At 35.7% G+C, this 72,089-nt stretch overlaps 1 non-coding gene across 1 annotated transcript; it reads left to right on the top strand.

Moving 5' to 3' along the window:
• The first annotated feature begins 54,498 nt into the window (after positions 1–54,498).
• On the top strand, positions 54,499–54,602 carry LOC124889113. Its single transcript, XR_007047729.1, has one exon. It is a non-coding gene; the product is annotated as a small nucleolar RNA R71 (small nucleolar RNA).
• The last annotated feature ends 17,487 nt before the right edge of the window (positions 54,603–72,089 follow it).

Raw genomic sequence — 72,089 nt, 5'->3', positions numbered from 1 at the left:
TAACACATGTGAGTCATCATATAATTTGTCAATCACTTTCAGTTCATCAAGAATATCAATTCTCATAATGTAAATATCATTTAAATCTTTCGAAAGAATAACTTTCACAATTCCACTTTCAAATCACTTCACCGTTCATCATAGACAGAAGAAAACACACATACACTGGGAGAACCTATAACCGACACAAACCATGTGAGCTACATAGAGTCCAACGTACAACCCACATTGGGGAGAGCGTCCTATCCTTGCCATTGGAGTAGGACTATCGATATCAAATCCACATAAACTAGTGATCACTATATAAAAATCAGCCTCAGGCTCACTCCTACGGGGGCACGTAGTTCTAGGAAAGTAAGGTCGCTTTATACCTCCCACTCGGTGCTAAAGATTTCTGCCGGACTTAGCTCAGATCATTTCAAAGACAATCCATAACAAAACAATTTCAGTAATATACAAATATACATCGGGAGCCATCATGCTTCCCATCTATCAAAATCAACCACGTTGTGGATTTCTTTCACATTCGAGTTCAAAACAACTCTATTAAGACCAAAAGGTCAAATCATTCAAAATATCTCAAATATTCTACATCAACGTGCTTCTAACACACACTTTCTAAAAAACACAATTTTTAATGGGGGTTCACGACCCAAATATCAAAATCATGATAAATATCATTCAAGATTCATGCTTTATATCTCCACACATGTAAATTCATCTTTCAAAATCATGAACATCAAGATTTCATAATAATCATCATAAGATATGGGTTCATGCTTCAAATTCGTAAAAATCAAATAAAACTCATGCTTTTGTAAAGAAAATTACTTTTGAGCACAAGAACGAAAGAGAGTTCTTATTGAAAAACCTCACATACCTTGAATGATGAACTTTAGATCAATATTCATTTTTGAGATGTTAATCGTGCCTTTGAATGATGGTTCTTGGGGTTCTTGAACTAGGAACTTGGAATCTTGAATTAATTTACAGAATTAATGGTGAATTTTGGAGGTTCTTGAAGTTGGATGTAGGAGCTTAGGGTTTTATTTTTGAGGGAATTTGATGAAATATAATATATTATGCTTCTAATAGCCTTTAATATAGGGTTTGGACAGATTTTGGGTGAGGATAAATGACCAAAACATCCCTAAAAATTAAATAATTCTCGAATTTGTCCTTTGGTGGACTGTTTTGATAGTCTGAAGTAGATCAACCATAACGTTTTACTTCGATATCCAAATTGGATGAAACCAATTTTACTAGAAAGAAGACTCTCATATATTTCCGTTGATATATAGTATCTCACCCAGATCATTGTGTATGAGGAGTTATGATCGTTTGAAGTTGACCCAAAAATTTGCTTTTGGTAGGCTGAAGTAGATCGACTATAACTTTTTGCTCCGATAGACAAATTGGATGAAACCAATTTAATCTGAAAGAGGACTCGCAGAGATTTCTGTTGATATATAGTAGATCACCCAGATCATTATGTACAAAGAGTTATTATTGTTTAAATTTGGTGCAAAAATACGCCAGGCCTCAGTACTTTTTCCTGCACGTTTTACTGTTCACTACTATTCACGGTTCGATCGGAATGTTCATAACTCGTCGCTCGGGTGTCCGTTTTGGATGATCCATATATCGTTGGAAAGATTATTCGATACTCTACGCAATGGTGGGTCATAATCTAAGACATTCCACACGAAAAATTTATTATTCATTCTAGAAGATAGAACCCAACATGTTTACGCACAAAATTTCAACGAAAAATTTCCTGGGGTATTACATCATCCCCCCCTGGATAAATTCATCCTCGAATGAAACTAGACATGCCAAGATTAGAACTGCTGCAACTTTTATCAAAAGTGCATGATTTAGGAAAGAACAGTAACTTCAGCTTGATCGGAGTTTGCGGAAAATAGGTGCGGGTACTTGGATCGCATATCCACCTCAGCTTCCCAAGTTTCACCCTCAACAGATTGGTTTCGCCACAACACCTTGACCAAGGGAACTTCTTTGTTCAAGGTCTTCGGACACTGAAATCAAGAATCTCAATAGGAATCTCATCAAAATAAAGATTTTCTTGAATGTCAGCACTCACAGAGGAATCCATTACCACAACATCGCTAATATGCTTTTTAAGCATGGAGACATGGAATATTGGATGAACAGAGGACAACTCGGAAGGAAACTCGACCTTATAAGCTACCTTACCAACACGGCTAGGAATTTTGTTAGGACCAACATAACGGGGACTAATCTTTCCCTTTTTTCCAAATCTCTTCACCCCCCTCATGGGTGAAATTTTCGTATACACTAAGTCACTAACTTCAAACTCAAGGTCTCTCCTTCTAACACCCGCATATGACTTCTGAGGACTCTGCGCAGTTTTCAACCTTTCCCTAATCAACTTAACTTTTTCCATAGCCTCAAATACTGAATCAGGACCACTCACAGCTGCTTCAGCCACCTCGAACCAACCTATGGGTGATCTACTCTTCCTTTAGTATAAGGCTTCAAACGGAACCATGCCAATACTAGAGTGAAAACTGTTATTGTAAGCAAACTCTATCAACGGTAAGTGATTATCCCAACTTTCCTTAAAGTCAAGTGCACAAGCTCTCAACATATTCTCTAAGGTCTAGATGGTCTAATCAGTCTGACCATCGGTCTGCGGATGAAAAGCAGCACTCAAAAGCACTTGGGTACCAAGACCCTTCTGAAAAGCTTTCCAAAATTATGAAGTGAACTGAGTACCCCTATCCGAAATGATAGACAAGGGAACTCCATGCAGTCTGAATAGATCTCGGATATACAATCTAGCATAATCCTCAGCAGTATATGAAGTATGAACAGGTAAGAAATGAGCAGACTTAGTCAATCTATCAACCACAACCCAAATGGCATCATGATGGCATCGGGAAAGAGGTAAACCAATCACGAAGTCTATATTTATATCTTCCCACTTCTAGGTAGGAATACTAAACACTTGTATCTTATCACCAGGTCTTTGGTGTTAACCTTAACCGGTTGGCATGTTGCACACTTAGCTACAAATGCTGCTATATCTTTCTTCATGCCACTCCACCAATAGATTTCCCATAAGTCTCGGTACATCTTGGTGGCACCAGGATGAATAGAATATCGCGCCCCGTGCGCTTCAGCCATAATCCTCTGTCTCAGATCATCAATATTCGGGACACACAATCTACCCTGCAATCTCAACACACCATCTCCCCCTTGGGAGAAAACCTCTACTTTTTGGTCCTTGACTGACTCCTTCAGTCTGACCAAACTAGCATCTAAGTATTGCTTTTCCTTCACTTCCAAAACCAAGAAAGATTCGAAACTACTCTGAACCCCTATACTACCTTCAGTAGAGTCAAACAGCTTAACCCCCAATCTAGCCAAATGATGTACATCACGAGCCAACTCTTTCTTACCTTCTACCACATGCGAAACACTACCTATGGACACTCTACTTAGGGCATTCGCCACAACATTGGCCTGGCTAGGATGGTACAGCACACTCATATCATAGTCCTTTAACTATTCTAATCATCGTCTCTGCCTAAGATTCAATTCTCTCTGGGTAAACACATATTGCAGACTCTTATGATCAGTGAAAACATCAACATGGACACCATACAAATAGTGTCTCTAGATTTTCAGAGCAAACACAACAGCAGCCAACTCATGGTCATGGGTGGGGTAATTTTTCTCATGAGGTTTCAACTGTCTAGAAGCATAAGCTATCACCTTACCCTTCTGCATCAATATGCAACCCAACCCAACTCTCAAAGCATCACAGTACACCACAAAACCATCAACACCATCAGGCAAAGTCAAAATAGGGGCTGAAGTGAGTCGAGTCTTCAACTCCTGAAAACTCTTCTCACAAGATTCGGACCATAAGAACTTCACTTTATTTTGGGTTAACCGAGTCATAGGAGACGCTGTAGAGGAGAAACCCTCAACGAAATGGTGGTAATAGCCAGCTAAACCTGAGAAACTTCGAATATCAATCGGAGAAATAGGTCTAGGCAAATTTCTAACAGCTTCGGTCTTTTAGGGATCAATTCTAATACCCTCGGAAGAAATGATATAACCCAGAAAAGCAACTGACCTTAGCCAAAACTCACACTTACTGAACTTGGCAAATAACTTGTGATCTCTAAGGGTTTGCAAAACAGTTCGGAGATGATTAGAATATTCATCCTCACTACGGGCGTACACCAGTGTATCATTGATGATTACTATGACAAAAATATCCTGATATGGTCTGAACACTCGATTCATGAGGTCCATAAAAGCTGCCGGGCCATTAGTTAACCCAAAAGACATAACAATAAACTCAAAATGGCCACAAAGAGTTTGGAAAGCAGTTTTTGGGATGTCACATTCCCTAACTTTTAGTTGATGATAGCCGGAACGAAGGTCTATCTTTGAGAAATAACTTGCACCTTGCAATTGGTCAAACAAATCATCTATTCTCGGAAGGGGGTACTTATTTTTGATGATGACTTTATTTAGTTGGCGGTAATCAATGAACATACATAAAAAGCCATCTTTCTTTCTTATAAACAACACAAGAGCACCCCATGAGAAATATTGGGCCTTATGAAAACCTTATCCAATAGATCTTTCAGTTGCTCTTTCAACTCCTTAAGTTTTGTAGGGGCCATACGGTAAGGAGGAATAGAGATGGGCTGAGTATCGGGAAGAAGATCAATCCCGAACTCTATCTCTCTATCAGGAGGTATTCTTGGGAGATCATCTGGAAAGACATTAGAAAACTCATTGACAACGTTAATAGACTGGAGAGTTGGAGTCTCAGACATTGTATCTTTGACTCTAACCAAATGGTAAATACACCCATTGGAAATAAGCTTTCTAGCTTTGAGGTAAGAGATAAAATGACTCTTGGGTGACACAAAATTTCCAGACCACTCAAACACTGTTGCACCCAAAAACTGAAACTTGACCACTCGAGTTTGACAATCAATAGAGGCATATTTTTGAAAGAGGAGAGCACGAATTAATAGCAGAGAGAGATACTTTAAGCACAATAGACTTCTGAAAGAAAGAATCACACTTTTTCCTGAAACATCTTGTAGCCTCTTGCTCATAGATGTGGTGCGCTACACATCAATGATCAAGACTCTACTTAACGCATCTTGTCAGACTCCCTAGGACACCTTAAAACCTTAGGCTCTGATATCAAGTTTGTAACGCCCTAGAAAATAGGTCCCGGAGCATCACACGGTGCTTGAGGCTACGAGTAGCCCCAAGCTAACCCTTTGAGCCATTTTTATTCAGTTCAACACAAATCAATGGGGTTTCCATAAATAACCCTCAAATATCAACAGAGTAATCATCATCCAAGAATAAAAGAATTTCAGAAAGATAACAATATAAGAATTATTAGCCAACTCCCAACATCAATACTAGTCTGATAAGCCTCTAAGAAAATTAATAAAACCAGCGAGCCATTGAGACATGGCCCAACTGACTCATACTCAGTTATCAAATGTAAACAATTCCGTGAAACCAACATCAGACATCACGTCCTCAGAACATGAGGATTCACCACAATAGAGGATGTAGAGCAGCGTACCTAAAGAATCACTGTCAAACCTGGAGCTGAGCACCTGAACCTACATTCTGAGAAAATGCAGCCCACATCCAAAGATATGGGTCAGTACCATGGAAAGAAACCGAGTATATGGGGGTGTATGCAGTTGTATAAACATCATCATCATAAATATTTATAAGAAATATGCAGGATGTATGAAAGACTCACATAGCCTAAAGAAAATCATCATAATCATGAGAGGATGAAATAAGTATAATAACACATGTGAGTCATCATATAATTTGTCAAATCACTTTCAGTTCATCAAGAATATCAATTCTCATAATGTAAATATCATTTAAATCTTTTAAAAGAACAACTTTCACAATTCTACTTTCAAATCACTTCACCGTTCACCATAGATACAAGGAAACACACACACACTGGGAGATCCTATAACCGACATAAACCATGTGAGCTACATGGAGTCCAACGTACAACCCACGTTGGGGAGAGCCATCCTATCCTTGCCATCGGAGTAGGACTATCGATATCAAATCCACACAAACTAGTGATCACTATATAAATCAGCCTCAGGCTCACTCCTACGGAGGCACGTAGTTCTAGGGAAGTAAGGTCGCTTTATACCTCTTACTCGGTGCTAAAGATTTCTCCCGAACTTAGCGCAGATCATTTCAAAGACAATCCGTAACAAAATAATTTCAGTAATATATAAATACACATCGGGAACCATCATGCTTCCCATCTATCAAAATCAACCACGTTGTGGATTTCTTTCACATTCGAGTTCAAAACAACTCCATTAAGACCAAAAGGTCAAATCATTTAAAATATCTCAAATATTCAACATCAACGTGCTTATAACCCACACTTTCTCAAAAAAACACAATTTCCAATGGGGATTCACGACCCAAATATCAAAATCATGATAAATATCGTTCAAGATTCATTCTTTATATCTCCACACATGTAAATTCATCTTTCAAAATTATAAACATGAAGATTTCATAACAATCATCATAAGATATAGGTTCATGCTTCAAATTCATAAAAATCTAATAAAACTCATGCCTTTGTAAAGAAAATTACTTTTGGGCACAAGAACGAAAGAGATTTCTTGTTGAAAAATCCCACATACCTTGAATGATGAACTTTAGATCGATACTCATTTTTGAGATGTTAATCGTGCCTTTGAATGATGGTTCTTGGAGTTCTTGAACTAGGAACTTAGAATCTTGAATAAATTTACAAAATTAATGGTGAACTTTGGAGGTTCTTGAAGTTGGATGTAGGAGCTTAGGGTTTTCTTTTTGAGGGAATTTGATGAAATATAACATATAATGCTTCTAATAAGCTTTAATATAGGGTTTGGATAGATTTTGGGTGAGGGAGAATGACCAAAATGCCCCTAAAAATCAAATAATTCTCGAATCTATCCTTTGGTGGACTGTTTTGATAGTCTGAAGTAGATCAACCATAACGTTTTACTCCGATATCCAAATTAGATGAAACTAATTTCATTAGAAACAGGACTCTCATATATTTCCATTTATATATGGTATCTCACCCAAATCATTGTGTACGAGGAGTTTGATCATTTGAAGTTGATCCTAAAATTCACTTTTGATAGGCTGAAGTAGATCGACCATAACTTTTTGCTCTGATAGACAAATTGGATAAAACTAATTTCATTGGAAAGAGGACTCGCAGAGATTTCTGTTGATATATAGTAGATCACCCAGATCATTATGTACAGGGAGTTATGAGCGTTTAAAGTTGGAGCAAAAATACACCAGGCCTTAATACTTTTTCCTGCATATTTTACTGTTCACTACTATTCATGGTTCGATCGGAATGTTCATAAATAGACGCTCGAATGTCCATTTTGAATGATCCACATATCGTTGGAAATCTTATTTGATACTCTACGCAATGGTGGTTCATAATCTAAGACATTCCGCACGAAAAATTTATAATTCATTCTAGAAGATAGAACCCAACACGTTTATGTACAAAATTTCAACGAGAAATTTCCCAGGGTATTACATATATGAATGATATAAAAGCTGTAAATCAAGTGTAAACAATACAAAAAGGATTGGAATAGATCAACGAAATCATATGACAATATTTGACGTAAAACGGACACTTTGGATTTCCATGGTGCCTAGATGACCCAATCCATGGATATAGGGTGATTTCCACACATAAAAGCCTACTAAGAGAACAAAAATAGTGTTTCTCCTTGATTAGGGTGTGTATCACACCCTAGTTCCTGATATGATCTCCGCGACGCAGACCCTGGGTCAATTTCTGTAGTTTTGTCCTCCTATAAATAGGACACTTGAACTTAATGTTAGACACCTTGGACGGTTTTGAAACTTGAAGAGGGGCTGTAAAATAATTCAATTAGTGTTTTTATTTCTTTTCTTTAGTTTATTTATGAATTTTATCTTGTATCCATCTATGGTGATCACGGTTCTGTCCATGAATGGCTAAAAGCCCCCTTTCCGTGGTTAAGGCGAAGAACATGATTACTATTGCTTAAATTGATTTGGTTTTGATTGATTATCATATTTGATTGTTTATTTATCCTTTTTGTAACAATTTAAGGATTAGCTACCCTTAGAATACATCTATTGTCATCTTTGTGAGCTCAGGAGGGAGAATAAGAGGATAGAACGTGGGGGTAAATAGAGTAAGGTTCTTATTCTTTTATAAAATAAGGGATTTGAATTAATGTCTAGGATAGGGTTATACCTAGAAGCCTTGTTTGGTTCACTTTCCAAATAACATCTTAATGCATCTAAATGGATTATTGCATCCCTACTCAACGATGTAGTTGTAATGTCCAGTTGGGTAGAAGATTAGAGGATAGGGATACCATGATCATAATATAAACCTTGTGAATCAACAACCAAGATAAGTAATCTAACAAATGAAGTTCAATTGCTTAGTATGATTGTTTGTAAAGCCTTAACCCTAAACTAGAGTCTTAGACTCGCACAAGATGATAGACACATACCTTGGATATCATTTTTCTTACTCTAAGGCATGAAATCAATGACCCTTAAGTATTGTAGTACTACCCCTCCATTTAAGGACTGGTTTATTTAGAAATTGAAAATGAACAATTCTATTTCTACAATCAACTGAGGCATAGCATGAATGAAGCCGATACATATCAAGAATGACGTCGAAATCTATTAGCTCTAACTCTACTAAGTCTGTCAAAATGAATTTCTAAGATATCATAATTGGACAGTTTCTGTATACCCATCGGGCTATGATAGACTGACCCAATGGGGTGGAGACGAAGAAAGGTTCTATTAAAACTTCTGGTTTAACCTTAAAGTTGACTGCTATGTAAGGAGTTATAAAAGACAAAGAGGCTCCTGGATCTAATGAGGCATAAACATGTAAATGGAAAATCTGTAACGCACCACTGATCACGTCAAGAGAAATTTCCTGATCTTGTCAAGATTGAAGTGCATAGAGCCTATTTGGGCGTTGCCCACTGGTGGCACTGGAAGTGGCACCCTACTGATTCGGGTGATCGGACTCAGCTGGGCGATGATTGTGCTGATCCTGTGAACCTAACTGAGGGCAATCTCTAATTCTATGGCCTGGCTTGCCATACCCAAAACATACATCACTGCCAGCTTTGCAGACACCCTGATGGTTTCTGCCATATTTCTAGCAAAGAGGATTTGTTTGAGTACCACAGACACTACCCTAAGATTTATAGTCTGGTTCCCTATCTTTGTTACTATTTCTGAACTTAGGTTTTTGAGCACTAGCTGAGGACGGAGCTAGAACTGAAGATTTTGGATGAAACTAGGTACGGTTACCACCTTCTGACTTAGGCTGAGTAAAATTGAAGCTATCTATTCTAGCTCTCTTATTCTCCCTTTCTCTCTTCTTATTCTTAGCTTCTTCTATCTGCTAAGAATAGACCATGAGCCTTGATATGTCCATTTCTTTAATTAGCATGCAGTCCTACACTCCTTAACCACACTCTCTAATACCCCATATAAGAACTTGCTCATTCTGGACCTATTGTCTGCTACTACATGAGAAACTTACCTGGATGACTAAGTAAACTTGAGGGAATACTCTTTCACACTCATACTGCCTTTCCTAAGATTGATGAACTCTAACACCTTGGCTTCCCTTAACTCTAAAGAAAAGAATCTATCTAGAAAAGCAGTAGCAAACTTTTCCCATTCTATAGGCCCTACATTCGTGCCCCTGTCTACCTTCCACTTCTTAAACTATGTATGAGCTACATCTTATAGCTGATAGGTAGCAAACTCAGCATTCTCACTGGAAGTCACTCCCATAATATCTATGATTTTCTAAACCTGGTCAAAGAACTTCTATGGATCCTCTTCAGACTTAGATCCTGAGAATAGGGGAGGGTTCATCCGGGTGAAGTCCCAAATCCTGGCTGCAATAGTATTGGCCACTAGGTTAGCCTGAATAGCAGCTGGCCATTCTTTCTGAGCTGCTATAGAATTGGCTAGAGTGGTGAACACAACTTTGAATTCTGCATAGGAGAAATGCTCGTCCGGGGGATCTGCCTGAATAGGTTGAGGTGTTGGCTGGTTTCCTGTACATTTTCCGTTGTTCTTTTTGGGAGGCATGTTTTGTAAACAGAAGGAAGAAAAGAATTAGACTGAGAGTTTAACTTTATCTCATGCTCACTTGCAAACCATGAATACTGGAAAAAAGGGAAACTTTCCTAAAAATGCCTCATAGCCTCTTGTCCATGAGTGTGGCACGCTATACACCAATGCACAAGACTCTACTAGACGTGGCTTTTAGACTCCCTAGGACTCTGTTGAACCTTAGGCTCTGATACAAAGTTTGTGACACCCTGAGTTTACACCCCGGATGCTACACGGTACTTACGACCTCTAAGGACCACAAGCTAACCCATGACTAGTACCTTCTATGAGCACTGAATAATAATACTAAAATAATGCTAAAAATAGACTGAAATGCCATAAGATTGATAATCTGAATACTGATAAATATAATACTAAAATATTATCTAAAAACTGAATGTTGTCTGAACTGGTCTAGTCCGAAAAGCCTCTAAATGAACTGTCTTAATATAGAGTTGATGGGACAAACCCCAACTAACTCTGACTAAAGAAAAATACTGAGATAAAAGAATATCCTCAATAGATGAGGACTCTCTATTGAATCTGCTATTGCTGACTGAATCTGGCTAAGCAAGATCAGGAACTTGAGCGTCCGAACCTATGATATGAGACATCATAACTTAAGGAAAAGAGTATACGATCAGTACGTGGAATGTATTGGAATTCTAGATGAGGTAAGGATGAATGCAAGGGTTCATATACAGAAACAGTAACTGACTGAATGATAAGAAGTAACTGAATAAGAGTACCTAGATAACTGAATCTATTATAAAGTCCTAAATATGCAATACTATATATATACATATATACTGTATCTGAGCTTTACTGAAGCTGAGTTATGATTTTTGATACTGAGTAACTGATATCTATGATTATCGATAACTAAATTACTGATAATGACTGACTATTTCTGATAGCCCTGATCTTATAGAACTGAACTGATTTCTATATTGAGGCTGAAATTAAAACTTTAAGAGGTAATCATCTAACGGACATGCCCCTCTTTGAATGGATTGGGGTCCAACCTGTAACCCCAGTTGGAAGGGTGTCAGTACCATGCCACGGGTAAAGACAAGATAAAGAGTCACCCTCATCTGGCAGGTGCCTTGAATAAGAATGGTGGTACCCTCAACTAGCAGGTAAAATACCTTATCAACCCTCAACTGCCAGGTTGATATCTCAAACTACGCTGGCTACATAGTTCTGGAACATAAGGACTGCTTCTAAGGGTCACACCCTCTACTGGTAGGTGATCCCCCATCCTTGGGTTCACTCGGTGCTGAATCCTACTCCCAACTTAATAGACACTGATTACTAAATTGAACTAGACTGAGCTGAGTTTAACTGAGTTTTATAATTGATTGAGTACTACTGATCGTGACACTATTGAGACTATTCTATAACTACTGCAGCTGTAGGTAAACAACTAGATTTTTCGGGTATTGAATACTCCCAGGAATCGATAGCATTGAAAATAAAGTATGGTATAATCTTGAAAGCATGATAAGACTTGCTTGTTAATAATTCATTCATTTAGACATTTTGTCAAACACTTAATATACATGAGCTTGTACATGAATGGGACTTCATAATAACATGTTCACGACTCAACTCACACAAGCATTTTATCAAAATCTGAAGGAGCAGGATTGTTTCCTAAAATAATAGTCAACACATGAACATCATAGATACTATAATCAATTGTAAATTCAAGGGTTTATCCTGATAATCACATATTCATCATATATGCTATTTAATTTTAGGAAACTTGTAATTTAATCATGGATTGAAACCCAATTAATAATATAAACATGAATACAATCAATTTCAAGCATGAAAATCATAAATCTATGAACTTGTATGTTTAAATAGGGTTCTTGGACTCCATGGGTGAAATGAATCCATTAATGAACACCTAACATACCTTGATTGTTAATTTCGTGGAGATTGTGGTAAGTTCTTGAGACTTGATTCTTGAGCTTGATGAAACTAGGGCTTGTTCTTGAGAGGATTTTCTGAAAAGGATGAGAAATTATGCTATTTGAGGCTTTAATCCTGTGTTATGGACCTATTAGGTGAAGGGAAAATGACCCATTTACGCGTAAAAGTGCGGAACAAAACTGTAAAAATTACCCGGACCAGACTGGATAGGGAACCACGGGCTCTAGAGCGTTGCTCTGGCTAGGGCACTATGGTCTGCTTCACGGGCTCCCCCTCAGCACCGAATTGGGTAGGGCATTACGGGTTAATCGCCCTGAGCCACTGTTTTGGAGTTTCAAACTTGCACTTACGCTTGTTTAAAAATTCTGAAACTCACTCGAGATATACTATTGACTTCCTCGAACATAGTCAACTTAAAAACTAACTTTCTGAGGTCGGGAAGGTCATAAATAAATTCCTCAAAGTTTGAGGGATTTAGAAATGACTAAGTTCTAACACTTAGCTGAAATTTTCTAAGTCTGGGACCTCTTTTGGCATGCTTTAAAGGACTCAAATGACTAGGATTGTACGGGGTCTTACATTGACTAACCCCCTATGGGTCCTACCTTGGGAGAATGGATTGGTAGGTGTATACGAATGTTGTGCGACAACCTTGTGTATCACATCATCATCATCATCCCCATAATAATTTTTTCATTACATTTCATGCATTGTTCACATTCTATATTGTATTTTCGTTCTTTATTTGATATCATCTATTTGTGCATCTTTCTCGTACTTGTATTTGGTATATGTGTATATTGTAAAACTATTAGTGGAGATCATGTGGGCTATCATTTGGAACATTTTCTGATTGCAGGTGATGTGGCTATAGTTTGTGTTTATTTACTTTATTTTATACTTTGATTAGTCGGCCTAGAAAACCAACTGAGTACAAGTGGATCGTACTCATCGCTACTATGCCCACAAACTGAGTGGTGCCTCAGCTGGAGACTTGGAGAATTACAAGTCTCTGTAGACCCTTGAGATTCATCCAAAATGCATTGGGAATTGTACCAATCTTCCCCACACCCCAAAAATACCATAAAGCAACCATAAGTAGGGATAAAATGGTCAAATCACATAGAAATGAATAATTCACAAAAATTATTAAAACTCAAGTCATTACATCATCCACCGCTAAAAATATAGTTTTTCCCTAAACTAAAGGAAAAGCTGGGGATTACTACCACACATATCCGACTCGACCTCCCAGTAGCCTAATCTACAAGTCGATATCTCCACTGTATCTTAACCACCCAAATATCTCTAGAACGTAACCGCCTGACATCCATGGCTAGAATAAGGATGGCCCCTCAACAAAAGACAAAATCTCATCTAACTCCACTGAATCCTAATGAATGGCGTGAGACTAGTCCAAAATGTAATGCCAAAGCATAGAAACATGAAAAAGTAGATGAACAGCTAATAAATCTTAGGGCAATGCTAACCGCAAGCCACATCTTTAATAGTCCAAAGAATCTCAAATGGTAAAATATACTTGGGATATGTACCCCTCTTCCCAAAGCTCATTACGCTCTTTATGGGCGACACCCGAATGAAGACTCAATCACCAACACTAAATCTCAAGGCACGATGTCTATGATCCACATAACACTTATTCCTTCCCTGAGCTGCTCGAAGTCTATTTAAAATGACCCAAACTATATCCAAAGACTTAGGAAAAAAGTTTTTACCTCGAGGTATAATCTTTGAAACCTCAAACTAACCAACTGGAGAGAGACAACACCACCATACAAAATCTCAAAGGGAGCCATCTCAATACTGTAATGGTAGCTATTATTATATACAAAATCTGCCAAAGCTAGTTGCTACTCCCACTGAACTCCAAAGTCCATAACACAAGCGTGGAACATATTCTTCAAAACATGAATAATTTGCTCCGGCTGACTATCAGTCTAGAGATGAAAATCTATGCTCAGATCAGCCCTAGAATCCAACTCCTCCTGAAAAGTCTTTCAAAAGTGAGAGTTGAATTATTTTGCACAAAATACACCTCTAATTAAAGGATAAAATGGTCGCTATCAAAATATAGTAACCTAACTAGGTTGGGGATGATCCCATAGGGAATACGTTAGAAATCCTTTTCAAACTTGCTGAAATCACTGGCAATGCAGAAAATTAAAATGGAGGGATTTGTAGTAACTAAAAAGAAGTAACAATAATTGGATGCTTAAGGCTAAAATAAATCTAAGACAAATACTAGGCTTGTGTTCTCCCTGGCGTCTAAATCCGTAGGTTTATCATGCACTATCAAACTATTCTAGTTACCTTACATTCAGAATTTTATAAGTGATGTACCATCACTGTCTTGTGGACTCATTGACGGATTTCACCCTTTAACTTTTGAATCTCAGGATGTCGCTTTTCTAAACCTTATCCTAGATCCTAGTTAACAATCACCTTTTTAATCTCAAGTTATTAAATGAAAGATAATCATCTTACGTAGATGATGCTGATTTGCCTAGATCAACAATTAATCTCCACGTTACTATTATGACCTTATTTTCCTACTCTCTACCTCTCTTATGAAGAAAATAGTAAATATAGGCAGGATCTTAATGCTGGCCACCGCTAAAAAATCAATAAGAATAAAGAAAACCAAATACATCCATGAATCTTTATCTAGAATGACTTTGCACTTCCGCTACTTTATTAATCCCCCAAGGTTCCCACAGCCCTAGCTAAGGGAATTAACTGTTTGTAGCTATGAGATCAATCAAGGAGTTCATAGATAAAATTCTAAAATTAATCTTACAATAATGAATCAAGAAAATCCAAAGTTTTGAGTTGAATGACAAACAAAAAACAAACCAAGAACAATAAGATCCCAAGATCATAAATCAATCTTAAAATTAAAAGATTTTTGTGAATGATATCTCCAATGGGGCTATCTCTGATATCCCAATACAAAAATGCAAAAAAGGTATTTATAGATTACATAGAAACCCTAGAAATCAAATCTTAAACAAATAAGGAAAACTGAGGTCGGTGGACACCTACGGGGCCACTTACAGGCTATGGGTGGGACCTACAGATTGTAAGTGGTCTTTCGTAGGTGCCAGAGTCATTTCTGGGGCTTCAAACTCTCTAGAAATCTGTGTTTTGTCACCTACTTTGCTAGCTACGGCCCGTAGGTAGTACCTATGGCCCGTAGGTTCCTAACTAGGTGGTCGCCTTTTAGCTTTTTGTTCTGTTTTCTTCTGATTAGCTTTCAACACCTAGTTTCTTTCAAAATCACTCCAAAAACACATCAAACGCAACAAAATAACCTTAAGTACATGCATATTCTCCAAGTTTAAGTATCTTAAGTGCTATGACATCATGCACATCAAGACCCTCAACTTAGAATGTTGCATGTCCTTAGGCAATAAAACATAACAAAACAATACGATGATGCTTAACTAAGAGAAACCTAAGATACCTATGGTAGTCAATCATCAAATTTAACTCAAAACATATTACCCTCTCCAAGTTCAACACTTTAAGACCATCTGTGCGAATCTATGAAGCACAATAATGTGAAACAAAGGAATCAAGCTATGGCATTACATTAGCAACAAACAACCATGCCTATAAATAAGTTACACTACCTAACCAAGCAAGAAACTAGCAATACAACCCATGTTCCCTCATAACAAAAAAGTCCTACTCACTCATATGAAATCATGCATGTCAATGCAGGGATAGCCAAGAGACACTCACACACAAGAGAATTTCCAATCGATGTGTATCAAATGCTATAGACTTTTCTTTTTTTCTTTACCTTAGTTTTCAGACAATCAAGTTAGTATCACTATAGGGCTTTATTCGGCTTGTAATGTAGACTTGGGAGCTGGTATAGTACATATAGGCATTTTTAGTGACTAAGCCTCCTGGCATTACACTTATTTTGGGTTTCACTCATTAACCAATTTTTTTTTATTCCACTCTCATTTCTCTCATTTTATTCTTTTATTGCACATTCAGATTGTATGTGGTTTCTTTAATCCTTTCTTTTTCTCCTTTTCACATTTTTTCTTTTCTTTTTTCTATTTCTTTTTCTACCACACCCAACCTTACTTTCTTTTCTTTTATCTTACCCTTCTTTACACCCACTTCACATTACGCACCCTTATGTAGCCGCCCTCAACTTAGGTGATTTGCCTGAGTTGAGGTGTACAATGTCCAAGGAGGAGTAGGGCCAAAACAGGTTCATTGTAACACAAAGGGAAAGGTGAAAGGTGTAACAAACAAGATAGGCTATAAGGCTAAAAAATCGGGATTAAGGGATACTTATTCACATATGGAAGGTCATTTAGGCTAAAAGTGGACTAATATAAAAAATGACCTTTGATATTTTCCTAACGACTATCATACTACCTAGGCAAGACTAACCGAGCAAGTTCTGGATTTAATACACAAAGTGAACTGAGTAGTATCTCTCACATACATAGCATAGAGTCACATCACAAGATACTACCTACCTGATTCATGTAATTGTTAGCTATGATTATCATGTCCCTAATCCTAATGCCATGACAAGATCCACAATGGTCACACATATATACATTCACAAAGTTCTATAAATAAAATTTTAGAGAGGTATCATTTATCTTAAAAGTCAACAACAATAAGTCAATTGCCTTAGATACTCATTTTTCTCCTAGTTAAACACAAAAAGTCTCAAAATAAAACACAACACACCTAAATATGTTTGCTTTACTAGAATCAGGACTCTGGGGAAAAGAGACACGACAACAAAAACCCCAAGAGGACATCAAGACCCACACACAATCCTCCCCCAACTTAATACATGAATTATCCCCAATGCATTATGCCGCTACAAAATGTGAGAGTTAGAAACATACTTATGGCACCATTGGTGCGTAGATCTGACGTCAATCATGATAACATGTAGAAAAAATAAAATACCTTGGGTGGCCTCCCAAGCAGTACTTGTTTTAATGTCGCGGTATGATAGGGCTATGTTGGTTACTCAAACTTCGCCAACAAGCCCATGGGTACCTTGATTACTTATACTTCATCAAGGTAGCCCAAAAGTTGTCCTCCAATTTTTCTCTTTCCACTTAGAACTTATGAATTGCACCCCTAATTATATTTTTGATTTCCCATTATGCTCAAGGGGCGATGGTATAAAGATAAAAGACCCAAACAATAGATGAGGCATGTCGTACTTCTTGGCCCTTACACGAGGAATGTAATTCTTTGTTTTTGGCTCAACAAATTTAGGAATATAGACATATGTTTCCTCTTTCGTACACTTTTCTTTTAGTTCGGATGGCTCAATCAAGATTTGACTATCCAAACACAATAGGAAAAAATGTTTTGAATGAGGTCCAATATGCCCCAACTCAAGAATTATAGTCTTAGTTACATCTCCACATAACTCTGGTATGCTCTACTTCAAAGTGACACTATCCATTAGAGTATAAACAATTGTTGACTTCTCAAATTTCAGCTCCTCAAGTGGGCTTTTAAGAATTTTTTTAGTCTCACACCACCATAACTAAGTTGTTGGGCATTACATACAACAACTTTTGAATTCAACTCTACTTGTAAGTGGTGAATATCCAAGCCAAACCTATTAACCTTTTGAATAAGCTTATGATTTTTGTTTGCAAATTGTGTCAATGTTTATATCAAGCTATCCTTGTGTTCACACACTATATTTTCCATACTCCTGCAATACTGCACCATATCAAAGAGACAAGGATCAATAATAAAAAAGTCTTTATAACTCCATACTTCCTCTGGCCAAGTTGACATATCAAAAAGAGTAGGCATGCACTAGAATATGCTCGAAGAAGAATAGAAAAGAAAAACCTAACAATTTCAACAAATCTAATCTGTCAATCTGTAACCATATTCCCCAGCAATAGTGCCAAAATTTTGACATTTCTTAAACTACACCTACAAGTGAAGGATAAAGGGGTCACTGTCAAAATATAGTAACCCAACTAGGTTGGGGTCGATCCCACAAGGAATATGTCAGAAATCCTTCTTGAACTTTTTGAAATCACTAGGTAGTGGGGAAAAGTAAAAGGGGGAATTTGTAGTAAGTAGCAAAAAGTAGCAATAATTGAATTCTTGACGTTGAAATCAAACTAAGACGAACACTAGGTTTGTGTTTCCCTTGGCTTCTCACTCTGTAGATTTATCATGAATTGTTGAACTACTCCAGTACCTTGCATGTAAAATCAGGTAAGTTATGTACCATTAACTGTCTTGTGGACTTATTGACAGATTTTACCCTTTACTTTTTAAGTCTCAGGACGTCGCATTGCTAACCTTTATCCTAGATCGCAGTTAACTATCAGCTTTTGAGTATAAAGTTATTAGATGAAAGATAATCATCTTATGTAGATGATGCTGATTAGACTAGATCGACAATTATCCTCCAAATTACTATTGTGATCTTCTTTTCCTACTCTCTACCTCTCTTGTGAAGTAAATAGTGAATAAAGGTGGGATATCAATGTTGTCTACCGTTAAGAAATAAATAAGAACAAATAAACCCCAATACATGCAAGAATCTTTATCTAGAATGACTTGGAACTTCCTCTACTTTGTTAATCCACCAAGTTTCCATAACCCTAGCTACGAAATTAGTCGCTCATAATTATGAGATCATTTAAGGAATTCACAGACAAAATTCTAGAATCAATCTCACAATAATGAAAGAAGAAAACCCAAAGTCTTAAGTTGAATAACGAACAAAAAAAAACAAGAACAATAAGATCCTAAGATCATAAGTCAATCCAATCAAAAAATATTTGTGAATGATGTAAACTTAGCCCTAACAGGCCTATCTCTGGATATCCTAATACAAAAATGGAAAAAGGGTATACATAGATTAGATGGAAACCCTAGAAATTTAATCCTAAACAAAAGAGGAAAACTGAGGTTAGTGGCCACTTATGGGGCCACTTACGGCCCGTAGGTGGCACCTACGGAGCATAATGGTCCACTATAGGTGCCAGGGTCACTTCTGGGGCTTCAAACCTTCTTGAACTCTATTTTATGTCATCTACTTTGATACTTATGGCTAGTAGGTGGTACCTACGGATCGTAGGTGCCTTAGTAGGTGGTCACTCTTCAGCTTTTCATTCTGTTTTCTTTCGGTTAGCTTCCAACACATAGTTTTCTAAAAAATCACTCAAAAGGCACATCAAACCCAATAAAATAGCCTTATGTACATGTATATTCTCTAAGTTTAAGCATCGTAATTGCTATGAAATCACAACACGTCAGTTATAATTGAACCACAATCTAAGAGGATAGACACTAGTACCCCATGGAGTCAAACTATTTCACATATATAGATACGAGCCAACCTCACAGCACTGAGAAAACCTAAACAGGAATGAAATAAACAGATTTAGTCAATTGATCCATGATGACCTAAACACTATCAGAACCTCATAAAGTATGAGGCAACCATGTCACGAAGTTCATAATGATCTATTCCTATTTTCACACAAGAATGGATAACCTCTGAAGCACACCACTTGGCCTTTAATGCTCGGCCTTTACTTACTGACAACATAGGAAAATAGCTACAAAATCTGCTACATCCTTTCTCATACCACCTCACTAGTAGTGCTCTCTCAAATCATGATACATCTCATCTAATCACCCACTCTCGACACATAGACTCGGCCCCTAATCCTCAAAACTTCATCTGAATCAACCAAGGTTTCTTTAGTCTCTCCACTCAACACCTTATCCTGAATCACTCTCAACCCAACATCATCAAACTAATGATCTCAAATCTGCTCTATCATGGAAGGCCTAGCCTCCACAAATGCCAAAATATACCCTAGTGTTGAAATGTAAAGCCTTACCATATGGTTAGATAAAGACTAAACCTCTAAGTCCAAATGCCTCTCTTGGGTCAAAAGATGCACTAAGCTACCCATACTAGTTGACTTTTGGGTCAAGGAATCTGCAACCACATTAGCCTTGTCCAAATAATAGAGAATAGAAAGGTTATAATCCTTAAGTAACTCAAGTCAATGACGTTTCCTCATATTAAGATCTCACTTGGTGAAGAAATATTGAAGGATGCGATGATTTGAGATGATCTCGGACTCCATATAAGTAGTGCCTTCACAACTTCAAAGAAAATATAATCGCACACAAATCCAAATCACGGGCAAGGTAAGTCTTGGGCTTGAACTGACGAGAAGCATATGCAATAACCTTACTCTTCCGCATCAACACAATACCTAACCCAACACCTGAAGAATCATAAAAGAATGTAAAGCCCATGTCTTTCTAGGGCAAAGTCAAGATATGAGATGATGTTAACATACCCTTGAGATTTTTGAAGCTCTCCTCATAAGCATCAGACCATTGAAATAAAATCTTCTTATGAGTCAACTTTGTCAATGGAGCCGCAATAGATTGAAAACCTAAACAAAACATTGATAGTAACCTGCCAAACTAGCAAAACTCCAAATCTCGATTGGAGAAGTAGGCCTAGCCCAATCATGAACCACTATAATTTTGGATGGACCATTCGTGGTCACCACATGATTCAAGAAAGAAACAGACTCTAACAAAAACTCCCACTTGGAGAACTTAACATTCAACTTCTCATTCCTCAATCTCTGGTGTACAATTTGCAAATGCTCCTTGTGATCAGGTCACTCTTGGAATAAACTAAGATATTATCTATTATTACAATAACAAAGAAGTCAAGATACAATTGAAATACTCGATTTATCAACTCCATGAAAATGGCTGGGGCATTGGTTAACCTGAAGGACATGACCAAGAGCTCATAATGACCAAGAACTCATAATGACCATACCGAGTTCGAAAAGTTGTCTTTAGAATATCCAAAGCTTTAATCCTCAACTGCTGATACTAAGACATCAAATCAATCTTCAAAAATACCAAAGAACCCTGAATCTGATTAAGCAAATCATCAATATGAGAAAGAGGATACTTATTCATAACAACCACCTTGTTTAACTATCAATAATCAATACACATATGCATAGACCTATATTTTTTCTACAATAACAAGATCGATGCATCCCAAGGTGATATAATAAGTTGGATAAGTCCTTTATCCAACAAATCCTATAACTAATCCTTTAATTTGTTCAACTCTATTAGGGCCATCCTATAAGGAGGAATAGAGAAAGCCTTGGTGCCCGATTCAACATCAATGGCGAAGTAAATATCACGATCCAAAGGCATACCAAGAAAATTCATAGAAAAGACATCCATGAACTCAAGAATAATATAAATAGAATCCAAAGAAGGTGGAAAAGAAATATTAGTATCACAAATATGGGCCAAATAAGACAAAGAACCCCTCTCAACTAAGCGATGAGCCTAACGAAAAGATATAAATCTCTTGGGATCCAAATGAAGCGCACCCTTACAAGCTATTCTTGGCCCACCCGATGAATCTAAATTCACGGTCTTAGCATAATAATCTAGGACAACACGACAAGGATCTATCCAATCTATACTCAAGATGATATCAAAATCTACCATATCTACGATGATCCAATCAACCCAAGTCTCACACCAAGCAAAAGTCATAATAGGATTGGTGCATCTGATCCACCACTAAAGAGTCCACTATAAACGTAGATACACAATAGTCATGGCAAGAAGCATACTAGTAGAATTAAAACTCAAAGTAAAATATGTAGACACATATGAGAAAGCCGAACTGGGATCAAATAACATAGTTGCAAATTTGAAACAAACAAGGATTATACTTATGATAATAGCATCAGAAGCCTCTTCCTCTTGTCTAGCCGGTATAGTATAGCATTATCCATGACCACCACCCGATTAAGTAACCCCATGACCACTATTATGGGCCCTACTATCTCTATCTCACACATATTTAGTAGAACCTCTACCTCTCACTACTGATATATGAGTAGGCCTGGACATATAGCAAAGACAGTCCTTGGACAAATGGCTAGCCTCATCACACATAAAGTAAACCTTGTGACCTAACTCAATAGGGGGACGCACGACTGAGCTTAAATAAACACTCGAAGCTACTGAACCAAAATACCCACTACCTAAACTCTATAAAGCTGCCTACATGGGTCTGCCATGACTTCCACGAAAACCTCTAGAATCTCTTCCTCCAGGAGAGTGACCTATAAACTTACCCTGTTAGCGCTCCCTCTTAGAACCTCACTGAGACTCTTGAAGAATGGACTCAGTTATTTCACATGATCCATTATACTCTAAACTGATGTCTCTAACACAACCATCTGGGTAGTAGCAGGCTGAATTAAAACATCCAACCCTTCATGAAATTTTGAATCTTCTTAAACTTAGCGGCATTACTGGAATAAGAATATCTTGACAAGGCATGGAAATATGCCTTATACTCTACAATAGTCTTGGAGCCCTGCTCCAAGTGATCAAACAGATCTCTCATCTAATCCCTCAAATTGTAGGCATAAACATATTCATAAAGGCCTCAACAAACTAATCCCAAGTCATCTCTGGAGAACTAAGAGGTCTGTAACTAACAAGTGACATTTACCAATCCCTGGCCGTATCTCTAAACTAGTAAATAGTGTAAACAACCCCATGAAACTCATACGATCCAAGGTTATGTAACTTCTTATGACAATAAATCAAGAACTCATAGGCATCCTTGCCCACAACACCACTGAACCTGGGCAGACCAAATGAGTAAATCTTTGAAACCTTTTCTGATCCTCAGAAGACATAATTGTACTTGTAATAATAGGAGGCATAAAAAATTTGTCTAGCAGAGATCCCACCTAAATGGTAACATAGATAAAGGTTGCACACCTAATCTAGAGATACCATACACATATATAGATACTAAAGGTGGAACAACACTCAGAGTCTGTGAAGTACCATAAGCAAATATCGGTACCACTGAAGATTCACACACATAACTGCAAGAACACTATAGAAAGACTCTAGCATAGATGGAGGTATAATACTTAGAGCTGGAGGAACACCAAGTACACTTAAAGTATCATCCTATAAATGAGTCAGCAAATAAATCAATAACCCCTCCAAGACTGGGGTAGTAGAACTCTGTGGGACTTGAGTAGGTTCCATATCTTTATCATGCTCAATCTGAGGCTTAGGGGAGATCTCCCTGGTACTATCTCTGGACAGAGCAGATCCTTGTGCCCATCTTCTACCTCGAGCCTATCCATGACCCATAACTCTTCCCCTAGATTGGGCTCTTTCTTTGGATGATGTCTCCACAACTCTAGACTCATATGATCTAGTCCTCACCATTTGTGCAAAAAAAAGTAAAACATAATTTAGAACACAAGGTATGAAAGACCCACACTATAAGGAAACAAATAGAAAAGTTTTCTAAATATATCTTATAGCCTCTCAAACATAGATATGGATATCTACTTATTAATTTGTAAGACTCTACTAGACATCATGTTCTTACACTGATGAGACTAATGAACGTGATTGCTTTGATACCAATCTGTCATGACTAAAAAACTAATGGTCATGATGGCACTTTTCGTAGAAGTCCTATCACCTAAACTGATATCTAATGAGAAAACAACACCAAAATCATAGTAAGTCTTCTAGAATAAAGCTGAACCAAATATATATAATAATAGTGAGAAAAATACATAACAATGATACCATAAATCACCCCAAAATATGGTGGCATAGCGTAAGAACCAACTAAGTACATCTCGAAGTCAAAATATACAACTGATAGTTCAAAAAGAAACATAATCTATCTCTAAATACAAAAATAAAACATAAACAAAATAAGAGGTAGTAGATCAACTCTAGAAGCATAGACCAACCGTTACCTCAAAAATACTCAAAGCACTGCTCAAAATCAGCTACAGTGTGGCATACTTGTACCTGAATCTGCATTGAAAAGGCATAATAGGGATGAGTACGGTCCACTGGTACTCAATAGGTATCATAGGTCGACTACACAAAGTAGAAAATAAAGTATATAAACACAAACTATGGGCATGTAACCTGCAATCCAAAAATATTTCAAATGGTAGCCCACACAGTCTCCACTAATTGTTTTACACTTTATACATATACTAAATACAAGCATATGAAAGAAGCACAAATAGATGACATCAAATAAGGGATAAAAAAATAATATAGAATATGCACAATATTTGAAATACAATGAAGATGATGATAATGATGATGTGATGCACGAGGTTGTCGCACAACCTCTGTATACACCTACCGAGCTATTCTCCTAAGGTAGAATCTATGAGGTTTCGTCAACCCATATACATTCCAATAACCAATACCAACCCAATATCCATAACTCTTCTTTGACAGATACATCGATTGAGGGTTTTTAAAGATGTCATAATTTCTGTCAGAAAACTAGTATTTCCAAGTGGTACCAATGTTTCATAAATGTATATGACATGAAGATGTAATGATCACAACCAACCAAAATGAGAATTTCCAATTCCAACCAATATACCAAGAACGTGAGCCAAAAATCCACTCAATAAGCCAACAAACCATGATCCAACATAATCCATGTACCGATAGAGTAAGAGATACTATAATATGCCATTGATACCACATAAATCCCAACTTAGATAATTTTTACCAAGAAGAAAATAACCAATTACATAAATATCAGGCCAATAATATTGTATAAGATCTCACATAGCCACACAAAGCAAATACTGTCTCAAAACCACAAAATAACAATAACATAGCCTCCTACATGGGCACAAAACAATAATAAAGTTATTTCTAAGATTAGTTCCCATACCCCAGCACAGTCTGAAGAAAGTTAAGCCATAACCTACCTCAAATAAAGAAAATCTAGTTCAAAAGCCATCAACACGGAGACTTCACCTCACGTACAAACTTGAAATCAACCAAAAGATAGAAATATAGAATATATATATATATATATATATATATATATATATATATATATATCAAAAAGAAGCCAATGATGTTTTTTTTTAAAAAAGGGTAAAACTAAAATTTTAGTTCATAAAAATATTACCCATGATTTAAAGGAAGCCATAGAAGAAAACTTAAATGAAAACAGATTAAAATTGGGGTTTAAATTGAAAAACACTGATTTAGGCCTTTTGGGCCAAAATCCCTAAATTTCACTTTTAACATTGAGTTTTAACAAGATTTAAATGAAAAGAATCAAAGAAAAATAATTGAAATAGGGATTTGGAGATTAGCCAATCTTGAAATTAGAATAAATCGCCAAAAAACTCTAATATCCAAAGCTCAAAGTATCAAAAATGGTGAAAAAAATTGATAACATGGTATATATATTACCCAAGTGTTTTTTAAGCGGACACTGGGCTATTTAAGCAGCTATCATTTAAGCGGATAAGTGTCGATTTTGTGACAATCGCCCCATCTACACACGTCACTTAGGTAGACCTAATGCCACTTAAGCTACACTTTCTTAAGCGACACTCGATAAGTTATGCCAGGTGACTTAAGCAATTGACTGGCCGCTTAAGTGGCCTCCGCTTAAGCAAACCAAGTGTCACTTTAGTGGATGCACCAGCTGAGTGGTGCATCAGCTAGAGACTTGGAGAATTTCAAGTTTCTATGGACCCCTCGAGATTCATCCAAAATCTTTTGAATACAAATAAAATATGCTACCCTACCAAATTCGACACTCAGGACTCAATGACAATGTTAAATTTTCAAAAAAAAAAATTATTTTTTCTAAATTGACCCCAAGACCTAATTTCACAACTTTTCAAATCGAGGGACAAAGTGATATACCAAACCTGTAAGATCTCACCAACTATGTAACCAACCTAAATCAACATTCTGGATCTTCTGGCATAGTTTATTTTTCTATCAAACTCACAGAATAATAAATATTGACCAAAGTCAACTATAAAGCCTTTTTAACTTCCAAAAATCACAAACTTGCACAAATCCTATCAAAATGCTTTGGGAACCATTCCAATTATATCCACACCTCAGAAATACCATAAAGCAATCATAAAGAGGGGTAAAATGGTTAAGTTATGAAAAATGAATAATTCACAAAAATAACCAAAAATTAAATCATTACAATAATCAAATAGATAACATATTTATTGAAATAGATGCATTATCTATTGCATCAGATGACTCATTTTGTTAGAAATAATCAAACAGATATAGAATTCTATTGAAAATAATCAAACAGGTGTAGACATATGTTTCAACAAATGCATTACTATTACAATAGATATCTCATGTGTTGGAAATAATCAAACAGATATAGACATCTATTGTAGTGAAATAGATGACTCAGTTGTTGGAAATAATCAAATAGACATATACATATGTTACAACAAAATCATTATCTATTGCAGCAGATGACTCATCTGTTAAAAATGATCAAACAAATATAGACATCTATTATAACAAATTACTAACATATTGCAATAGATGACTCATCTATTGGAAATAATCAAACATATATAGATATTTATTGCGACAAATGACTAACCTATGTCAATAAATGACTCATCTATTAGAAATTATCAAACAGATATAGACATCTATTACAAAAAAGTACTAACCTATTATAATAGATGACCCATCTATTTGAAATTATCAAATAGATATAGATATCTATTCCAACAGGTTAATATCGGTTGTTATAGGTTATATACTTAGTTGATCATGTAAATACTATTTAATTCATTGAGATTGTAATTGAACTTATAAATTAAAAGCTACATATTGTTAATAACTTTGTTGATTACTATTGATGGTTTAACAAAGCATGTCACATCAAATTGGTCAATTGACCACTCCATTTGAGATTAATATACTTAGTTGATCATTTAATCACAATGTAATTCATTAAGATTGTAGTTGAACTTTTAAATTAAAATCTAATTATAGTTAAATAACTTTGTTTATTACTAGTGATGATTTAATCAAGAATTTTACATCAAATTAGTCAAACAGATATAGATATTTGTTGCAATAAATGACTAATTGAAAAACCCTGGATTTTGGCCCTTGTAAATTTCCTGAACTTTGAGCTCACTTTCTTTGTAATGACTCAGAATACAACTTATATGGTGTGGGTATGGTTCAGGTGATCCAACTCGTAAGGTGTCCAGTAATGGTGGTTGGGTTTCTATTGTGGTTACGGTTTGATGGTATGGGTCGTTAGGATGATCCTTCACCAAATCAGGGACTTAGTAACTTGAATTGACCCTAAGTATGAGTGGCTCACTAGTATCCATAAGGATAGGTTACGAGTCATTGTGACTAGTTGTATGTTGTCTAGGGTCCATCTCTTTGGATTCTGTCTTAGGTACAACTGGACCATACAAGTTGTATGGTCTGGTTATAAGTGGGGATTAGGGATTCGTATGGTGGAAAGTGTATGGGTTTATAACTCACTAACTTGATGACAACTCCATGGTATGATTCGTATGTTGTGGTCACGAGTCTAGGGGTCGACTCGTAACCATCTACGGTATTTTTACAGTTTTAAGTTGGGGGCATTCTGGACATTTCCCTTTTTAAATCCCATTGATACCATAACTTAAACACCTTTTAGGACTTCATTAACCTATTATTCCCAATCAAACACTCTTTAAAATCTCTTAAAACTCTCTGTTCAAGCAAGAGGCTAGGGTTTCTTTAATACAATCAATTAGGGGCTTTCAAGAGCGATTCTCTCCATCTTCCTTGGTGTCCAAGGCATGTTACTCATCCCTCATTGTTATTTTACAAAAGGAATATGTTTTAATGCATGATTTTTATACTATTCTTATGGTTTTCACACAATGGTTGGGAGTTTTAGATGTTCATGGTTGAATAATATTTCTTACAGATTAATTATATTTTTTTCTTTATTTTTATATAATTTTTAAAATCGTGGGATTCATGGTGATGGTAATTGGATTGTGAGGTATTATGGATTCCCCAAATTACTTGGTTATGGTTTTGAAACTTATGTGTCCTCAACCTATTTGCCAAAATGCAAATGAGAATGATTTTGTCACATAGTTTGACTATTTTTGAAATCTTTTCATTGCATAAATGTTAATGGAACCTAAATTGGACTGGTTGATTTTAAATGGTTAGAAAAGGCTTTGGTGGCCATAGTTTTGGTTTGATTGGAAACTTTGGAGTCAAATTGGTTTAATAGCTTTGGTATGGCATAAAAGGATAATCTTGGAAGCTCTAGTTTTGGTATGATGATACCAATGGTTAATGCCTGATAAAACTCCTTAGTAAATGATAGAAATGTGTAAGTGGTTTTAATATGGGATTAAAGAGATGTGTGTTTCAAAACCATGGAAGGTGGAGGTCCAGGGGAGACCAATACTGGAAACTCATGTTTGACAATGTGAGGTTTGGTCATGGTGACCTTGTGTATAATGTCACACTTTATATTTTGGGAGATGTACTAGTTATCTCAGGTCTTTTCTCCAGTTGTGCAGCTAACAAACACTGGAGCCCTTTCAGTAGGAGGAGATAAACCTATATAGCCCTTGGGTGGTTTTATGATGTTAGATCGACACAGTCAGGCAAAGGTTTTAATGCATGCTAAACCTAATTTCCTATCCTAACACGATATATGTATGTATGTATGTGATTGTATATGGTTATTTACTTTGGTTTTGAATTACTAGCATTATCTTATATTATCCTTGGGTACATGCTAGCGTTCACTCAACTAACCATCTTCGGGTGCTATATCCCTGCACGATGCAAGAACTGGCCCTTCTACTATTTTTCTTGCCAAGTGACTTAGATTTTGGAGACAAATTTGAGTCAGACTGAAGTGGTGAACTTTCATATTCTGGAATGCTCATTTTCATGCTATGGACTTTTTTATTTTTGTTATTTCTTTAGTTTGGTTTTGGATATGGTTCGGGGCATGTCTCACCCAAATGTTATTGCTTCTAGTTAGAGGCTTTGTCTAACTACTATGGGTACGGGTGACATCAGTATTAGTGTCAGCCTTAGTATTAGTATTGGCATTGGGGTTGACATCGATTAGATATTTTATTGAGGTTGTTGTATTATGATTATAGGATTTATTTATGTCTTTGAATTATTATTATTTTATCTTGATATATGTTTGAAATTTATCTAACATAGGGTGTAGGGAGGTTACAGTTTTGTATTGGAAGTGGTCTCTATTCTTGGCTGGTCTCTATTCAAGGCTGTGATGGACCATCCCTGGGACCATCGCTACTGAGGCAGTGTGGCCTCATCGTAGCCAGCGTACGACAGATAATTTGATGAACTGTCAAGGATACGACGGACCATTGCTGAGACCATCGCATCAAGGTAGTGTATTATTTTGCTAACCGATATGTGATGGATGATCTGACGGATCGTCAGACTACACGACGTACCGTCACTTCGATCGTTGCAGTTCTCGATTGGTAATTTTAAATCAATTTTTTAAAAGGACTTTTTGGTCTTTTTACACTCTTTATAGCCCCTATTTATACCCGATCAAGGCTCCCAACATTTCTCATCTTCAATGTATAAAAACCAGGGTTTTTACAAAATCAAAACCCATCTTTCTTCTTTAAGAAAAATTAAGAAATCAAAAATCTCTCTAAGAGCCATCAAGAAAGAGTTTCCTAAGGTATGTTTTCATCCAAGAAGCTCAAGAACCATTTTAAAAAATTCAAAGATCTTATGTTTATGAGTTTTCATGATTTATATGAGTTGAAATGATGTTCATGCTATTATTGAGTTTTGATTCATGTTTGTTTACAAGTTTATCAAGCTTTGACCCTAGTATGTTATATTCATGTGATGATCATAATAAACCCTCTTCAAGTTGCTTGCTAAGTGATGTGTTCATGTCAATTAAGTGTAGAAATTATTGAATAAGCAAAGCATGCTCCAAATATGTTTGATAAAATGCTTATGTGAAGGAATTAGAGCCATTATGTACAAGCCCATGCATGCCAAGTGTGTACAAGCCTATGCATGCCAAGTGTTTGTTGAAAAGCCTTAGTGAATGAATTGTGACATGATTGCATGAAATTCCCTAATTATGTGCTCTTCGATAGATGTTAAGACTTTAATACCTACTAAGTATTTGATGCAAGACCTTGTTGAATGGAGTATGAGCCAATAGCATGTCTCCCCATACTATCACGTGTTTATGATTTCTAAATACTTAAAGAGATGCTTTAGTGATTGTGGTGGTGAATGAATGTCCATGATCTTGATAATTCAAGAATGGTTATGCTTTACTTTTATGTTATCGAGTCTTGGGGGTATTTATACTCAACAATTTAGATGCAGTCTAGAACCAGTGTCAGTTTTACCGATAATCTCAGTCAAGCCATAATTCTTAGAACTCAGTGAGTAATAGAACTCTGTACTCTCCGACAGATACAGAACTTCAGAAATCTTAGAAATCTCAGTAATCTTAGTATCGCTAGTATTCTAGCCTCAGTCTAGTGCGCAGCTCAGATCTAGTAGTACTTGAGAGTTCAGGACAAAACTCAGTATCGTTCAGTCAGATAACGAGATTCAGTAGTATTCCATCAGATATGGAACTAAGTGAATTTAGATTAACTCAGTCAAATTATTCGATAAACTTGCTCAGTATCAGATTTAACTCAGTTTATATTTAGTTAAGAATCAGTTCAGAGTCTTTTAGTTAGGAGTAGGAGATAGCACCGAGCGAGTGCAAGGATGGTGGCTCCCCATTAGAGAGGCAGAGTCATTGGGAGAAATTCCTAAACTCTAGAACTGTGTAGCCAGCGCAGGATATAGGAGTCACCCCTTAGACTAGGATTGTCACCCACTAGATAAGCTTGACTATTATACTGCCTTAGGCTTGACTTTCTGCTAGGGTCACCCATAAGAGAGGCTTGACCAGAGAGGTATTTACTTGGGGCACGGTAGACACACTTCCAGCTGGGGTTATAGGTTGGACCCCACCAGTTCAGATTTAGGGTATGTCGGTTAAGTGAGCACTCCCATAGTTGTTGTTTCAGTATCAGTCTTCAGAGTAGAACTTAGAGATTAGGACTGTCAGATACAGTCACCTATATCAATAAGGAACTTAGATAGTTCCATTAATTCATGGACCACCCACTAGATAGGCATGGTCCCACATAAAGTTATTTGAGTAGTCTTATTATTAGATCTAGAGATCACCCATTAGATAGGGTTGATCTCAGTCTCAGATTCAATTGAGTAATCTCATTATCAGATTCATAGATCATCCATTAGATAGGCTTGATCTCAGTCTCAGATTAAGTTGAGTAATCTCATTATCAGATCCAGAGATCACCCATTAGATAGGCTTGATCTCAGTCTCAGATTTAGTTGAGTAATCTCATTATCAGATCCAGAGATCACCCGCTAGATAGGCTTGATCTCAGTCTCAGATTCAATTGAGTTATCTTATTATAGATTCAAATATCCTCCGCTAAATAGATTTGATCTTAGATATAATTTTTTTTTATCATTGATAGTAGATTCCAAAATCATCCGTTATAGAGGTTTGATCTCTGATGTAGTCAGTCGAGAGTAGAAAGCTCAAAACTCAGTCATTGATATAAGTAGATTCAATTAATTATTTGTAGTATCATCAGTTTTTGAGATCACTCACTAGATTAGACTGATCTCAACTTCAGTACTCAGTTATCGATATCAGGAGATTCAGTTATTTAGTATCTTAGAATTAGTATTGAGTTCAGATGTTAGTAAAGCAGTATCGAAGTTTTAGTATTTCGAGTTGCGATGTCTTAAGTTATAGTTTGTGCATTTATGCATATGTCCTCATTCAGTATTCTCATAATTATTTAGATAAGTAATTATTTATGCATAAACCATTGCATTTAGCCTTACCTCATCTTTATACTCAGTACATTCCCGTACTGACACATTTATGCTATGGTGTTTTATTTGACACCATGGGTTCAGAGGCTCGAGATCCAAAGTATCCTTAGTAGCTTAGTCCCAGTCAGCAGCAGTAGATATAGCAGTGAGTCCTCTTCAATTGAGGATGATCCTTATTTATCATTGCATCAAATATAGTTTACTTTTAGTAGATAGAGTTAGTTGGGGACATGTCCCATCAACTCCACAGTTCAGACAGTTTAGAGGCTTTTTAGATAGATGTATCAGTATTCAATTTTCATTTTGTGTATTTTTAGATGTTTTGAACCTTATGGCCAGTTTTTGCATTTATATTCTATATTATGCAGTGTTCAGGTACAGATATTAGTAGAGGGTTAGCTTGTGGTCCTTTGGGACATGAGCACCGTGTGACATTTTGGTTCTAGAAAATTGAGTCGTTACATGCATGCCACAAATATGGAGGGTGTGGAGTTTTTTGCCTACCAGCTTAAAGATATGGCGTACCAGTGGTACAAGGAATGGGATCATTCAAGGAGTGATTATACTGAGTCAGCCCTATGGGAGGATTTTTCTAATGCTTTCCTGGATTGCTTCTTTCCTCAAGAGTTAAGGAAAGCAAAGATGGAAAAGTTTGTTAATCTGAAGTAATGTAAGATGTCAGTCAAGGAGTATGCCTTGAAGTTCCATCAGTTATCTTGGTATGCTCCAGAGTTGGTTTATAACATGAGGGCTGGAATGAGAAAGTTTACTTCTGGGTTGACTCGAGACTTAATTTTAGAGAGTAAGGCTATCTTGTTGAACAAGAAAATAGATATCTCTAGGGTTGTGTACATACAAATGTTACAGAATGAGAAGAAGAATAAGGTTGAGATAGTTGAGAGGAAGAATAAGAAGTTTAGATTTTTTGAGTAGGGTAGTGGCCAACTGCAGAGTGGCAGGGATGGTAGGATGTGGACCAAGAAGAAGTGGGGCAATTTTAGGTCTTAATCGATGGCTAGTGCTTCCTACCCAAAGCCATTGGGTGACAGGCATTTCCAAGGTGGCAACAATAATAGGGCACAGGGTGACCAATCTTAGGCTAGCGAGGCCTAATCGACTCCACTCTATCCTTTCTATAGATTTTTGGATAATTACATTAGGGTTACTCTGATGAAGGAAATGACAAGTGCTTCAACTATGGTCAGCCAGGGCACATGGTTATAAGTTGTCCAGTGGCCAAGGTTGCCTCGAGGGAAAACAAAGTTCCAATTGCCTCTTCTTTAGCTCTGGCACCAAAGGGTGCACCATCTAGCTCCGACACTGGTCGAAATCAACTCTATGCTCTTACTACCCTCTAGGAGTCTGAGGCATCGCCTGATGTCATCACTAGTATGTTGAAATTCTTTTTATATGATGTGTACTGTTTACTTGATCTGGGGTCCACTCTCTCTTATGTGACCCCATTTATGGCTGTGTATTTTGGTTTGGTCTCGAATGTGTTTCAAACCTTTTTTATGTTTCTACCCTTATAGGTGACTCTTTGGTAGCTAAAAAAGTCTATACGGATTGTGTCGTATCTGTGGGTAGTTGGGAGACTCTGGTAGATCTATTTGAATTATACATAGTTGATTTTGATGTCATATTGGGGATGGATTGGTTGCACTCATTCTATGCTTATCTAGAATGTCGGAACCATAAGGTTGTCTTTAAATTCCCTAGCGATCTGATTGTTGAGTAGGAGGGTGGTTCCCTAGATCCTACGGGTAAGTTCATGTCGTATCTTAGAGCTTGGAGATTAATATCCAAGGGTTGTCTCTATCATCTAGTTTGGGTAAAAGATTCTAGCTTGGAGGGTCCTTCTTTGCATTTTGTCCCAGTGGTGAATGAATTTCCTAAGGTCTTCCCTGATGACCTTCCTAGTGTCCCTCTCGATAGAGAGATTTATTTTGGGATTGATCTTATTTTGGACACTCATTCGATTTCTATTCCTCCGTATAGAATAGCTCCGACTAAGTTGAAGGAGCTTAAGGAGCAACTAAAGGATCTTTTAGATAAGGGTTTCATCTATCCTAGTATATCCCTATGGGGTGCACTAATTTTATTTGTGTGAAAGAAGGATGGTTCCCTTCAGATGTATAGTGAATACCGACAGTTGAATAAGGTGATGGTAAAGAATAAGTACCCTCTTCCAAGGATAGATGATTTGTTTTATCAGTTTTAGGGTGCTAAGTTTTTCTCTAAGATTGATCTTTAATATGGGTACAATCAGTTAAAGATTAGGGATGTGGATATCCCTAAGACTTGTTTCCGTACTCGGTATGGGGATTTTTAGTTTTTGATTATGTCTTTTGGGACCAATGCCCCAACGACATTCATGGATTTAAAGAATAGAGTCTTCTGGCAGTTTCTGGTTTTGTTTATGATTATGTTCATAGGCGATATTCTGGTGTCTCTAAGAGCGAGGTGGATCATGTTGATCACCTCTGCATTATATTGCAGACCCTGAAGGAGCAATAGTTGTATCCTAAATTTTTGAAATATGAATTTTGGTTGAATTTTGTCACTTTTCTGGGTTATGTTATTTCTAGTGAAGGGATCATCGTAGATCCACAAAAAGGTGTAGTGGTTAAGAAGTGGCCTAGACCCACGACTCCAACCGATATTTGGAGCTTCTTGAGTTTAGCTAGTTACTATAGAAGGTTTGTAGAGAATTTTTCTTCTATATCTGCCCCATTGACTAAGGTGACTCAGAAAAAGGTAAAGTTCTTATGGTGTGATACTTGTGAGGGAAGTTTTGAGAAGCTGAAGGATAACCTAACTTCGTCTCCAGTCTTGACTTTGCCCAAAGGCACAAATGGATTTGTGGTATATTGCGTTGTATCCCATGTGGGGCTTTGTTTCATCTTGATACAGCATGGAAAAGTGATAGCTTACACCTCTAGATAGTTGAAGGTACATGAGAAGAATTATCCGACTCATGACTTAGAGCTTTTCGCTATGGTGTTCGCATTGAAAATGTGGTGTCACTATTTTTATAAATTGCACATGGATATTATTTTTGATTATTAAAGCCTGCAATATATGTTTACTCAGAAAGAGCTGGACCTCAAGCAAAAGAGATATCTTGAGCTGCTCAAAGATTATGACCTAAGTCTTTACTACCACCTAGGTAAAGCTAACATGGTTGTTGATATCTTAGAAGGTTGTCTATGAGGATTCTAGCTCATATGGGAAAGAAGAATCAAGAGTTGGTAAAGGATATTCACTATTTCACTAACCTTGGAGTTCACCTCTTAGACTCTGAGGACGGTGGTGTATTTGTACAGGAGGTGTCACAGTTGTCTCTTGGTTTGGAGATAAAGGAAAATCAAGTGTTGGATCCCATCTTGATAAGGATCAAGGGTGACTTAGGTGGGAAAAAGGTGATGGCCTTCGAGGTTAGTGGTGGTGGTACCTTGTGGTACCAAGGAAGGTTATATGTTTCCGATATAGATGGTCTGCAAGAGAGGATCTTGGATGAGGTACATAAGTGGCATTATGTTATTCATCCTGGTTTGACAAAAATGTATCATAACCTTAAGGAGATGTATTGGTGGAACAATATAAAGAAGGATGTGGTTGAAAGTTGAGCACATGAGTCTCGAATAATTTTATCAAGAAATCAAACTGACTGCATGGAAATGGGAAGTGATCAACAAAGATCTTATTATCAGTCTTCCTCAATCTCGAAATTAGTTTGATTCAGTTAGGATTATCGTGGATAATATGACAAAGTCTGCTCATTTCTTACCGGTGAGGACCAATTTATCGGCTGAGGATTATGCAAGGTTGTACCTCCAAGAGATTGTGAAGTTGCATGGGGTACCTATTTCCATCATCTCTGATCGTGGTATGCAGTTTTCATCTCATTTTTGGCAATCATTTCATAAAGGTTTAGGGACCAAGGTGAGTCCTAGTACTTCTTTTCTCCGTAGTTGGATGGGCAAGCAGAAAGAACTATTCAGACATTGAAGGATATGCTTTGAGCTTGCGTGATTGACATGGTGGTAGTTGGGTTGAGCATTTGCCTCTTATAGAATTTTCCTATAATAACAGCTACCACTCTATCATTGGAATGCCTCTATTTAAGACGTTGTATGGTAGAAGGTGTAGATTTTCTATTGGGTGGTTCGATGTTAGTGAGGCAGAGATGTTTAGCACAGATATGGTTCACCAAGCTATGAAGAAGGTGAAGGTAATTCAGGGTAGACTTAAGGCTTCCTAAAGTCTCCAAAAGTCCTATACGGATGTGAGGTGAAGGAAGTTAGAGTTTGAGGTTAGGGATAGGGTGTCGTTGAAGGTGTCTCCCATGAAGGGAGTGATGTAGTTTTGGAAGAAAGGAAAGATTATATGTTGGTCTATACTTGATTTTGAGTAGGGTTGGTAATGTTGCATATGAGTTGGAGTTGCCTTTTAGTTTGAGCTCTATTCACCCGATATTCCATGTTTCTATGTTAAGAAAGTGCATGGGTGATCCATCGCAAATTGTTCCTATCAAGGATATTGGTATTTCAAATTCCCTATCTTATGAGGAGATCTCGATTAAGATCTTTGATTGGAAGGTTCACCAGTTGCGCACCAAGGATGTGGACTCGATAAAGGTTCTATGGAGGAACCACTAGGTCAAAAAGATACTTGGGAAGCTGAAGAGGACATGAAGTCCAAGTATCCATTCTTGTTTTCCACTATAAAAATTCATGCTTAAGGTATGTGTTGTTCTTAACATCTTTATTTTCTAACATAGATAAAGCAAAGATTGATTTTCTTGGAATCTTTTTTTTTTTAACTTAGTTAAAGGTAAGAGTAGAGGCGCGTGGAGTCCAAATCATGCTTGTACTTCGTTGTCCCATCATTTGAGGATAAATGGTCCAAGTCGTAGAGAATTGAAACACCCTGGGTTTTGGCCCTTGGAAATTTCCTGAGCTTTGAGCTCACTGTCCTTGTAATGACTCATCATACGAGTCATATGGTGTGGGTACGGGTCAAGTGACCCAACTCATAAGTTGTTTAATGATGGTGGTTGGGTTTCTGTTGTGGTTACAATTTGGTGGTACAGATCATTAGGTATGGTGACAGGTCGTTAGGACGATCCTTCATCAAATTAGAGACTTAGAAACTTGACTTGGCTCTGAGTATGAGTGACTCACTAAGATCCGTAAGGATAGGTTATGAGTCATTGTGACAAGTTGTATGTTTTCCAGTGTCAATCCCTTTGGATTCTGTCTTGGGTACGACTGGACCATATGAGTCGTATGGTCTAGTCATGAGTGGGGGTCAGAGAGTCGTATGGTGGACAGAGTATGGGTGTCCAACTCACTAACTTGGGTGAAGACTCCATGGTACGAGTCGTATGTTGTGGTCACGAGTCAAGGGGTCGACTCGTAACCACCTGCGGTATTTTTACAATTTTAAGTTGGGGTTCCCTTTTTAACTCCCTTTGATATCATGACTTAAAACACCTTTTGGAACTTCATTAACCTATTATTCCCAGTCAAACACTCTTAAAAATTTCTCAAAACTCTCTGTTCAAGCAAGAGTCTAGGGTTTCTTCAAGACAATCAATTAGGGGCTTTCAAGAGTGATTCTCTTTATCTTCTTTGGTGTCTAAGGTATGCTACTCCTCCCTTATTGTTATTTTATAAAGAGCATGTGTTTTAAGGTATGATTTTCATACTATTTTTATGGTTTTGACATAATGGTTGGGGGTTTTAGATGTTCATGGTTGAATAATATTTCTCACGAATTAATTATAGTTTTTTCTTTGTTTTAATATGATTTTGAACATTGTGAGATTCATGGTGATGGTAATTGGATTTTGGGGTATTATGGATTCCACAAATTACTTGGTTATGGTTTTGAAACTTTTGTGCCCTCAACCTATTTGTTAAAATGCCAATAAGACTGATTTTGTCACATTGTTTGACTACTCTTGAAATCTTTGCATTGCATAAATGGTAATGGAGCCTGAATTGGTCTAGTTGATTTTATATGGTTAGAAAAGGCCTTGGTGGCCATGATTTTGATTTAATTGGAAACTTTGGAGTCAACTTGATTTAATGGCTTTGGTATGGCATAAAAGGATAGACTTGTAAGCCCTAGTTTTGGTATGACGATACCAATGGTTAATACCTAATAAAAGACTTCTTGGTAAATGGTTGCAATGTGTAAATGGTTTTAATATGGGCTTAAAGGGTGTGTAGAAAAGCCGTGGATGGTGGAGGTCCCAGGGGAACCAATACCGGAAACTCATGTTTGCCGATTTGAGGTTTGGTCATGGTTACTGTGTGCATAATGTCACACTTTATATTTTGGGAGATGTACTAGTCATCTCAGGTTCTTTTCTTCGATCGTGCTACTAACAAACACTAGGGACCTTTCAGCAGGGGAAGCTGAACCCATATAGACCGTGGTTGGTTTTAGGACGTCAGATTTACACAGCCCAGGTAAAGCTTTTAAATGTATGCTAAACCCGGTTCCCTATCCTGGCATGATATATTTATATATATATATATGTGATTGTATGTGGTTTTTTTACTTTGGTTTTTAATTACTGGCATTATTTTATCTTATCCCTGTGTAGATGCTGGCTTCACTCCACTAATCATCTTCGGGCATTGTATCCCCACGTGATATAGAAACCGGCCATACTACCATTTCTCCTACTCAGTGACTTAGATTTCAGGGACAACTTTGAGTCGGATTGAAGTGGTAAGCTTTCATACTCCGAAAGGCTCCATTTTATGCTATGGACTTTATTTATTTTTGTAATTTCTTTGGTTTGGTTTTGGCTATGGTCGGGGGTATGTTCCGACTGAATTTTATTGATTTTGATTAGAGGCTTTATCGAACTACTATGGGCTTGGGCGGTGTTGGTATTGGTGCCAACCTTGATATTGGTATTGGCATTGGGGTTCACACCGGTTGGATATTTGGTTGAGGTTGTTGGATTAGGATTATAGACTTTATTTAATGTCTTTAAATTATTATTGTTTTATCTTGTTATATCTTCGTAATCATCCGACATAGGGTGTAGGGCGGTTACGATTGGGTATTAAGGGTGGTCTCCGGTCCTGATTGGACTTGAGATGCATGACACGGCTGGGCCCTGTTTTGAGTCGTGTCACTAACCTGTTGCAATAAGTGACTATCTGTTGGGAATAAACAAAAAGATATACACATCTGTTGCAACAAGTTATAATCTGTTGTAATAGGTTATACACTTAGTTGATCTTGTAATTATTGCGTAATTCAATGTGATTGTAATTGAACTTATTAATTAAAAGATAATTATAATTAAATAATTTATTTATTACTAATCATGATTTACTAAGTATTTTACGTCAAATTAGTCAATCGATCACTCTATTTAGTACGAATACACTTAGTTGATCATGTAATTACTATGTAATTCATTGAGATTAATTAAACTTATTAATTGAAATCTGATTATAGTTAAATAACTTTGTTTATTAATAGTGATAGATAGTGAAGCATTTCACATCAAACATATGTAGAGTATGTTGGAAATAATCAAGAATATCATTCATTTATTGCAATAGATGTGTATATCTATTTGATTATTTTTAACAAATGAGTCATCTATTACAACAGATATAATATATGTTGCAGCAGAAGTTGTTCCCACGTATACAACAGTTGTTGGACCTTAGATAAAAACATATTTTATATAATAAATAACATACATTACCAACTAAAATGAGTTAAAACTATCAGGTTTATAACTATACCAATAACAAGGCTATTTATTATTACAATAAATAAGGAGCATTTGGATTTGGGCATGTAGTTCTTTTGTGACACCATCTTACATATGGCATTTAATTTTTCTTGTTAGAAATAATTCCCCAACTCTACGCCTCCTCTCATTCGTCTTCTTCCTAATTTGCTTAGAACAACATATAAATGAGGTATTTCTCTCTCTATAATCTCTAAAGAAACAATCCAAGAATCTTTCAGAGGCACCAGATTAATATCCTTACAATATGCAATTATGTATTTTTCCACCGATTAATATGGATATGAGTACTCATAAATCTAGTTTTTAAGTTATGCCCCATATTAGGCTCAAAGTACTACCATAACATGTGGATAAGGTATTTTTTCCATGTCAAAAACTCTACATGTACAAGTTCTTTAAAGATCTGTTATGGCGACATCACCATGACTATTGATAGCCAATAGCTCATACTTTGATATTTATTTTTCCATTGAAGGAATAAGTCTGATTGGTTAGCTGACAAATTCCATACGCCTCTAGTGAAATAATTTTCCAAACCTCATTTTTATTTCATCAAATAGAGCGATAATGGAAAATTCTCTTAGTACGTCAAACATTGCATTCAAAGACTTAACAATGCTTGATTTCATAATATTATACCTATACAAAAAACTCACTTAATAAGACTTATTATTATAATAAACTCAAACAAAACACTAAATTTATAATATTGTACCTATTTTCCAGACAAAATGTCCTCTCCATCTGTGGAATATTCTATATTCGAGATGTTCTGCTGTCTTGGGTACCATATAGCTTATTTTATTGAAATGGTCATAAAACTCAACCCTATCATATATTTTCATTGCTTTATAAAAACGAGACACGACCTTTGAATTGTGAAACTTTTTTTGAAGGTGCCTCATGCAACAATTATAGTGAGCTGAAGGGTAGACAATTGAAACCATCTTTCAGATACTTGGATGCATATTAGAAATTATACACAACTCATCGGTATAATCTGCATAGCTTTTCATTTATTAAAAATATGATATAAGGCATCACATTCCTTGTCTACTACACAAAAATTCATCGGAAAGATTTGATTACCTGCATCCTGTGCCACCGCTAATAACAAAACTTCTTTATACTTGATCCTCAAGAATGTCCCATCGATGGCTATGACTTTTCTCATTTGTTCAAAACCAAGAATCCAAGCCACACAGGCAACACAAAATTACTTGAACCTTTCATTTTCATCAGCCTGTAGTGTTTTCTTACTTTTAGGATTTGCCGACTCAAGCATATAATGGTACATATCAAGCATTGAATACCCGTGCTCATGTATTCCTCTAAACAACGACTTCACAATCTCCATGCCCTTATAAATCTTGCAATAACTCATCTTACAATCCAATTCTATACAGAGTTGATTGGTCATATATCTTGTAGACGGGTCTTTGCCATTGGGAAAGCTATTTTTAAGTATTTACCAATAATCTTTATCATGATGTACGGATTATGGCTCGTAATATGCTCCAAACCGCATGTGTGATACTTTTCATAAATTATAACGTTGAATCTGTCAAAACTTCTGAATTTCACAACCCTCAACTACCACTTACACTCCAAATGTGCATATCTAAAATAATACACACTACTTAAATTAATCACCTTCTTGAGTCTAAAATCTTTTTTTCAACTAAGAATTATGCAATGAAGTGACTTGTTCTTCCTTGTTCTTGAATGCCATTCCCTTGTAAAAAGCTATTTCATTATCTTGAAGATTGCTCGACTATGTTGATTGAGTACTGCCCATAATATTGCTCGCAACAATGGGTGTAGGTGTTTGGTCCTCCTTCATTTCATCTCCACTTTCATTATCTGGAATATTCATGTCCACACTATCTAATTCATTATTTAACATATCTTGTAGGTCTTGTTCTAAATTTGGACTTTTTGTCTGTTTTTCAACCACGTACACCCTTAAAATAAGTCTAGATGTATCACTTAGATAAACATGCAATCAAATCTGATCAATTATCTTAAAAGGTAGGACCCTCTGATTTTCAAAAGAGCTAAGCATATAACTGATGAAAAGATCTTTCAGTTGGCAATTAATCCATAAAAGCTGATGATTAAGTTCAAAATATCATCATACAAAACATCTCTTTAAACTGTCATCGCTATCATATCTAACGTTTCACCATCCTTCTAGCGCCAAATAAATCAGTTCAATCCATTCAGCATGAAATGACAATCAACCCCTATTTTTTATTGATTCCTCCACTAATAGTACCTAAAGAAATTTGTTAAAAAAATTAATAATGATAGTATAGTAAAAATAATAATTATAATATATGATAATTAATAATGATAGTATAGTAAAATTAATAATGATAGCATTTTAAAAATTAATAATGATACTTTAGTATATACAATAACAAAATTATATGCATTATCAGTATCATTGTCCAAACAAACATGAATCCAACAGATAAGTCATTTGTTGCAACAAATGTGTCATTTGTTACAATTGATGACTTACATATTGGATTAAGCTTCTGGTTCTGAATCAGCTTTGCTAGCTGATGTAACATGAATCCAATAGATGAGTTATCTGTTGCAACATATGACTTATTTGTAGGATTTATGTTCAGAACTAGTAGCTTAATCTAACGGGTAAGTCATCCACTGCGATAGATAAGTCATCTATGCAACAGATAACTTACCTGTTCGAACTAATTTAATAGGAATGGAAACTATCCAACATCTGTTGTAAATGAATACAACAACTGTTGGATAAGCTACTGAAAATTATTGAATAATTGATAGATATACCTAGATGAGAAATTGAGATAAAAATCATTATTTTAATTATCAAAATCACCTATGAAGTAATATTCAGTGATATACAAACCAAATTTGATCCAAAATTTGGTCCAGTAGCAACAGTAGCGGCAGCAGCAACAACAATAATAATGGGACGACAAACAGTAGAAGAAGATGATGAACAACAAGAAAAAGATGATGATGATGAAAAAGAAGAAGAAGAATAAGAAGGAAATCAACAAAAACAATGAACAATAATAATGGATAAAAGCACCAAAAACAAAGAGAGAGAAAATAAGAGTAGCAACAACAACAACAATGGCGCGACAAATAGTAGAAGAAGACGATGATTAACAAGGAAAAAAGATGATGATGATGATGATGATGATGATAAGAAGAAGAAGAAGATGAAGAAGAAGAAGAAGAATAAGGAAAACAACAATAACAATGAACAATAATAATGGATAAAAGCACCAAAAACAAAGAGAGAGAAAATAAGAGAAGCAATAATATTTTTCCCCTTTATTTTTAGTTATTAGGGTTTTATATTGGGCCAAAGTGTAAAATAAAAAACTTGAGTGCAATTCTCACACACGAGTCAAAACTTCTTAATCCATCATTTAATTTTTGTCACCCACACTCAATAATTAAGACTTGAGTCGCCTACACTTAGTTTTAAAACATTTAATCACCCTTAATTCATTGCCCCAATAGACCATTCTATGTCTATGAACATCTACTTTTTATCTCCTTACAAATAAAAAAATTAGTTTACTTTTCTAAATATGTACTTTTCAACTGCCACTACTGTCCTTTAAACTGTTAACAAATTGTTATTCGAATTTGAAAAAATCACCTAGGTCTATATCTGTTATTAGTGTAATTATTAGGATATCAATATCAACCTATTATTACAATCACATGTACTGTTGGTTGCACGATATAATCACGGGTTATATTAAATTTTTAAAATAAATGTTAATTATCAAAAATTAATTTGTGAGAAATTATGGGGTGGAGGGCCTCCCATCCCACTATTGGAAATAACATTCAAATTCTTCCTCGATCCTTTGTCCATAGAAATGACAGAGAGATCCAAAACCATGTCAGCACTAAAAGAGAGAAATAAGGAAATGGATGAAATCCTTGCCTCCCTTAAAATTCCAACAACAGAAGTGATAACACTCGAAAACCACTAACGCTAAAGTTAAAAAACTTTGTAAGCGAAGTGGTAATCGTCCTTCTTCTACAAGACCTTAACAAGTTTGCACCTGGAAATCTTGATGCTAGAGAGAGTAACAAGGAAATGGATGAAATCCTTGCCTTCCTCAAAATTCCAACAACAAAAGTGATAGTACTCGAAACACCACTAACTTTAAAGTTTAAAGAGTTTGTAAGCGAAATGGAAATCGTTCTTCTTCTACAAGACCTTAATAAGTTTGCACCTGGAAATCCTGATGCCAGATCTAAGGAAAGAGAATGTCTTCATCTCTTCTAGGAAACCTCTCTTTAAGAATAGAATGAAATTAGAAACTACAAAGGGAACACCCATTCTGAACAATGGCAAGGAGATATGGAAGTAGCCTCCAAAACTAATATACCAAATGATTATGAGTTGCATCATATGGAATGCTATAGGAGAAAATAATGTTGAGTTTAGGAGGTATTGTATCTCCATGATTAGACTCCACAAGCCAATTCTCTTAGCTCTTCTTAAAACTAGAATGAGTGACCACAAGTCCCTCACTGAAAATCATGAATTCACTAATCACCTTCATTAGCCTGTTATTAGGAACTCTATAGGTATGATCATGATGTTGAGTGAGACAACCTTAACATTACTGACATCTTTATCTCCCCTCAAGGAATTTATGTGTCTGTTAAGGTAATAAATCCTTCCTCTACTTGGTTTTTTAGCATTATCTACGCTAGTAATAGTTTTGCTGATAGAAAGATTCTTTGGGACCAACTTGTTGATTTTGCTAATACCATTAAAGACTCTAATGATGATAGTTGGCTAATAAGTGGTGATTTCAATGAGATTTTAAAAGCTTATGAAAAGTTTGGGGGCAATAACATAGTAATAATAGAGCCTCCTATTTTTGGGTCTGTATCAATATGTGTAACCTTATAAACTTAGGATTCAAAGGTAATAGCTATATTTGGACAAATAAGTGGTATATGAACATGAATGATCTTATTCTTGAAAGTCATGGAAAATGCCTTGCCACTGATTCTCATCAAGCTTTTTCCTGATGCAACTATTTCCCACCTCCCTAAGACTCACTTTGACCACTGCCTCTTATAACCACTCTAAATAGGAACACCTCAATTTATAATAAGCCCTTAAATATGGAGACCATGTTGTGCTCCTATCCCAACTTGCTGAATATGGTCAAAGTCTCATTTGAAAATAATTTCCACCTTTCAGATGTTATCTCTCACTTTGAAGTTCAGATCAAAAGGTTAAATAAATACACCTTTGTCAACGTCTTCCACAAGAAGAACCATCTCTTGGCTAGGCTTTTTGGTATTCAAAAAGCCAAAAGCTTTCATCATAGCACTTTCCTCCAAGACCTTGAGAGGAACCTCATTTAGGAATTTAGTGATATCCTAAAACATCAAGCTGAATTCTAGACTTAAGTCTAGAATAACATGGCTTATTGAAGGAGACTCCAATACCAAGTTATTCCATACTTGTACTCTCAATAGGAGAAGAATGAAGAAGATCAATGACTTAAAAGATGACCAAGGTCATTGGGTATACTCTAAAAAGGACATCTATGACCAGATCCTATCCTTCTACTATTATGAACCAATTTCTCACATCATGATGGTACCTATATTATCCCACCAGTAGTTAAGCAACTCCATTGCCTGAAACGACAAAAAATGGGCTAACGGGTAAAAGTAAGGAAAATAAGAAAGAATTAATACAACAGTAATATAAGCAAAAATAGTGATATATATATATATATACACACAAAAAAAAACACGACATGTTGTCCAAGAGAGGCAGAGGACAAAATAAACAAAAAAGAACCCCTCCAAACACCTAGTAAGGTTGGTACTAGAGCCACTACAACCAAAATCAAAGTATTAGATAGTATGGAAAATATACATTAGGCGGTAGTATTGGAATACAAGATACTATAACGGACATAGATGGAAGAGGATCAACCTCAGACTCTAGAAAGCTCGCCCCATATTTAAATCAACAGTTGGGCCTGAGAATAACGTCAACCTTAGTGGCTCTTAATCTAATTTGCATTAGGTAAAAGATGTAAAAGTGCATTATGAGTACCAAAGAAATGGATACTCAATATGCCTCATCGACCGAGTGAGCTCAAATATAGTAAAAGCATAAATATAATGGGAGTGTGTAAACTAAGACAATAATAACATGGGGTAGAAATGTAAGTATCTACTAAACTAGGCAAGTTTCATAAAATACATAAATAAGGGAAATAAAAGAAATAAATGACTCAAAAATATGAAAAATGCACTAATTACAATCTAACTAGGCCTCCATAAGCCCAGGAAGAACATACATGAAAGCGACCCTACCAATCCCATGTAAGCCAGTTGGTGTAGACAATAGGAGACTAAGACAAAACATAAATATCCAATAACTAAATCGATCACAAGTAACCTTATGATCCTAAATCCATAATGAAATATCTAGAGATATACCGGGCTTAAACTAGAATCAATGGATAATAATAAGAGGCTAGACACTGGATTCAATCCAAAAATAGTGGATAATAACAAGAGGCCATATGTAAATCATGTACATCAGAACTTGACACCACTACCAAACTCCAAGTAACAATCATGATCAATAAACATCCCAACAATAATCATAAATAGATCTCAGACTCAAATCGGAACTTATATTGACCATACCTTGTCCAAAAATAAGTGATCCCATAAGTAGCCAACCTTAATCATAACTAATATAAACTCATACCATAGTTCATAAATAGCAACCAAACCATATTTGTAACCAATGCCAGTATCATGTCAGAAATCATAGTAAATATAGCAATAAAGTATATGCTAGAATTAAACCAGAACTGAAATGCATTTACATAAATATAAGCATAACCAACTAATAAGAAAAAACTCAAGGGTTCTACACCTCTTTCTAAATAATAATTCCATAAATAAGAACCTTGGGTAGATAAGTCCTCTAAGGCAAGTTGGGTCCCGAATACTAGGTCAAAAAGGTACAATCTAGGGTCAGTTGCTACCCTACTTGCGGAAAAAGAGCTAAAATAGGATAAAAATTAAGTCTAGGTCAAACCCACCCCAAGGTAATATCCTAAACTAGTATCCAAGAGTCTAACTGAGCCTAGAGGAACTTGACACTAAGTATACTAGCTAAAAAGGGTAGTAGGGCCCACTATGGGGCCCTGATAACCAAACCAAGGCTAGAACCTAGATGAATCTAGTTTATGGCCTCCCATTATAATTTTAAGACACCAATAACACTAATAATGTCCCAAAAGAATAATTCTAAACTATACTAGGGAGAATTGGCTCAAAATTTACCAAAATGTGGCCCTAACTGGTTAAATAAGGCGTAAAAATACTAAAACAATGCCATGGCTATAACTACCTACCCATAACAAGCATAACATTATGCAAATTCCATAGATAAGCACAACCTAAAAGTAGGGTAAAATCCTACCTTGACGTCATCGAACACTCGTTGTATCCTCTAAATCAGAGCTTTCCCATTTTGAGAGACCTCTAAGAGCTGCTCTGCTATCAAAATAAGGATCTAAGCATCAATACGACAATAAGGATACCCATATTACATATAACACTCTGATTAGAAATCAGACTAAAAATCCCAGATGGGGCTCGCTTGTAGAATCATAAAATTAAATCTTTTAGAGTGTTCCACACAACTCACGGATTAAAAGGCAAATAAAATTGGCCAACTCCAAGCCCAAAAATGTAGAAAAAATAGTCTCCAAAGAATCTAGAAAAATATCAAGTTAATCTACTAAATTAAGGAAAAGGAGGCAATTAATTACGAATTAACAATGCTAAAACACCCATAAGTGCTATACGGAGCTAAAACTAGCTTTAAACACTAAGTTTTCCTTGATTACTAACCTTAAAAGAGTCAAGAATGGAGTACATTACTTATGGTGTAAGCTAGAAAATAAGGAAGAAGGATATATATAACATACCAGCAATGGTCGCTTTAATAGCTAAATGATCGATAAAGTGCCCAAGGGTCGCTAAAGCGACACAGCCTCATCCGGCTAAGCTTTGCTAAAGTTCTCAAAGGTCGCTTTAGCGGCTACCACTTAAGCACTTAAGAGGGTGATAAATCTTCTAGGCCAAGGCTGGTCACACACTGCTAAAGCTATCTAGGGCCGCTAAAGAGGTCCCCTATGGACTCCGATTGGGTCTCAAGATTGGTTTGAAGTCCTGTGAATGCAAATAAACTATGCTACCGTACCAAATTATACATTCTAGACTCAACAACGCTATCAAAATCTTATATAGGGTTATTTCAATACATAATGGGTCCCACATACCTAAGGGCTATTTTAAGCAAATTTCACCTAATAGCACAAATTGAGTCCTGAAGACTCGAGACTCGAACCAAGGGTCCCCCAGCTAAATCGATGTAATGAAGCATTTAAGATTGTTAGAAATGACATCTAAGGTCGTTTACCTAAGGCTTTGGCTCAATACCCATTTCTCAACTTCAAAAGCTATTAAATAAGAAAACGACTCTAAAAATCAAATGAACTACTCTGTAACTGAATTATAAGTACCAGAAAGTCATATGTGACCTAGGGTAGCTATAGGAAAGACCTAAATATAGAAAAACACAAAATCAAAGAAAATGAACTAAAGGGTTATTTCAACTACTTTTTTTTAATTTTGATCACTCTTCTTCCCCTATTAAGTATAAGAAGAACCCCTCTAACATAGTTTTTACAAGCAATGATGATCATACCACTTAGATTCTATTTCTAATATGGATGAAATCAAAAAATCCATCTTTTCTTTCAAACCTGCCAAGGCTCCCAGACCTGATGGCATCCACCCACTAATGTACTAAAATATTGAAACATCATAGGCTCTACAGTAACCAAATTTTGGATTAATACCTTCACTACCAAATCCACGGAGAAAAAGAGACTGTACCTACCTTTTCCTTATTACTAAATGCTCCAATTCCCTAATTTTATAAATTTCAGACCTATTTGTCTATGCAACACCCAATATAAGATCATCACTAAGATAATGGCTAGTAAAATCAAACTTCTTCTAGCTAACATCATTGGGTGAGCCATTCAAGTTTCCTTTCTAATAGAAGAATCTATAATGCAATCATTGTCCAGAAATACATCTCCAATTCCTCTAAAATTAAAGAACAGAGAAGGCAAATATGATTTTTGGACAACAAATAGTAAAGTGACTCTTGTGAGCCAAATGTCGATCCCACAGGGACTTATGATTAACAAACTATCCAATTCAAGAACTATTATTAAAGTTTAAACAAATGAAATTTATAACCAATAAGGGTTTTGAGTTTTGATTTTATAAACTAATATCAAAATAACAACGATATAAAACTTGGATTGTGAACAATATATAGAGAATTCCAGGATTGAGGCATTTACTTCACATTCATACATAACTATGATTTATAGTCAGTGTTTGTGTTTATCATGATTGGTGATCTATGGGGTTGATATTATAACTTGGGAATTGTCATCCTATAAGTCATCTTCTCAAATTAATCTCACAACTATATCGTTGAGCAGGGATGTGAGTCTTTAGTTTAGATGCGTTAAGCTATCTTTCTGTTTCATTAACCTAGTGGGGTATTTAGGTATATCCCTATCCTAAATGAAAATAATCCTTTAACAATTAGCCCATAATCAATTAAAGATATGATCTATACTACCTAAATTCTTCATTCTGTCCATCCACTGCTATTTTAAATTTGTTTTAAGACTACAATTTATCTTACAGTTTGCAATTCAAAATAGTAAAATAAGAACGCAAGAACAATCACATGACTTGATAAACATATAAACCAAACTTTAAACCATACTTATGAAATCATGTTGTAGCTTAAAATCTAGAAATATATCCACTCATATTCATATAAGGAATCTCCATAAATGATTCCACCAATTAAAATTGTAAGAAAGAAAAGTAAAAGAAGAAAGAACCCTAATTTTGAGCTCGTTGGTGTCTTCCTTGCTTCTCCAAATCATGTAGCCCTCCAGAAAAACTGTCTAAATATGGTTGAGTACTCCTTATATAGCCCCAAATTTCTTCCATATGCATCCCCTAAAAAATATACGTATTGACCCCTTTTACCTCACTTAAAATAAGTAGAAAACCAAATTCTAGTAGGTTTAGGAGTGTGTGTATATTAATTTCGTGTTATTGACTTCTGCCATAGTTTTACCACTACTTGGAAGCATTTTAAGATGTTTATATACTCTTCAAGTCGTCCAATATAAGTAACATAAGTATTAGATACAAATACCACACGTTTCCTACTCAAACTAGGACTTTGGGACCAGCTTTGCCCACTTATAGGAGCTCGCGCCGCAGAGATCATTCCATTGAATGGTTGGCACGCTGATAAGATACTTGGATTACAATTATAGTATATAAATACAACAATTCTAGTGGCTCATGTCTAGTTTCTTGGGCTCTGATGTACGACATGAAAGGAGAAACAACCGGGCACAGTTTCGCCTGGTTTAGTCCTTTATCGTCCGTTGAACTTGATCCTTATTCCATTATCCATTGTAGCTCATTTGTAGCTTTAAATTTCATAAAATTCACCTTATTTTAATCTACATAAATTTATCATAACAACCATTAGAGAATACAATGGTTTAATCCCATCAAAATCACCCAAGAATAAGCACAACTCAAGCTTGGTTGGACTAGTTAACTCATCTAGCCTAGCCTTTGTTGTTTTCACTCTTAAATTGATTCAAATGAACCTTAAACCACCTAAAAATATGGATTATCACATAAACACACCACTATGACTAATTATTCACATGAATATGCTAAGTTATTCTCAAAACTAAGCTAAACGCGCATAGATAATGACACTTAGGTGTACAAATATGCCTAAGAGCACCACCCCACACTTAAAGCCTTGTTCAACTTGAACAAATAGTTACATTAACCAGAATAAAGGAAAAATATATAATCACTACTTAATGTAAAGAACTCGATCTAGAACTACAACGATTACATAAATAGTAAGTTCAATATTAGTTATGTCCCACCGCAATTGAAAAAATATGAATACTACTCCAAGACGTCCTAGCCTCAAGGATTGACTCTACAATATTGGCAAATTCATGTACATTGCTCAACAAAAAGATTATATAAGTCACCTATCAACAATTAAACATGCACCCTCACCACAAAAAATCACCCATAGTCCCTCACAAATATACATTTATTATAAGAATAGGTGTAAGAATCAAATTCCGCTCACTCTCACAAAGAATTCACATTCAACATAAGATGAAACATAGGATTTTATTTAGTATAGTACTCTATTAATAAAGGATATCAAAGATCAAGATCAAATAGGACTTAAAGTGTTGTCATGTAGGCTATGGGTCACTTTAATACACTACAGTTTACAATAAACTCTTCTCCAACCAACCCATTTTCTACCACTTTTATATTCCTACCTCTCTTTAGTTTTCCCCCAACTTTGTAAGCTAGCTCACACATCTTTAGTAGGAAGTATTTTACATCAACACATGATTCACTTCTATTAATCATTTTTCTTTTCATTACCTTTCTCCCTACGGGCAACACATAAACATTATAACACACCAAAAGCTATTTCCTTAGGGCATCGCTTTCACTTTTTCCTTTATCAATATTACACTCCTTAACATCTTAATCTTTCAACTGAAGCACTTAGGAGTTTTGGTTTAAATTATGGGCTGTTGAAAGAAAAGGAATAAGCTACATATAAGGCTACCAAAAAATAGGCTAAAGGCTCAGCAGGACCAACTAAGGTCATGAACAAAGGGTAGATAAATAGGTATAAAACATGGCTATGAACAAAATGCCTATATCATATCCTAAACTCAACATTCTTTGTTTTACTTTGCAAATACACCAGGAAAGTTCTAGACATCAATTTATAAAGATGGAATATAACAACAACCTCTCTATCAACTCTTAATCAAGCAATAAAAAATATTCAAAATTAAGCCAACATCACATAAGAGTCAAATAAATGAGCCTAGGTGTCTCAAAATAGTCATTCAACTCATTACATATGTTTTCACATTCAAAATGAACTGCACAATGTAATCATGTATAATATCTAGCAAGAGTATCTCTATTTATTTCTATTAGCAAAAATTAAAAATTACTCTAAAAAATAAAAAAAATTGTTACGGGGTTTAAAGAGCTCCCCTTTGGAAAAAACCAAAAAAATAACAAGGGGTGGGTGAAGTGTACTTCTACTAAACTGACCAAACAACACGAACAGAAAATAAACAAAGATAAAATTTTTTGTGATTTTTTTAAATTTTATCAAAAACTAGAAAACAATTAAAAATTAAAATCCTATAACGCACTTCACCCTAAGTAGATAAGAAGATTCCCCACTAAAATCACACTTTGTACTCAAATTATAAATCAAATAATAAGGATTAGTAATACTCCCTGACGCCTCTAGTCCTGGATAGTAGTATCTCATCTATCAAGGGGTCTGGAAAACCCTACACTTTATTTTTGCCATGCTTCTTAGCTAAGATCTCGGGGACTTAGACTTTCATTCAACCTATAATCACACACAAAAAAAACAAATGTGATACTAAAGAAAAACTAAAAAAATAAAAATTACCACCTTAACTTGGTTGCCTCCCAATCAAAGCCTAATTTATTATTGCGACACGACTTATATCACAACTCATCAACCACATTCTCCTTTTCCTCCATCTTAGGGCTCATATTCTCTTTCTTGTTGAACTCTTAAGTTCTTAAAATTGAGGTCTACAAATTTTTGTACACCTGCCTTTTCATAATTCCATTCAAGTTTTGCAAGTTCAGGCTTATTAGTCAAGTTGGGTAACTCTATAAGAGAGTTTAAAGAGGTAATTGGAAGTTTGTACTCTTTTACCCTACACTCATTCACTTCCATCATTGTGATCATGTATATATCTCTATAGTGTGAAGGTGTGTTACATGCTTTGTACACTCTGAAGACCTCTTCTTTATCATTCAATCTCATCTTTAGCGTGCCCTCTCTAATATGCATTAATTCACTCCCAATAGCAAAGAATAGACATCCCAATATTATTGGTACCCTACCATTTGCATCATAATCATGAATAATAAAGTCAACAGTAGTAATAAACTTACCAACTTTGATGTGAGCATCCTTTATGATTCCTTCGGTGATAACTTTAGTTCTGTCTGATATTTATAGGTTAACTGAGGAGGGCCTAGGCCCCCCCCAAACCAAGAGTATTAAACAATAAAAGGGGAATCACATTGATTCTTTCTCCCAAATAAATCAGAGCTTGATTAATATCACTTTCACTAATTTGTATGGGAATGGTGAAAATCTTAGGATCCTTGATCTTTTTGAGAATCTTGCTCATAACGATAGAACTGTACTCTTTAGTACGTATTATAGTTTTAATATCACCAAACTTTATTTTTTTGTCCCCACATCCTTTAAGTACTTAGTGTACTTAGGCATTCTTTGCAAAATATCTGACAAAGAAAAATTAATGTAAAGTTCTCTAAATGTGTCAAAGAACTTCTTAAAACAAGCATCTTTTTATTAGATTTTTTAAGCTTTTAAGGGAACGGTGGTGGTTGTCTCTGTTGAGATAAGTGACTCGACTTCTTATTTGGGTACTAAGACTTCCCCTTTTTATCAACTTCTTTGGGTTCAGCTTGCTTTTCCAGATGCTTAGGTGTGCTCAATCCTATTTAAACCTTAAGATATCTCGATGGAAGTAAATTAACCAAATATCTGCCACTCCTCAAGGTAATTGCCATCACTTGCTTTAGATTTTCTATATCACTAGGCAATCCTCCATGAGGTATTGAGTTTTGTGCTTGAGCTAACTAGTCCAACTGCGTCTCCAGATTCTTCTGAGCTAGTTGTTGAGTTTTGATTTCTATAGCCATTTATTTTTGGTTGCCCAGGATCCTTTTCAAAGTCTCTTATATATTGATGACCGGAGTGTTGATGTAAATACCTTACTACTGCTGAAACTATTGAGTTTGAACCTGATTATTTCCCCATTAATAATTAGGCTGACTCTACCAGTTACGGTTACAAGAATTGCCATAGTTTTGAGTACCTCTTATTGCATTTCCCACAAAATTTATAGACTTAGGATTTTCTCCATATAGGTCTAAAGAGTGACCACTATTACCATAAATCTTACACCAAGTCTGACCATGCTGAATTGCATTAACCTGGGCCTAAAATTGAGTCAAACTCAATACATTGAACTGCGTCATCATCTGGTTTTGAAAAGAGGCCAGTTATGCAGTCAATGTTCTGATACCATCCACCTTGATTATACCTACAATCTTTTTTTCACCACACTTTACTCTGCCATTTTGGATTACCTTTTTAATTCAGTTAAGGAGAGTATACAACTCATCATAGGTTTTCTCCAAAGCCTAACCACCTACAACTGAGTCTAGCAGAATTTATTGTGTTATGATTAAGTCCTTTAACAAAAGTGTAAGCTAATACCTTATTTGTCAATTGGGGATGTAGGCAATATTAGAGAAAAGTCTTAATCTCTCTCATGCATGATAGAAATTTTCATCTGGGTTTTGCTTGACTTAAGATCTCACTTCTCAACCTTGCAGTTTTGCTAGAAAGAAAGAATCAAATGAGGAACTTCTTTTCCAAATCATCCCAAGTTGTGATCGAGTTTAATGGGTCTGCCTTCAACTATTTCTTTACTTTCCCCAATAATAAGAATAGGAAAAGAGTGAGCATTACGCAGTCTATAGAGACTCCAGCAAGAATGAATGTGTCACTAATCTCCAAGAAATTCTATAAGTGGACTTATGGATCCTCATATGACAAGCTTGTAAACTACCTACTATTGTGCAGTAATTGTACCATATTCTTCTTAAGCTCAAAGCAACCTTCTACGACCAGTTTAAGAATACTGGAGGTGATATTAATTATGAGTGAGATTTCCAATTCACGTAGTATCCCACAGGCTGGTTGTTAAACACCCATAGTAGCAGGAATAGTCTTATACTACTGAAATTTTAGCATTGGATAGAGAAGTGCTTTTTCTCACCTCAACTGGGCAAGAGTCGCTCAGGTTTAGGGCATCATTCAACCAAATCCCTTTCCCTTGCCAGCTTACTTAATATTCAACCATGTGTCCAAAATTCCAGTAGCTAAGGCCAAGATGTGAGCACTTATCATATAAAATAGTAAAACTAAAAATTAGAAGGTTGCTAAGTTTTTAAGTCCCCAGCAACAGAGCCACAAACATGTTGCGCCCAAGCACACACACATGTGTACGTGGTCAACCAAGTAGTAAAGTGTCTCTTACGAGGTGAATATCGATCCCACAGGGACTTGGTGATTAGCAAACTATACAATTCAATCTTTACTACTGAAGTTTAAACAAATGCAATTTTTAACCAACAAGAGTTATGAGTTTTGATTTTATACCATAGTTAATAAAAATAACAATGATATGAAACTTGGATTATAAACAATAGATGGAGAATTCTAAGGTTGAGGCATTTACATCTATAGCTGATGTTTGTGTTTATTGTGATTGTTTATATACGGAGTTAGTATTATAACTTGGGAATGGTCATTCTCTAAGTCTTCCACCCAAATTAATCTCACAACTACATCGTTGAGTATAGATGTGAGTCTTCAGTTTGAATATGTTAAGCTATCTTTCTATTTTATTAACTAAGTAAGGCATTTAGGTATATCCCTATCCTAATCGCAAATCATCCTTTAACAATTAACACTAATTAATTAAAGACATAATCCACACTCTCTATGTTGTTCATTCCATCACTCTACTCCTATGGTCAATTTATTTTGAGATTACAACTAATCCTAAAGTTTGCAATTCTTTTGAATGGTAAAATTAGAATACAAGAACAATCACATGACCTGATAAACATATAAACCATTTGTATCTTCAAATATCATCAAATTTACCTCATTTAAGCTTTTTCACATGATCATAACAACCACTTGAGAATATAATGGTTTAATATCATCAAAATCACCTAAGAATAAGTACAACTCAAGTTTGATTTGACTAGTTAACTTGTCTAGCCTTGCCTTTGTTATTTTCACTCTTGAATTGATTCAAATAGACCTTAAACCATCTAAAAATTAGGATTAGAACACAAATGCATCAATATTACTAATTAATACTATAGTTTGAGTTTAAATGTAATGTTTTAATAATCATTCAGTGCTAGTGGGTTATGAACACACGATACCTATGTATTTTTACGTGATTTTTATTTTCAAGTAATGAGTTAGTCAGACCATGCTTTTTAATATCATATTCATAATACCATGATCATGTTGAGCAGTATTAGTTTATATGTTAATAATTACCTCAGAATTCATATGCACTGTTATTTTTAGAATACCATGACCTGAGCTTATCAGCTATCAGTTATCAGTGCATGCACCAGTAAGCATTTTAGCATCTTTTAGTTGGGAGTAGAATTTAGCACCGAGTGAACCCAGGGATTGGGGCTTACCCGCCAGTAGAGAGTGTGGCCTTTAGTAGCAGTCCTGAGTTTCAAAACTATGTAGCCAACATAGGTTTGAGATGTCTTCCTGCTAGTTGAGGGTTGACACATATCTCATGAGAGAATATACCAGTAGAAGGTAACTCTTAGTCCTTTGAGACATCAATTTAGTGATCACTACAGTTCATATTCTATTATGATAGCAAGGATAGAAGAGCCCTCCTCAACGTGGGTCAGAAGTTGGACTCCATGATAGCTCACATGGTTTATGTCGGTTATGTGATATCTCTTACAGTCTCAGTGCAGTATTCAATATACATTCATTTTAGGTTTGCTTGACCAAAGCATATAAATTTACAGTTATTCAGTTATATAGATTTTAGTCTTTTAGATCTCACATTATTTTAGAAATATGCTTATGCTTGATCTTGTATTCTCAGATATTATAGTTTTTATGCTTTCATTCTCAATTATCTCATGTTGCTCAGTTAGTCCTTATCTCAATGCACAGTATCCCACGGTTTCAGTCCAGTTATTCAGACTAAGTATAGTTCAGTTTTACATGATCAATATTCATATATTCACTACTTAACATACCAATGTTAGTTATCCCGTTTCTCATATTTTAGTTGTTCGGTCACATAGACATCAATCATTCAGTTGATCAAATTTACTCAACACATGTTCTGTTGGTTTTATAAGCTTATTCATTCAGGCTCAGTATGCTTGCATATTCAGATCCATGAGTTAAGTCAGTTCCCACCACATAGTTTCAGACACAGTATTCATATGTCATCCTCAGTACAGTTTCTACAACATATTCAATTCCACAAGAGAATGGCTTTCAATATTTATGTTTCTGCTACCTCCTAGCTTACAGAATTGTTTTCAGCACATGATTTATAAATTCTCTATGGTTTATAGTTTTTACATATAGTCATTTTTCAAATGTATACTTAAGTAAATAACTTATATCCTCAGTTTTATGGCATGATTTATATATGTTTATGATTTATTGCATGTCTTCATATACTCAGTACATTCCAACGTACTGACCATATATATGTATTTGTGGATACATCCTTCATAATATAGGTACTATATGTAGCTCATACACCAGGGTTAGATTGTTTACAACTTTCAGCAAGCAAGTGATAAGTTCTCCTATTTTGAGAACTCCAGACAGTTATAAATCATGTACTATATCTTTTATTTTTCATATGTATTAATTAGTGGTAGTTAAAGGCATATCCTATCTATCTATAGTCAGTATAGTAGAGGCTTTAGAGATGCCAGTCAGAGTCAGTCATGTAATTTGAGCTTCTTTCTTTAGTTGTATCATGATGTAAATTGTATCAGTATTACCTATAAGAAGACTTTTCATGACCATGCTTCCGCTCAACAAATTAAGTTTTGTTTTACATTATTAAATCAGTGGTTCAAGCAGTATGCTAGTTCATAGGTTAGCTTTGAATCACTTGTGGTTCCAAGCATCGTGTTATGACTTGGGGTTGTCTCAAGTCATGGTAAAACTTGGTAATAGAGCCTAGAGTTCAAGTGTCCTAGGGTGTCTATAAAGTCGTGTCTAGTAGAGTCTTGCAGAATAGTACAGAGACACCTGTACTTTTCTTTGAAAGGCTACAGGGTATTTAAGAAAAGTTTCCCTTCTTTCATGTATTAGATCATGCAGTAGAAGTGTTCTCTATTGACCTTATGTAGATTCTCACATTGGTCCATTCGTTCTAACTCTACCTTATTCTTCAGGCAATAAAAATAGCCAAGCTTAAATCCTTATAGATAGATTTTTTAGATAGTTCCCACAGATAGTTATGGGATTGCATGCAGGCTCGAAAGTATTCCATCAGTGCTTCTATGTTACAAAGTTAGAAATATTGCATTCATGTTCATGAAAATTGTACACTAAGCTAAATTCATATATGCCCTCAGATCCCTCCTCAGAATCCTATGACAACATATGATCTAGAGTTAGAAGCATGAACCCAGAAGTTTAGCAGTAGTAAAGTGGGATAGTGTTTATCTATATTTGGAAGATTATGTATTCATGGAGCTAGTTGTATGAAGGGTGAATCAGCAGGCTTGAAATAGTGTATGCAAGAATTTAGTTTGTTGATTCAAAATTATATATTATTAATGTTGGGTATGTTGGAGTAATGGTAATTCTCATGGTTTAGATGTGATTGTAGTAGGCTATGAATAAAGTTAGTATGGTTCATTGAAGGTTTGGGGATATCCATGTTAAGTGTTAGAATCTAAGTTTAAATCTTTGAAGAGTGAGCTAATAGAAAGAAGAATTTAATCTCTAGTGGTGTGACCTTAGGGTATGGTGATACTCATGGAGATTCCAAGTTAGTAAGTATCCAATCTATTATATATAACTATTGGGGGCATAACAAGTTAGGAGTTGTTTCCCAGAAGGAAATTCTAGCAGCGGGTTTTACACTTTCAGGTGTAATCTTTCAGGTTGAGTTTATTATTTATGTGTATTGTTATGTCTCAGACCCAAGATTAAAATGATTGCACTTCAGTTTAGAGTTTATTCAAGGGGTCTACAGATTTAGAGTGATAGCTTAAAGCTATGGGGGAGATGATTAAACAAGTAACCGAGTCAGGCTCTCAGATTCCAGTATAATGCCAGTGTATTATAGAACATTAGTAAGGAAGGAAAATGCCTGACCCATCCTTATCTTAGTGAAAAGTTTTGTACTTTAGTCATTATAATTTCTACTCATGACTTACATGTCAGCTCCATGATCATAGTTCATGTTCATGCACGTAATAGAGAATCATATACATCCTCAATTCCTAGTATGAGGAGTTCCAGTTCACTCAGTAGTACGAATCATATTCCACAAAATTTATGAACTCTAAACTCAGGTCATGTAGCTCATGACTCATGTACTCATGATTTATAGTATGTTCAGTTCCAGTACTCATGTAAGTGTTTTTTGTTTTCATAGTACAGACTAGTTCTATGGTGTTATGTGTAGTACGTTATGATTTTGAGTTAGGCTTGAACATGATGGGAGTAAGTAGCTCAACCAAGACCTTGGATGTAGTAGATATGCGTACCCATGCAAGTATTTAAGGAGCGAGGATAATCTTAAAGGTTAGCAGTTTCATTGACTAAGGCCTAGTGATTCTATCCTAGCTTACGTTTTATATATACTTATGCTACTCTCTTAATGACCAGTGGAATTCAGATTATGTCATGTATATCCTTAGTTTTGATCCCTATAATGAATCCATGTCATGGATACTCTATTTCCCAAGCCTTAGTTAAGTGTCCAAGTTATTCATAGTATTCTTTTATACTTCAGGTCCTCCTATTCTAACCTTTCAGTAACCTCTCCTTAGGTCAAAATAGTAATGATGAACAATTGTTTAGATGGGAGAGAGTAAGTGTTTCTTCTTTTCATGGTACAGACTAGTGTTATAGTGTTATGTGTAGTACGTTGTGATTTTGAGTTAGGCTTGAACATGGTGGGAGTATGTAGCTCAACCCAGACCTTTGATGTAGTAGTTATATGTACCCATGCGAGTATTTAAGGAGTGATGCTAAGCTTAAAGGTTAGCAGTTTCATTGACTAAGGCCTAGTGATTCTATCCTAGCTTACATTTTATAGTCCTATTTCTATGTTACAGAGTGATAGCTACTCCTTACTTAGATATCCTACTCAGATCATGCCCAATATCCTTTGATCCCTAATGTTATTAGAACTTCTTAGAAAGAGTTTTGAAGGAATACTCCAGTTGAGTGCAAGATTTCAGTATAATTCAGTCCGTATAACCAACAATTTAGTTCAGCAGTCAGATAGATAAGTTCCTATGATTTTCCATTTTTCTATATAGTCTTATTATCCAGAGTTTCATGAATATTTCCATTCCATGAGGTAAAATATTCATATCCATGCAAATTATGAATTCATCTTAGTTCATGCATAGCATCAGTTTCAGATTCGAGATATTCAGTTATAACTCAGTTTGTAAGTGTACCGTGCATCATCTCAGTCTTTCCTTAGTATTTCAGCTAAGTCTGTGTCATTCGGGGGATGAATGATCCTAAGGGGGAGATATTATAATACCCCGAGTTTTCATATCCTAAACCATTCAACTTTTCTTCATGAAACCAGATCAACCTTGAGGTAATGGTTACTCATAAGTTGACTCTCTCATTTCTATCTCAGCCTTATAATTATTCTCATGTCATTGCATGTATTCACAAAATTTTACTTCATGTATCATGCTCAGACTCAGTTATGCACTCATATTCCAAGTTATGCATGTTTAGTATATGATCTCAGTTACCTTAGTACAGTACTTTCAAACTAACCAATCTCATTCGAGGATGAATATTCCCAAGGGGGAGATATTGTAATACCCCGTACTAATCTTAGCTCGATTTGACTTTTAGTTACATGATAATAGGGCTTAAGGCTTAAAATTTTCACCAAGTGTTGGGGACTTAGTCATCTTCAAGACCCCTAAACTTTGAGAATTTTTATTTTGACCTTTCTGACCCTGAGATGTTAGTTTTTGAGTTAATTCATGTTCAGGGATGTAAGAAGTCTGTCTCTGAGGAGTTTTAAATTTTTTAGACAAGGTTTAGGGTATCTTTGGGTCATGGAACCAGTGGGTCACTATTAGAATTTACCTATAAATTATTAAATTAATTATGCGAAGACCATTTAAAAATAGAGAAGCTTTTAGAAAAATTAAAGAATCTTTAATTAGTAATTATTCAGAATATATAAGTCTAAATAAAACAAAAGAAAACCCACAAAGATTAGCCTACTTAATTACATTAATATCCAGTATTGAATCAAAATTAATAATCCATTTAAAATCTAGAAGAATGAAACACATACCACCCAATTATGATAAAATTAGATTTAGATATCCGCCAAGATATTATAAATATAATTTAAGATGAATAAAGTACAACAATACAAAGAATTAAAACAAATTATTTCTGAAAAACGTAAAGAATTAAAAATAAGAATAAAAAGACTACATTATAATATATTTGCCGGAGTTAGTAAAATCTCAATAGATACACAAAAAGATGAAATATCAAAATTAGAATCACAAATAGATAGTTTAGAATATATATATATATATATCAACATGAACTATTCACAATAAAATGAACAAAGAAGAATTTATAATAGATGAAAAAATATATGAAAACCACGAAGGATCAAAAATAAAAATAGTATTTTCTAATCTAGGAAGAAGATATAAGAAAATAGGTGAACATTTATATCTAATGTTAGAAAAAGAAGAATTAAAATTAGAAGATAAATTGACAGCAATGGTAAGAATAGAAAAAGAAAATGAAGAAATAGATAGGAAACAGGAAATAGAAAAGATAAAACAACAAACTACGGAAGAAATACGAAAAATAGAAGAAACTAAAAATAGTAGGATTGCTGAATTAGAAAAAGAACTACAAATGTTAAAAGAACTGTATGAACAAAGGCAAAAAGAAAAAGAAGAAAAAGATAGAGAACAAAAATTACTGAACGAGATAAATCAATTTAAGGAAAAATTGGAAATAAAAAACAAAGAATTAGAAATAAATAATATAGATGTTGAAGAGACAGAGACAGATAATTATGATTCCGAAGATAGTGAAACATATACAGAAATATTAACAAATACAAAAAATTTAGAAATCAATGAAAAACAAAAAGAAATTAATGAAGAAAGTACCCACACAGAAACTGAGAATGCATGACTTTCTTGAATACATGGCCAACATCAACAATTTATACTAAGACAGTAGGGGATATTTCATGAAGCATACGGTTATCATAATCTTGTATATAACTTAGAATGCACAAGATTATGTCTTAACTTTATTATTTTAATATCATAATTATATCATCACGCAATTGTATTACACAACAATCCTCATGGAAATTATTTTAAACATAGGGGAATACGTACATTCATAACTTGGGTCACAGTTTAAGTATCAAGCATAATTTATATTTTCCTAGGCATTTTATCAAACACTTAGATTGCATGGTTTAAGGCTTAGGCATGAGCATGAATTTAATACAACCTTACTTCGCAACTCCACCCAACTTCATGATTTCAGTCCACATATTAGCGTAATTTCATAAAGACATAATAAAGGTTCCATCTTGGAATTCATACAACAACAACACATGAACATAATTCAGTTCATAGAATGAATATCACAATTCGTAATTTAAGACTTGAATCTTAGGCTTCATGGACGAAAGAGTCCATGAATGAACACTGTGCATACCTTAGATAGAAGATTCTTGATGATTCATGGAGAAATTTACTTGAACACTTGGATCCTCAATTGAAAAACCTAATGTGTTCTTGAGAGGATTTTAAGAGAAAAAGGGTGTATTTTGGTGTAAATGAGGCTTAATCCCGCGTTTAAGAATTATATAGGGTTGGGAAAATTACCCCTTTGCCTTTAAAAATACGGACATTTAATCACTAAATAACTGGGCACCGACGCTATGAGTGACGCGGTGCGTCGAGGGCTGCAACGCTATACCCAACACAGCACGCCATGAACGTGTCGAGCATTAGTTTTTTTGGCTCTGACAGTCTGCACAACTGGTGACCAACACGATTAACGACACAGCACACCAAGATCGCGTTGGTGCACTATTTTGGACTTCCAATCTTGATCTAAACGAGTTTCCAAAAAATCCAAAACTTTTTCGGGAACTCCTATTGACCTTCCTGATCATGAATCAATAAAGATTCGGACCATTAAAGGACATCAAGGTGGAGAAATGAATTTCCCAACTTTTGAAGGCCAAAATTAAGCTAAGTTCGAAATGTACCTAAAATTTTCTAAGTCTAGGATCCCCTTGACATGCTTAAAGGAACGTATTAAGCTTTAGAATTTTATGGGGTTTTACAATATCTCCCCCTTGAGAACATTCATCCCCGAATAAGACTGACTGAGAAGGGAGAAACGATAGAATGAAACACATACTAAGCATGAACGTCTGGAACATGATTTCATGACTGACATGATTGATAACTGAATATATCATACTGAGCATGCATATCTGATGCCTGTGAAACTGATTCATGAATGCATGACTTAGTATTTCGATAAATTGGGTTTTCTCATGATGATAATGCATATCTGATGCATAAATACATAACTGACATAATGCATAACTGATTATGCAATGGTACTTAGTGCCAAGTTTATAATAGAATTCTGAGCATGAAACTGATTACCAAGTTGGTTATAAAACTGAACATGTAAATTGGATAAGCTTAAGAAAAGCTTTTATCTTGGACTGAGTCTCAATTAGCGGAGAGGAGGTGAGGATACTTAGTACGCATGTCTGCTACTACTTCCCAAGTAGCTTCCTCAATGGACTAATTCTGCCAAAGAACTTTGACTAGAGGGAATTTTTTGTTCCTCAGTCTGCGAATCTGGTAGTCTAGGATTTCGACTGTGATTTTCCTCATGAGAGAGATTATTTTGAACATCTATGCTCTGAATAGGGACTACAACTACCGGGTCACCTATACACTTCTTGAGCAAAGAGACATGGAAAATTGGATGAACTGAGGCTAGATCTGAAGCCAACTCGAGCTTATGAGCTATCTTGCCATAAGGACTGAGAATTTTTGAAGGGACCAACATATAGAGGACTGAGTTTTCCCTTCTTGCCGAACTGCTTCATTCCCTTCATGGGAGAGATCTTGCAATACACATAGTCACCAATCTTGAACATGGATAAATAGGAATATGAGAACATAGCTGAGTCTGTAACGGATGACATGAACTAAGTCTGGAGCATGATGCATGAACTGAATACTATGAACTGAATATCATGAACTGAATCGAGCCTCTAAATACATGGCTCATGGCTAATATTGGATCTTGAGGGTTAACTTATGAGTATCCCCTACTCCAAACTATATTCATTACATAAAGAGAGAATGGGATGCTCAAGCTATTAAAGTTCGGGGGATTATAGTGTATCTCACCCTTGGGACACTATGTCCCTCAAAGTATACTGACTTGGATGAGCTGCTGGGGAAGCTGAAGCGATATACAAGGCACCTAAGAACTGAGTCTTAACTGAATATCTGGGATCTAAAACTGAAACATGATACATGGATTGAGCTGAGCTTGCGTCTATTTAGTTGGTTCACCTTAGAATGGTTATATCCATGAGAATTCAGATAGTACGTCTAGATGGAAGGGACAGGATCCCAAACCATGCGAACTTGTCCGTTTGACTGCTAAAATGAATTACTGGTTTTATGGACTAACTCAAGCTGAAAGATTATAGTCGATTGGAGGCTTTTCTTTGACACTCTTTCTATAAAGTTCTAGCAGCTTTAGGGTGCAAGAAAATCCTAGCCTTGTCTAAATAAGACAACTGAATGAGAAAATGATTACATGACTAAAGTTCGGTAAGATGAGTTGAGGCCTACGAACACCATTTAAGATGAAATAACTAAGCCTTTTGCACTGCAACTAAGATTACTGAAAAGATTTGCATGGGTGCTGAACACGAGTTCATAAATGTCCTACTTATCTGATTAACTGGATAGCTAACAGCTTAACTGGATAGCTAACAGCTGAATACTGGGCGTGTAAGACTGAACCCTACTTGGTCTGAATAGCTGGACTGAGACTATAGAGTATTACACACAGAAGTTAATGGCTGAATGGGTATCATGAGGTAACTAAGCATGAATTTCGTGAAAGTTGTATTAATTGCGGATGCAAGACCAAATGTACGATATAATTTGGAAATATTTCATAGATTGAGGTACCGAAATACTAATAGTTGAGTATCTGACAACTGTACGCTATGGTCTAACAAGCCTGGAACTGAACTGAGTTTCTGATCTGATTACTAAACTGAAGCTGACACTATAACTAGGATTCATACTGGAACTAAATGCCAGGTTCTGATACTGAACATTGATAACTGTGGTTTAGACTGATATTGAAGTACTTAATTCTGAGACTGAACACTGATTTTTAAGTACTGAATGCTAAAACTGTAATTTAGATGGCAACTGAGTTTCGATAGTTACGCAATAAAGACTGACATAAGTCAAGGGTCTAAAAGTGTACTCTCACTCTGTACTTTCCCAACTTCTAATTGCAACCTCTTGCTAGCCCTTTACTAGCACACTTAACATGACATTCAAGCCTATCTTCATTACTACACCCTTGGGTAACATAAGCATTAACAATCTTCTATTAACATAAGATATTTACTCTCTCCCTTTTAAGCAACTATTCATTACTATACTGTTTTCACAAAGAGAGCTTACTAAAGGGTTAAATAAGGAAGATCTGAAGCATGAATGGGTACGAACTGAACTTGACACATGGCTGAGACCTGAAGCATGAATGGATACTAACTGAACTTGACACATGGCTGAGGCCTGAGGAATATAATATCAATAGCTTGGATTTACCCAAAAGGTCTGAACTGAGGATATAGTGGATACATGATATATCCTGGATTTAACTAATTAGTAGGAGCGTATCATGAGTCATGGAAGTTGAGTATACTGTAAAGCGTGACATCTGTACATGATTCCTGAGTTGCATGACCAAAGTTTGGAGTTTTCTGCATTCGTGGGTCATGACTTGGATTGCTGAGGGGAGTAAAACTGAACTCCTTATACTGGGAACTAGAATCATACATAATTCCATGGAAAATGTGTGAATATAAGCTAGGTTCATGGAATGGAGTTGTAAAACATGCGAAGGCATCATGCTGACTGAAGTACGAAACTTTACACTTAGATAAGGATGGGTCCGGAATTGTCTTTCCCTTACTTTTTTCCTATACATGCCGACACTACTACTGGAACCTGAAGGCCTGACTCTTTCTGAGCTTTCATAACTGAACAGTACCTGTATAACTGTCGGGCTATAATAGACTGACCCACTAGGGTGGAGACTAAGAAAGGTCCTGTTAATACTTGGTCTGACCTCAATGTTGACAGTGACCGCATTTGAAGGACTTTCTTGATTCTGTCAGGGCTAAAGAGTATGGAATCTATTTGGGCATTGCCCACTGATGAAGCTGGAGGAGGCACCCTGCTGATTCGAGCGACCAGATTAAGCTTAAGAATGATTATGCTGGATTTGAGGACCGAACCTAGGATAGTATCAGACTTTGTGACCTGACTCGCCACATCCAAAACACACATCACTGCCGAGTCTACATATGCCCTTATGATACTTACCATAAGTCTGACAAAAGGGATGGCTTAGGGCACTACTAACACTGCCCTAAGGTTTAGGAGCTGGCATCCTATCTATGAATTTAGGGACTAGAGTACTAGCCAAGGAAGGAACTGGAACTGAAAACTTTGGGTAAAACTAAAAGCGGGTACCACCCTCTGACTTAGGCTGGTTGAAATTGAGGCTACCTATTCTAGCTCTCTTGTTTTCTCTCTTTTTTTCTTTCTTACTATGCTTTCCCACCTCGGTTTGCTGGGCGTGAATTAAATGCCTGGGTGGGACAATGGCCTGCTGATTGCTCTGAGCTACTACTGAATTGGATATAGTAAAAGAGTCAATTCTGAATTCGCTACGAAAGAAATGCTCATCCAGGGAATCTGCTTGGACGGGCGAAAGTACCGACTAGTTCTCGGTCCTTCTTTTATTAGTCCTTTTGGGAGACATAGTCTGTAATGAAAGGAAGGAGTGAATTAGACTGAGAGTTCAACTTGAGCTAATGCTCACTCGCATGACATGAATACTAAAAGAAGGGAAACTGTTCCTAAAATATCTCATAGCCCCTACACATAAGTATGGTGCACAACACACCCATGTACAAGACTCTACTAGATATGACTTTTCAGTCTTCCTAGGACGCTGTTGAACTTTAGGCTTTGATACCAAGTTTGTAACACCCCAAATCTGGTACCCGAAATGCTATACGGTGCTCATGACCCAAAGGACCACAAGATAACCCATGACTGATATCTGTACCTGAACACTGCATAATATACGTATATAAATATAGAAACATAAGCTGTAGGGCCATAAGGTTCAAATCTGAAACATAAAATTTGATAAAACAATGTTTAAACGGGGTATAGAAATACCCAAAACTGAAATAAACTATCTGAATATACTATAGTCTAAAAGCCTCTAAACTGTCTGAATAAGAAGTTGATGAAACATTTCCCCAACTAACTCCAACTATTGAAATGAACTAAGTACTGAAAGGACAAAGTAATGATCATATCCTCAAAGGATGAGGACTCACTGCTAACTTTGACTGCTTGATACTGGAGTGCTACTGATGTTTTAGAGCTCGTGCTTCTGAACCTATGGCATAACGTAAAACACCATAGTGCAAATGCATCAGTATAATTGAATGTATTGGTATGCATGTGAGGTAGGCTGAATGTAAGGGTTTATATACATGAACAATACTAATTGACTGTATAACATAAATATGAGGATACATGCATGAACAAGTAACTGTAACTGAGACCATATTGACACTAGGTACTGAGTTCTGAGTACTAATTTACTAATATTTGGGTTTACTGAAACTGATAACTGAGTCAATTAAATATTGGGGAACTGATGGTATATTACTGATAGAGGAATGATTGTTTCTAACAGTTTTGATTATGAAGAATTGATCTGATTGACTGTATCTGATAGTCTTGAAACTAATTACTGATAATATAAGTTACTGATAACTGACATAACTGATATAGCTGAGATAATTGGTATAACTGATAGAACTGATACTGAGTGACTGTATTTGATAGTCTATGTTCTAATAGAACTAGTTGAGTTCTGTACTATTCTAAGTTGACTGTATCTAACAGTCCTAAATTCTGTAGAACTATCTGAGTTCTATTACTGAGACTGAATGACTGTATCTAACAGTCCTGATTCTATAATTGAAACTGTGAGAAGTTCTTATCTAACCGATATGCCCCAAACAACTGCAATATAGCTGAGTGGGGGTCCAATCTGTAACCCCAATTAGAAGGGTGTCAATACCACGTCACTGGTAAGGACAATCTGTGAGTAACCCTCTTATAATAGGTAACTCAAGTGAGAATGGTGAGAACCCTCATATAACAGGTCAAGCCACCTCATCTAGCCTAATATAGCAGGCTATAATGTCTTAACCTATGCTGGCTATGTAGTTCAGGAACACAAGGATTGCTTCTAAGAATCACACCCTCATATAACAGGTGAGTTCCTATCCTTGAGTTTGCTCGGTGCTAATTCCTACTCCTATTTGAATAGACACTTAACATAATTAACTGAACTAGACTAGACTGATTTCATGGAGTTTTGTTGACTAATGGAATACTACTGAGATTTTTGAATTTCCTGAGATTTTCTGAGTCATATGACTAATTGAGTTCTATGGATCATGGCTTGAATGAGGATATTGTGAAACATGACACTGGCTCTAGGTACACACCTATTATTTTTCGGGTACAAGTACCCCCAGGACTCGATAGAAGGAAACTGACAATGCAATACTTTCTTGAATACATGACCAACATCAATAATTTATACTACGACAGTAGGGGATATTTCATGAAGCACATGGTTATCATAATCTTGTATATAGCTTAGAATGCACATGATCATGTCTTAACTTCATTATTTTAATATCATAATTATATTATCACGCAATTTTATTACACAATAATCCTTATGTAAATCTTTTTAAACATAGGGGAACAAGTACATTCATAACTTGGGTCACATTTTAACTATCAAGCATAATTTCTATTTTCCTAGGCACTTTATCAAACACTTAGATTGCATGATTTAAGGCTTAGGCATGGGCATGAATTTAATACAACCTTACTTTGCAATTCCACACAATTTTATGATTTCAGTCCATATATAAGCGTAATTTCATAAAGACATAATAAAGGTTCCATCTTGGAATTCATACAACAACCCATGAACATAATTCAGTTCATAGAATGATTATCACAATTCATAATTTAAAACTTGATTATTGGGCTTCATGGATGAAAGGAGTCCATGAATGAACACTATTCATTCCTTAGATGGAAGATTCTTGATGATTCACGGAGAAATTTTCTTGAACATGGATCCCTAATTGAAAATCCTAATGTGTTCTTGAGAGGATTTTGAGAGAAAAGGGTGTATTTTGGTGTAAATGAGGTTTAATCCCGCGTTTAAGCCTTATATAGGGTTTGAAAAATTACCCCTTTGCCCTTAAAAATGCGGACATTTAGTGACTAAATAATTGGGCATCGAGGCTATGAGTGACGTAGCGCGTGGAGGGCTGCGATGCTATACCCAATGCGGTGCACCATGAACACATCAAGCCTCAGTTGTTTTGGCTCTGACAGTCTGCACAACTGGTGACCAACACGATTAGCGATACGACACGCCAAGATCACTTTGGTCCACTCTTTTGGACTTCCAATCTTGATCTAAACGAGTTTTCGATAAATCTGAAACTTGTCCGAGAATACCTATTGACCTTCCTGATCATGAATCAATAAAATTTCAGACTATTAAAGGACATTAAGGTGGCAAAATGAATTTACCAACTTTTGAAGGCCCAAATTAAGCTAAGTTTGGAATGTAGCTAAAATTTTCTAAGTCTAGGATCCCCTTGACACGCTTAAAGGACTGTATTAAGCTCTAGAATTTTACGGGGTCTTACAAAAGCTAAAACCTTCTTCGATTTGAAGGCACAACTGATAGTCATTTGTTTCTCTGAAAAGAGCTGACATAGTCTACTTGATATATGTGAATGGAGTTTTTATTTTCTATATGCCTAACACTGACTATGTGTCCTTTTCATTTGGAATTATGTGTCTTCACACTTCATGCCTCTATTTGTTGAAGTCACAACATCTACTCTTGTCAAGTCAAGTATCTATAGAGTTTTTTCGTCTTCATTAAAAATTCTTAGAAGTCACCTAGTATATCTGTCATATGCTATAAATTAGAATAAATGACCATACTATAGTTGCACTAACATATTAAATCACATAGCGATATAGTCATATGATGATATAAAGTACTAGCATTTCAATGTATATGGAAAGCATTACTTGAATAGCTAAACAATATTGTCGTAATATATACTTGCATAAGCCTATGTAGCAGTATTTGATAAATGTTTACGATGGAAGGGTATTCATAGGTTTTGGTTGACATACATGTGCGATGTAATTCTGTACACAAAATTAAGACCAGACCACTACAGTGAGCCTGAATGTTATGGCGTACCTGCCCTTGTGGCATCATTTGCATTTGGATTCAGTTGGACTAGTTCCCCTGACTTGAGCCATATATGGCACATATGGCCTGCGAGCAAACCCTCATAGTGAGCCCATGGGGGGCGTACCTTGTATCAGACCGTGATTAAAGTTATATGTATAAAATCACAGTCATGAGTGTTTGGGTAATACATGTTGTATACTTGACATAGATTGCCTTTGGTAGTCCATCAAATGATTATTTGTATTAAAAGTAGGCACTTGACATCACTTAGGCAAATTACTAGGCACTTAATAATGATGAATAACTCGTAAGTGGGTATATGATAAGTTAATAAGGTAAATGCATAGGTAATAGTTCTATACAATGCATTTGTCATACATTCTCTCATTAGTTGTAGTATTATATAAGAGATTCTAGTGTTCAGTCATCTACATTTGCTCATTTTTTTATTTGATTTATTGAGCATCCTTATATATCTACTTGTTATTCTATCTGGTTTACATACTAGTACATATTTTTATGTACTAGCATCCCTACATTTGGGGGCACTGCATTTCTGTAAATACAGGATCAAGTATATCGATGAGCATGCTTCTATACTAAGAACTTGTCCGATTTCAATAAACCAGTTGGTGAGCTCCTTGATGTGCCATAGTTTCATGGCTTTCAAGGCCTAAAATTAGAAAAATGCAAGTACTTAGGTCCTTTTGATTAGATATGATGTGTTTTTGTGCTTGTGTTATAGAAAAACTAGGTTCTAAAGCAAAATAAAAGAAAAAAAAGTTGAAGTGTGCAAAGGGACCACTTAAGGACCCACTTAGGGGCTGTAACTAGCACTTACGATCATCATAAGTGGCCATGTAAGTGTTAGGGAAAAATATTTTGAAAGATTTGAAGTTTGAAAATTTGCTCTAAGAGTACCACTTATGCCCTTTGTAAGTTCCATCATCGGTGGAAGTTCAGACAACTTTTGATTCCTTTTGAGACTTACGATCCACCTAAGGCCCGTAGGTGGTGCCTACGGACCGACCCGTAAGTGGGTCCATAAGTAGTTGCTGACCCAGTTTTCCTTTTTCGTTTTTGTTAGGATTTTTAAGGTTTTGATGTATTCTATAAATTCCCCTTTGATGTTTTTGTATTATATTATGCACTCTTTACATTCACAACACTTTATTGATTCTGAGGTTCGACTTTTGATCATGGAATCCTTTGTTCTTAATTTTACGATTGAATATTAATTTGACATTCTAGTTCTTATTCTTCAATTATTGTAAGAGTATTCATATTCTTTCTTATATAAATTCAATGGAT

The sequence above is a fragment of the Capsicum annuum genome, chromosome 11 (genome assembly GCF_002878395.1).
Source record: "Capsicum annuum cultivar UCD-10X-F1 chromosome 11, UCD10Xv1.1, whole genome shotgun sequence".
NCBI lineage: Eukaryota > Viridiplantae > Streptophyta > Magnoliopsida > Solanales > Solanaceae > Capsicum > Capsicum annuum.
Note: the sequence above shows the minus strand (reverse complement) of the source record. Positions and strands in the feature narration are given on the sequence as shown.